Source organism: Gymnoscopelus braueri (genome assembly GCF_963280865.1).
Source record: "Gymnoscopelus braueri genome assembly, chromosome: 14".
Taxonomy (NCBI): domain Eukaryota; kingdom Metazoa; phylum Chordata; class Actinopteri; order Myctophiformes; family Myctophidae; genus Gymnoscopelus; species Gymnoscopelus braueri.
Window position 1 is genome coordinate 14,126,164 of NC_137619.1, and position 72,089 is coordinate 14,198,252.

Consider the following 72,089-nt stretch of genomic DNA (forward strand, 5'->3'; position numbering starts at 1 on the left):
CCGAAAGCCCAGGGCGGAAATAAATTAGGGGCGTATGTGGACCGCGACAAGCCTGCCCAGATTAGGTTCAATAATATATCTCAAGCGAAAGCTATCGCAGATGCCATCAGAACCAGCCTTGGGCCCAAGGGCATGGATAAGATGATCCAGGATGGGAAAGGTGATGTGACCATTACCAATGATGGTGCCACTATCCTGAAAAAGATGCAGGTGCTCCACCCTGCAGCAAGAATGCTGGTAGAGCTGTCCAAAGCCCAGGATATTGAGGCTGGTGATGGCACAACCTCTGTGGTGGTTATTGCTGGAGCCCTGCTTGATAATGCCTGCTCCAAACTGCTCCAGAAGGGTATTCACCCGACCATCATCTCAGAGTCCTTCCATCACTACCGCCGACAGAATCGGCCACAGACGGGATTAAAACACTTCTTTATTTAAAAATATGGACTATTACATTGCACAAACACGCCGGACACCTAGTTAACATTTGGGACAAGCGGGTAATCACCGTATGTTGCATTTGTACAGGTCTCTAAGACTCATAGATACGAAAGTAAAAGTCAGACTCGATAAAATACTTCTACGATAGTTTCGATCCAAGGCTAGAACGGGGTGTTTGCATGGGCTCCTGTACTCAGTTAATGTTTTGATTTGGGGGTTTTGTTTCATTTGTGTTTTGATTCATGACAACATGCACTTTTATACTGATTTTGGGTAACAACTCAAGTCATTTTCTACATAATATATATATATATATTTGTCAATGTTGTGGAACACAAACATTCCAAAGCTAGATTTCAGTTCCTGTGACCAGCACAGAGGTCTATCGTCACTTTGGTAACCAGTAACTTAAAGGGACAGTGCACATTAACCACTTAAACCCCATATGGGTAACCGGAGTCCCTCAGGGCTCAATACTAGTGTATTTTCTGGTTTTGTGGGGTCATTATTGATTTAAGGGTCAATGGAAGTGTATTGAATAAGAGTGAATATGTGATAAAGTGAATTCATGTGATTTTAATTTAGATTTTGTGAACTGAAGTTGTGATTAATGTAACATTTTGAACTCTACTGAACCAAAGACTAAAACAGAAATGATAAGAAGTGAATTGTATTGTGAAGACATGATTTTTGATTATGTTTGGGTTAATCTCTTAACAGATTCCGAGCTGCGCTACTGCATCTGCCGGGAGGGCCATTCAGAACGTGCAAACATTGGCCTACATGTGGCAGGCCTGAGACCAGGAAGCAAGCCGCGCTTTACCCAATCAAATGTAGTGGGTGGGATTTACATCTGTGAGTTCGCTCTCTAATGTGTTCTCACTGGAAACCAACCCAAACTCATTCAACAATGGCGTCCTTGGAGCCACCACGGAAAGTTAGTAACATTTTAACTTGTTCTTCCATTATAGAAACAAGTGGGCTTATAACTAAAACGATCAATTTTCCGTGGGAGAAATGTTGTTGGTGTTCCGTGGGAGAAATGTTGTCAGTAGGAATGAAATGGAAACATAGGCGCCCCCAGTGGAAGAGGAGGGCTGAGGGCAGACCAAACGGGCCAACTTCACAGTCTATTGGGCGGTCCCCCCAGAGTTAAATTCAAACTAAAAAAACAGTAGAGGTTGCTGTTTTTTCCTTTTTTTTGACGATGGGTTCCCTGTTTGGGTTTACTAAAACCCAATGCATTCTGGATAAATATTGTGAAAATAGCTGATCTACAAGCTCACAACGCCTTGCTCGAGGCTTTGTGAGCTTGTAGATCGGCTATTTTTTACATTGCTTGCCTCTTTCTTACGTAATTGACAATTTGGCCAATTTGATATTAAAAAGGTCTTAAAAGGCTTAACTTGTTAACTTAACAAATGTGCTGATACGCTGTATATACTTATATTGTGTGTTGGTTTGTTTACTGAGTGAGAAAACAAGGTAGCACATTAAGCTAATCATCTGGGACCCCCCCCCCCCAAAAAACCTACAGATTGAGAGCTGCATTCTGGAAAGAGAACCGTCTTTTTCATTGTTTTGTGTGTTTTTCCTCTTTTACTCAGGAGCAGCTTTGTTAATGAGGTAGCCAGTAGCCCTGGGACCCGTAACATATGCGACTTTGGGCTTGTTTTGTAAAGTTGCTTGTAAATATTGGTTAGTTGCGTGTGGCGTTTTTTGGGGCTCGTTTCTAAAGTGTAGTTGTTTATTTGGGCTTGTTTCTGAAGTGTAGTTGCTTAATTGGGCTTGTTTTCCTTAATGTTGTTTAAACCAGTGGTTCTCAAACATTTTCATGTCAAGGAAACCCCCCAAATTAATGTATTTGTCCACGGACCGTCGGACCCCCATCTGAAAAATATTTTGTGCCAGGGACAACCCCCCATAACAGATTTGTGTTGTTAAAATGTTATATTCCACATTTGTCACTTTTTCCAAGATTTATATTTTGAAAATAGCAGATCTACAAGCTTGTAGATCTGCTATTTTCAAATAGATGATTCTAGTATACAGTACGTTTAAAGTACTCCTAAACCTGGTTGCTTATTTCTTTCTTTTTCACAAAGTCTGGCAACACTGGTCGGAACAGTGTTCAGAGTATAGCCTCGGTTTGGGTAGGGCACCCATGCTTTGTTGTTTTGTTTCAGTACAGTACTAAAGTAAATGCACTTTGTTACTGTACACTGCTGACCGTGTCTTATCGGTCATCAGATGCTGAGGACGTATGAGAGGAAACGCCCGACTGTGAAGATAGAGACCAGAGACATGTTCACAGAATCAGATCCAATATTGACCTGGGACCATTCGTACAGTGTGAAGATGGAGGAGGCTGACCATTCGTACTGTGTGAAGATGGAGCCTGACCAGGACATGTTCACAGGTATAGTGACCAACAGTGTTCTGGTTTTCTGTAATGGTAGTTGCGGGTTGAGTTTCTTTTTTTTGGGGGGTGGGGGCTTGTTTCTAAAGTGTAGTTGTTTATTTGGGCTTGCTTCCTAATGTAGTTTAAACCAGTGGTTCTCAAAAATGTTCATGTCAAGGACCCCCAAATGTGTATAATGTGTATTTGACCGAAAACCCCCATTTGACAAGGAGCCAGTAATCAAGGCTTTTTTAATTTAAGTTTTCTCTTGTCATATGAAAGCAGAGAATCGTGTATATATACAAATTGACATATTGGTTGTGCAGTTTGACCCACCAGTTTTGGAGATATGGCTTACAGAGTGATGTCTTGCACAGATGCAGAGACTTGAGAAAACGGCTCTTTAAGTCCCAAGTCTTTGTTCCCTGAGCTTTTCACAGGTATCCCAGAATTCTTAGCTGCAAGGTGGGGGTCTGAGGGGGGGGGCAGGTAAACACCTCAGGCACACAATGAGCTCAAATGGGGTTGGGGGTTAACTCCTATGTATTTCATAAATCTACATTTTACTTGAGTAAGGGTGAAAATGTATTGGCATCAACATTACTGTACTTGCTGTACCAAAGTGAAACCCACAGAGAGCGCCTTGAATGGGGTCGCGGTGGTCACTCACATCGGTTTCAGTTGATTGGTGCGGTCACTAGGTGTGCTACTGCTAAGTGCTAAAAATAATTGTCCACCATCATAATGAAAGCACCATGTGAAACGTGTTGTGACCTTGTAGATTCTATGCTATTTTTGAAATTAGGATTTAAGTGATTAAGGGTTTGTTTGCTTTTTAATTATTGTTCACAAAAGGTCACATCAGCACAGGAGGAGGAGGAGGAGGAGGAGGAGGAAATAATGTTACAATGCCCCCCACTGGCCTGGACAAAGGCACCATCACTGAGGCAGGCTGTGAGTAACACACACACACACACACACACACACACACACACACACACACACACACACACACACACACACACACACACACACACACACACACACACACACACACCCCTTGTAGATTCTATGCTATTTTTGAAATTAGGATTTAAGTGATTAAGGGTTTGTTTGCGTTTTAATTATTGTTCACAAAAGGTCACATCAGCACAGGAGGAGGAGGAAATAATGTTACAATGCCCCCCACTGGCCTGGACAAAGGCACCATCACTGAGGCAGGCTGTGAGTCTCACTCTCACACACACACACACACACACACACACACACACACACACACACACACACACACACACACACACACATTGAGTTGGTCTCTGCTGACACTACGTCCTCTCTCCTTCTAGATCCCTCACTCCTTCCTGTGTTTAAAGACGAGGTTTGGTCAGGAGGCTGGAGACCCAGTCTGGTCCAGGTGAAACTAGAACCTCCAGAAATGAAAGAGGAACAGCTGGACAGTAGCCCTCCACAGACAATAGCCCTCCGCAGCCCTCCACAGACAATAGCCCTCCGCAGCCCTCCACAGATTAAAGAGGAACAGCAGGACCGTAGCCCCAGTCCGGTCCAGTTGAATCTAGAACCTCTGCAGGGGATGAGCAGCATTCAGCAGTATACACTGGAAGAAACTATGAAGTTTAGTATTATAGAAAACTTGCTATCCGAGACTGAATCCGACCTCTCTGACACTGAATCCGACCTCTCTGGCGGTGAATCCAACCTCTCTGGCGGTGACACTGATGATGAAGGAAACTTGCTACCCATGACTGAATCCGAGCTCTCTGGCGGTGACACTGATGGTGAAAGAACCTTACTGAGCGATCCTCGCCGTGAAGACGCTGATACACAGACTAGACCTGAAAACAGTAACACTTTACCGGGCGATCTTCGCCATGATGCCGGTAATACGCCACAGACTGGACCTGAAAACAGTACAATCTTACCGAGCGATCCTCACCATGATGCCGGTAATACACAGACTAGACCTGAAAACAGTGAACACAGGCCTGGCACCCATCCTCGTCGCAGTACGAGAAAACGACGGGAAAATTGTTGTCATGCCGTGGAAAACAGTCACGATTCAGATCATTCGGATCACCGCCACAAAGACCTGGACACGGATGAAGAATGGCATCCGATGAGGGAGGACTCAGGGGGCAACTGTATCCAAAATGCCAGTGGTAAGAAGACGTACATTTGTATCGTGTTTGAGATGAAATGAATGTATTTATACTGTATGTACGCATGTGATGTATTTGATGAATGTATTTATACTGTATCTATGCATGTGATGTATTTGATGAATGTATCTATGCATGTGATTTATTTGATGGTGATGTAGCCTATGTATTTTACTATTACAGTAGATGCATGGAAACTATGTATACCTGCATTTGATGTATTACATGTGCTTATTGTAAGTCGCTCTGGATAAGAGTGTCTGCTAAATGCCTAAATTGATTTGATTGTACATCATATTTACCAAACTACCAACATCTTACTGTGATTTCAGACTCGGAGGAGGAGGCACAGCCAACGTCTAGAGCCACATTACCATCTGTTGGCAGTAAAAATAGAGGTAAGAACAAATTTTTCTGCACATCACACTTACCACACAAATGAAAAAAATAGTTATTTTATGGTAATTATGTATTTCTATAATTTACAGGTCGGGGACGTGGCAGAGGACGTGGCAGAGGTGCACAACGTGGGTGTGGTGGCAGGCCCGCCGGAAGCTTTCCAGCTGCAGATCCTCCTGAGTGGCATGAAATTAATTGGCAGCCGGAAGACATTCCTTTCACTGCAGATCCTGGACCTCTCAGTGGTGCTGCTGCTCTTGATTCAGACCAACCGGTTGACTTTCTTGATTTATTCCTGACTGATGAGCTGCTCCAGATCATTGTTGATCAGACTAACATGTATGCAGGAACTGTCAGTGATAGTCGGATACATTCTAGAGTTCTTGCATGGAAACCTCTAACAGTTGGAGAACTAAAAACCTTCCTAGGGCTCTTCTTTCTAACTGCTATCGTTCACAAGCCTGAGGTAGAGATGTACTGGTCTACGGATGAGATAATGGCTACCCCGTACTTCAACAAGACCATGGCACGAAACAGGTTTCAAATTATATCGAAATTTCTTCACTTCAATGATAACAGTGTATCAAACGATGGTACTGACAAGATGTACAAAGTTCGCCCAGTCTTAGATTACTTGGTCTCCAAATTCCGTGAAATGTATCAACCAAACACAAACATTTGCATTGACGAAGGTATGCTTCTATGGCGTGGGCGCCTAAATTTCAAAGTTTACAATCCCCAAAAGCCTGTCAAATATGGCATAAAATCCTACATACTTTGCGATTCTGAGACCGGGTACTGTTACAACATGAAGCCCTACTGTGGAGAACCTGCTGCCCTAGCTGACACAGTTGTCTCTCTCCTTGGTGGCCTTGCAGGTTATGGCTATAGATTGTTCATGGATAACTTCTATAATTCTGTAAAATTGTGTGCGCGTCTACTTGATTTGAAGACCCATGTCTGTGGTACACTTCGAAAAAACCGAGGCGAACCACCAGCCATTCGATATGTTTCAATTTCTGACCTGGGCATTGGGGGAAGAATCATGCGTCACAATGACAGAGTGATGGTCTTGGCATGGCGGGACAAAACTATAGTCAGAATGGTTACAACATTCCACCAGAATGAGATGGGCCAGAGAGATAACATCTCAAAAGAGAAGCCTGCTTGCATTGTAGAACACAATAAGTCAATGAATGGAGTTGATAAACTGGACCAGAACATCATGTACCCGTTTGTCAGGAAATCAAACAAGTGGACAAACAAATTTGTTGCCTATCTGTTTGAGATTAGTTTGTTCAATGCTTTTGTGATTTACAAAGCTAAGAACCCACAGGGCAACTGCAAATGTCTTGAGTCATTCATTCAAAGTGTCTCGGGGTCATGGACCAGCCCGAGACATGCTGGGGGTGAGGGTGAACACAATCCGAGGGCACCAAAGACTGACCCTGAGAGCAGGCTGTCTACCAACATGGCAGCCCATGTACTTGTTCCGCTTCTGCCCACCTTTAAAAAGCAGCGACCATCTAAGCGCTGCAGAGTTTGTTCCAAAAATGCGCAGCGGAGGGAGACGAGGTACCAGTGTAAATCCTGTTGTGTCCCCTTACACAAGGGGGAATGTTTCATACTGTACCACACAAAGATAGACTATGCTGTAAAAAATAAAGAGAAAAAATAGTGTCATGTGAACTGAGCCAAGATTGACTTAAAGTCTGTAAAAACTTAGTATTTTAAGTTTGGCTCCCAGGGAGACACCAAATGTCTCTTTTGGGTCTCGAGCTGAAAAACGTTTGGGAACCCTGTTCTACACCCTCCACAGTCCAACAGCAGGAGTTAACAGCAACAGGGACATAGCTGTCGGGCAAAAACCTCTTTATCTCCATATTTTAACTAACTTTAACGCTCTGCTTGATCATACTGCAGCGTCACACAAAAGCATAAAAAGTAGCAGATCTACAAGCTCTACTACTTGCTATTTTTGAATTTGAATCCTGAAAACAACTAAGTTTGGACATACGACAGACGATATGGAGGATTGACTAAATTGGGGAGAAAATGCCTGTTAGAAAAATAAATGAATGTATGTAAATCTATTCGTCCAATAAACCATACCAAATGCAGACAGTATTTCTATTATCTCCATTTGCTTCCGTGGATTAATTGGCACAAAGAAATGTTATGAGCCACTTACCCACAAAGGTTGGGCCATACTTTATACAACAGTGGTTCTCAGACCTTCCCCCCCCCCCCCTTTTTTCTTTTTACCCCCATTCCCTGATTTCTTATTCCAAGTCCCCCCTTTACATGGCTAGAATATGTTGCTCAGGAAACCACAAAAGAAAACCATAGCAAGCATATGATGCTATATGAATCAATAAAGACCAACCTTTTGTATAGAAAATAACATTACAGAGAGTGTCCATCCTTTAGTTTACACCTTTTAAGGTCGAACTAAAAGGACAATCAAACGTGAACATTTTTAAATAGGCTAAAATGTATTTTTTTTAAATTAGTGTCTTGTATTTTAGATCAAAACTAGGTTTGTACCCTTTCAGTAATGTTTATATGTGCTCTTTTTGTAATGTTGCTTGTTCTCTGTATGGGGACTACAGATGGAAATGATCATTTTTACAAAATCTGGTGTATTTACACAGCATTGTATGTGTGGTGTTCAATAATATGCGTACCTTCCAAATAAACGTATAAATTACAAATACGGAAGGTTGTGAAAGAGTTGCAGTTAGTGCCTCCTGAGTTTAAAATGTATTTTAAACTGTGACCATAACATTTCAGTAAGTCCAGTTGAAATGTTTTGAGAAATCGAGATAATCAGGCCCACATCAGCAACAAATACACCAACAATGAAGTTAATCACCAATGGGTTAGGCACCCTTTTCACATTGGCCTATTATAGCGCCACCACGAGGCCACAATAACGTACCTGACCTGGCGGAGACCTGTGCTCCGAGGAGCACTTTTTCTAGTTTACTCTTTTTTTTCTCTTCTCCTACATAAAATGTTAAAAATGTAATCTTCCCCAAATCAACAGTAAGTCCACTTGATGTAAATATGTTCAAATAATGTGCAAATAAGTATTGCTTTTTATTCAGTATCAGTTGTGCTTGACATGTCTTTTCAATTTGGTTTTACACCATAGATCAGCAGGTTCTCACACCTTTTTTCAATGTTTTATCATTAATCATAACAGCAAAACAAATGGTTCAATTTCCCTCATGTAACCCCTGTAGTTCCTCTGTGTACCTCTAGGGGTACATGGAGAAACACTGCTGTCACTGTTGGGTGGAAACCCTGTATGTCCAAAACCGTTACTTTTCAGGAAATGGGGAAAAAAGAACCTGTGATCCAATGTAGTTGTTATTTTTGTCACAAGCTCTTGTTAATACTTTTCACTGTGGCTTAAAATGAAACACACAGACACACTTAACCACTTGGCTTTGCAAGCTCACAAAGTGACACATTGTGAGCTTGTATATCTTACACTGTAGTATGACAAAGTAGGGTATTAATATACAAAAAAACTAAAACTTTAAATATGGAGATAAATGATATACCATATATCCAATATGGCTGCTCTGCATAGAGATATCATGTCCCTTAACTGTCCACAACCCTCATTTTAGACATACTAGACCGAAATGGTGCTGTCTTATAATGATCATTAGTGAGGACCAGTTATATGAAGATAGGTTGAAAATGGGTGACAACTCAAAATAACAGAACCATATATTACAAAGAATAACACTAATGTTAATTATAATAAAGGCCTATACAGGTTTCTGAACTGTTCACAGCCGACCAAAGAGACACAGAGTGAGTAGACAGAAATTATACCATCTTATGAGCATTAGTGAAGACCAATTATATGAAGATAAATCTGGAAAATGGGTGACATTGGCGTGGCTTTTACAGTTATTTCACAGTTGGGGCGGCCATAGCTGAGTGGTTAGTGAGCCCACCTAGGGAGCCAGAGGCCCTGGTTGCCCCAGGTACGATTCCAGGCCACGCCAGCATATGTGTCGATGAAATGAAATTTGTCCCTGAACAAGACTTTTAACCCCTAATTGCTCACAGGCCCTCATTGGAAACAAGCCCGCAAGGACTTTCATGAACGTCCTGTTAAAAGGAATTATCCTTATCCTTATCCTTATTGGGCATGTTTGAGAATTTAATATTTGTGTTTGGTTTGTTCCGAAACTTCCGCCTACCACACATCCGCCATAGGCTAACCGGTAGGCTAGTCCATATTTGGGCAACGTCTTTGTTTACGTCATGGCCAGTTATATAGGCATATAACTACGTCCAACAGCACCTTTAAACGAATAGTCGGAGTAGGCCCTTCTGTAACCCAAATTGTAACCTATCTGTAGCTGACCAGGATATAGGCGATATAGTTATCCTCATCTAAATCAAAGTTCCTAACAAAAATAAGTAGTGATGCCTGAAGTAAGAATAGCACCGAAAGCCCAGGGCGGAAATAAATTAGGGGCGTATGTGGACCGCGACAAGCCTGCCCAGATTAGGTTCAATAATATATCTCAAGCGAAAGCTATCGCAGATGCCATCAGAACCAGCCTTGGGCCCAAGGGCATGGATAAGATGATCCAGGATGGGAAAGGTGATGTGACCATTACCAATGATGGTGCCACTATCCTGAAAAAGATGCAGGTGCTCCACCCTGCAGCAAGAATGCTGGTAGAGCTGTCCAAAGCCCAGGATATTGAGGCTGGTGATGGCACAACCTCTGTGGTGGTTATTGCTGGAGCCCTGCTTGATAATGCCTGCTCCAAACTGCTCCAGAAGGGTATTCACCCGACCATCATCTCAGAGTCCTTCCAGAAAGCCGTGGACAAGGCGGTCGAGGTGCTGACGGACATGAGCTCACCGGTGGAGCTGAGTGACCGTCAGAATCTGATCAACAGCGCCACCACCTCTCTCTGCTCCAAGGTGGTATCCCAGTATTCCAAGCTGCTGGCGCCCATGAGCGTAGACGCCATGATGAGGGTTATAGACCCGGCCACTGCTACCAACGTGGACCTGCATGACATCCGCATTATCAAGAAGCTTGGTGGGACCATTGATGACTGTGAGCTTGTTGATGGTTTGGTGCTGACACAGAAGGTGGTCACTGGCGTTCACCGTGTGGAGAAGGCAAAGGTCGGCCTGATCCAGTTCTGCTTGTCCGCTCCCAAAACAGACATGGACAACCAGATTGTGGTGTCAGACTATGCCCAGATGGACCGCGTGCTGAGAGAGGAGCGAACCTACACCCTCAACCTGTGCAAACACATTAAGAAGGCAGGCTGCAACGTCCTGCTCATCCAGAAGTCTATCCTCAGAGATGCACTGAGTGACCTGGCTGTGCATTTCCTCACCAAAATGAAGATCATGGTCATCAAGGACATTGAGAGGGAGCACATTGAGTTCATCTGCAAGACTATTGGCACCAAGCCCGTCGCCCACATCGACCATTTCACACCAGAGATGCTGGGCGCAGCCGAGTCGGCAGAAGAGGTGAGTCTGGATGGTTCTGGCAAGCTGGTCAAGATCACAGGTTGCGCCAGTCCCGGTAAGACTGTAAGCATCGTGGTGCGTGGCTCCAACAAGCTGGTGCTTGACGAGGCTGAGCGCTCCATCCACGACGCCTTGTGTGTCATCCGCTGCCTGGTCAAGAAGAAGGCTCTGATCGCCGGTGGCGGGGCCCCAGAGATCGAGCTGGCCTTCCGGCTGGCAGAGTACTCCCGCACCCTGGCGGGAATGGAGGCCTACTGCGTGCGCGCCTACGCCGACGCCCTGGAGGTGATCCCCTCCACGCTGGCGGAGAATGCCGGGCTGAACCCCATATCGACTGTCACGGAGCTCCGCAACAGGCACGCCCAGGGGGAGAAGAGCGCCGGCATCAATGTCCGCAAGGGCGGCATCTCCAACATGCTGGAGGAGCAGGTGGTGCAGCCTCTTCTGGTGTCCATCAGCGCTCTGACTCTGTCCACGGAGACGGTGCGCAGCATCCTCAAAATCGACGATGTGGTGGGGACCGTATTTTAAGAGCTTCTGTATTTAGCAAGGTCCTGTTTTCAGGACCTTGCTAAGTTTTCAGAAAAACTGTATTTTTGGCAAAAAAGAATCTCAACAATGTTTGAAATATTTTGAATAATTTATGCTTTTTTTTTTTTAAACATAAATCTTCTCTTCTGGGGGGGTGTCCCTGGAACATTTTCAGATGGGGCGGTCCACGGTGTCCTCAACAACATATAAAAACACAATGTTTTAAAATAATAAAAAAAAACGTTTTTTTTTTAAAATACATAGAGCACAATGAAGGACAAGAACCAACCTACAACACATCCCCTTCAAAGAAAGTAGCCAAAGCAGTGAAGGTTGAGGCTACAGAGGTTTCAGGAGGTGCACCTGGAGACAATAGTTCTCATAGTGGTGTCTGGGGACCCCCAGGGGTCCTTGAGGGGGCTCCAGGGGTTCCCAGCTAACCTTAAAGAAATTGTCTCGTAAAAGTTTGAACCAAAAATGTTGTTCCATTTGTACACAGTATGATAAACGGGTAATCTATCCTATACTAATCTATCAATTACTATGAGAAACAGCTAAGTTATGGAATTGTCTTTTAAGAGATATTTAAAATTTTTGTGTTCCTATTTTACAGTTGCTGGAGACCAGGAGGACAGACGCGGAAAAAGGCTTTAATTTAAATGTTTTGATGTTGGTGTCCACTCCTTGGGGTTTTTGTCACTATATTTGCCCATACGTGAAATTTGGGCACAAGGAGGACGACGTCATAGATGTAAAGGCGGTGTGGAGTGTTGTACTGTACCAATGGTTCTCAAATCTTTTTATTTCAAGAACCCCCATACCTTAGAGAGTGTACAAATGGAACCAAATGGACCCTTATGGTTCCATTTGTACACTCAGAGTTACAGACCTGTAAGGGTCCATTTGGAACCCCCTCAAGGAACCCTGAGGGTCCCCCTGAACCCCACTTTAAGAACCACTGTGTTAGACCATCAATGCAAAGTGCAGGGCTCTCCGCTTTGTGCCAGATCCATTTTTAATGGGTTAAGTTGTCTCTTTTTTTTTATATGGATTAATTATTTTTGTTGGCAGCTGTTAGGTTGTCTTGTTTTTTGTTTTGTCTTGTCTTTTTTTTATATATGGGGTGCTAATTTCTGGCTACTTTTTTAGAGCCGCAGCATTTTATTTTATTTATAAACTTTTTTCAGATATTTTTATTATATTTTATAGGGTACGCTGTTGCTGTTTAATTGTTTTCGATAACACTTTACTTAAGCATTGAGACACTTTGACAGAAAGAATGCAAAATATATTACAACTCATTACAAAATTTAAATACAATTCAAAAAGAGATTTTTTTTTTTTTATTAAAACATTACAGTGCAGAAGAAGGTATAATATATTTTTTAAACTCAGTAAAGGCAGCAGCAAACAGAAAGATCATCAGTTTATTTTAAACACACTGAGACAGTTTTGTGGGAGTTTGTTCCATAAAAACACTGCTTCTCCACCTTTATTTGTGAACTTGTGACTCTGGGAACAGAAAGCAGAGCTGTCCCAGATGACCTGAGAGGTCTGGATGGTTCATGATGTAGCAAAAGATCATAAATGTATTTTAAACCATGCAATGCTGTATAAACCAACAGTGTTTTGATTGAAATAAATTATTTGGCAGACAGGGAGCCAGTGTAAAGATCTAAGAAATGGAGTGATATGATCCCTTCTCTTGGTATTAGTAAGGACTTAGTAAGTTATTCTAAATCTTACTCAGACATAAGTCCTTTAAATATTGATATATTCTTAAGCTGATTATTTCTTCAATGCACTACTCAAAAGATAACATGGGTATTCTGACATCAACATGTCTTTTCTGTTGACTACAGAGTTGTATAGTCTATAGTAATAAAATGACACTTTTATTTTAATTGTATTTTATGTATTTATTTCTAATTGAATTGTTGACGTGCGTGCATGTTATACCATCCACCAGGGGGTGGTGCATCACCCCTACTTCCCACAGCCTTGGGATGAACCACCTTCTGGAAAGGAATGAGATTAGAAACTCAATCAGTTTGGATATCACGTGTTTCCTTCATGGAATGGATCTTCATAAAAGGTCATTCATTGTGCAACATTCAATTGTTTAGTCATTAACATTTTAATTAATGAAACATGGCAACTCTTTAGTCAGACTAATAGGCTCTGTGCATGACTGTAGTTCAGTCAGGACAACTCATGAATGGATAAAAATTGAATATAAAATGAGCAAAATATTTATTTTGGTTTGGATCTGCATTTAGGTACTGTAGGTAATGAGAAAGCATATTACATCTCCCTACCAATAGGGACTCCAAATCCCGCGTACATAAAAGTAGATCCAAAACGACAGGTGGTAGCTGGGGTGGTGGAGGGTGAGCAGCCAGTGTTAAAGCAGCAGCAGAACAGACAGCAGTAGGCAGCAGCGAAAGGCAAGCAAGGAATGAGCAATGCAACTTCCTCATTTAAATAGGATGCTCTGTTATGAAGTGAGTATGTGACTGGTTGAGAATAGAAGCATGGAGCTGAGACCGACCAATGGTCGGCCAGCAGCAACTGCACTGAGTTCCCTGATAGAGCTTGCTCTGTGCATGTCTGTATCAAGAGCAACGCTTATTTCACTTTTCCAGAAGGTGGCATTCCTGTTTCCTGTTGTGGGTCAGCTTCATTTGATTGGCTCAGCAGCAGATTTGAACCGGAAACACACAACACCTTCATACGTGTTTCCACCTTCTGGAATTACAGTCATGCACAGAGCCTGTATGAAATCACATGTGACAGGGCAACAGACCTGATAGGGTGAGGCTTCAGTGTAGGAAGGCGGGGCATATGCAGAGGGTGTGGCCCGTGACATCACTGTACTACCTTCAGGTAAATGGTTGCCCATGACAACAGCTTGCTGAAAGACACAGAACAAACCAAAGAGTCCCTGAGATGTTAAAGACAGGGCAGCAGATGAGGGATACTTACTTCAGATATTTACATACCACAATATATCTAGGCAACAATATCTATTGGTTTCTGACTATAACTATGGAATTTAACAATGTGGATCTTCTTCCACTCCTGATACCACAGCCTTGAATATGGGAAACATGGGGGCGGGGCAGATTTAGCTGTTCAACAGTGTGATGGTCCATCACGGTAACACAGGCAGATTCTACAGGTCCATGTCATGTAGATTGTGTTTGTGTTCAGGTCTCACCAGGATCGGGGTCTGTTGGCAGCAGCTGCAGCAGTTGGCTTTGCAGCCAAAAACGGACACACAGATGGAAATGATGAACACCAGCAGATTGAAGACACACTGCACACCTGACACACCCATCGACAAGCTCTGGAAACAAATGCATCATATAAACAAACAAACATCATGTAAACAAACACATAACCACAATGGTCCATTGTTTTGTTACTTAGGAGCAGGATTACAATATACGATAGTCTACATTTAAGAGTTTTGTGTATGAGGCCCAAAGCCTTTACAAAACAACATCTCTGCATTTGTAAAAAGAATGGAAACAATCACATCATGGAAACAAAACACATCATGTGCACAAATACATTATGTACACATTATGTAAACCAGTGGTCCATAATCAGGGTCTCATTAGGACCTGGTGAACCAGGTGAATGGAATGAACTAGCTGGTCAAACAGAGACCTAGTAGCAGTGTGGGTCAATTCAGTGTGTAAATAATAAAGTCCTACCGAGTATATAAAAGGGTCATCCCAATACGTGAACACCCCTGCAGCGTCCAGGCTATAAAGGATGGTGGCAGTACATGAAATCATAGCAGCCACAATGTTCATGCCCATAGAACCTTTAATCTGAAACATAGAACAGCAATAGAATAAACAGCTAGTAATACATTGAATGACTTGTAGAGAGCAGTAAGGGTGTGGTCGACGGCGTGGCTTACTGACCATGCAGCGGCTCATCGACCTATCAGCAGCCACCGTTAATGACCCTGCAATGATGTACTGGGGGAGAAGAGAAACAACCAATCAGATAATGAAGAATTGTGTTACAAAATGAAACATTTATGACTCTTCTTACAAAACATACAGAAGCATTAAAATGAATCATGGCAGTATGGTTATATGTGTGAATACTTACAGGCAATCAAATCCTGTTTAAAACTATTCACAGTAATAATAATAATAAGTAAGTACGTATTAAGTCAGTTACTTAGATCAGTGGTTCTCAACATTTTCAGGCTGCGACCCCCCTAAATATTGTGAAAATTGTAGATACACAAGCTCATAACGCCTCGCGTTGTAGATCGGCTATTTTCTTTCTTATATTATTTGACAATTTGGCCAATGTTTTTATAGTATATAGCATGTTGATTACTTTTGATGCAGTAATGGTCTTTTAGTTAAATGGTCCTTACATTGTCACTTAACTGTCATCTGGGGACCCCCCCAAAACCATGCGGGACCCACAGGTTGAGAACCACTGACAATCCTTTTTTTCCAAGGAAAAACAGAGACAGAGACACTCTACGTACTGAGACTGGCGATAACAGCATTATCGGCAGTCCCGACTCCCGATAATGCTCTCGCATAAGCGCTTGTATATTTTGAAAATAGCAGATCTACAAGCTCACAACGTGTCGCATCGTGACGCGTTGTGAGCTTGTAGATCTGCTATTTTCAAATAGCCAATGCAGCCAGATCTGCAGTCTTATCTGAATGATTGTTAAAGCAGTTTGTTTAAATTGGTTTACAAAATGTTATATTTTCACAGGGATTATTTATTAGTGTGTTAGATATACATTTTGGAGTGCATACATGTGTCCAGATGCCTGTCAGACGGTCAGACAGACAATGTCGCTCAGCAGGTCCAGGATGGAACAACTGCTCTCGACCAGACGTGAGATCTGAGCGGGCAGTACGCTGAAGTCAACGTCAGGATATATTGATAAATGCCGAAAGTTGTGGTGATCTCACCGTACGCCCATTATTTGGTCTACACCGCATTGATAAATGAGGGCCACTATGTGTATTTCATTCAAAGCTCAAATTATTTGAATGAATATAAACACAGTACAGTGTACAGTAGGGTTTGGTGGAGTATGCAGATGTTTGCTTACATATAAAGGTGCCCAGACGAACACTCCAGAGTACACTGTTAAAACGAACACTGAGTGCACTGTTGAGACTGCGTCAAGAAAGACACACGACACCACACCAAACAGGAGGAGCATCAGACCCACCATTATCTGCACTGTCTGCAAGGAAACACAATGTCAACAGGGTAACTGGTCAAATTAAGCAATATTAACATGAGAGAACATTGTTGGCAATCATGAACAAGGCGTGGTAAAACTTATTTTATTACTCCGGCAAGTAGGCTGACCTTAAGTAACAACTTAGAAATGCATGATACATGTACGTGATTCCCAAAAGTATCACCTGATATAATGACACGCTAGGTTTCAACTGGTTACCTGTGTCTGTGGGTTTTATAAATATTTAACCAATTAAAAGTATTAACAAGAGCTTAAATAATAACAACATTGGCTCCACTGGAATGGTTCTTTTTTTTTTCTCCATTTCCTGAAAAGCAATGGTTTTTGACATGCAAGCCGTCCACCCAACAGCGACAAAGGTATTCTCTATCTTCTATCAGTATATTCTGTACTGTTGTTATTCAGTGTAAGGGCACGGCCCCACCGCACTTTTATTTTACCTCTGGGCGGAATCTGCCAATGCTTTGTCAATGCAAATGCGTGGATTCATGGAAAAAATGCGCAAGACCATGAATCCACCATTTGCATTGACAAAGCATTGGCAGATTCCGCCCCAGAGGTAGAATAAAAGTGCAGTGGGACCGCGCCCTAATGCATTGACCTCACCAAGGCAGATTATTTGTATGTGCTACCTGCCAATATTTTTTTTTATTATTCTGATACATACTGACTTATCAAGGTCTTTCACCCACAGTCACAAAACTAAAGGGAGTGTTAACAACGACCTGGTACCACCCACCCATAAAACAAACATGGGCAAATTCTCCCTCTACAGCACCCATATTTGGAATAGTCTAACTAACCCCATCCCTCAAAAAATTCAGTTTGCTGGGTTCATTTAAATCAGCCCTGAAAATTCACCTTTCAGGAGGCCAAAAAAGGAGGTAGTACCATTTTCCCGTTAGACAGACGACCCCCCCCCACCTTTGTTTGTACATATTTGAAATGTTGGTGCCACTATATATGACTATGAGTTGGAAACAAGTCCTCAAGGACTTTTTTGAACAGACCTTTTAGATAAAGTATTTTATATGTAACTGTGCTGTTTTACATTTTTGCCTAATAAAATATTCAATCAATCAATCAATCAATCAATCAATCAATCAATCAATCAATCACTCATGCAAAGAGGTCTGAAAAACTAATTGGTGTAACAAATTAACAAAAATGCTATCAACAATCTGTTTAAAAGCTCTAAACATGAGATTTCATATCAAATAAATCATTTCATAGTGATACTCTGATAAATACTGTAAAGTATATTTACCCCCAGAACTTGTGGGCTTCTCCGTTTGAACTCCAATAGTCTGGTGTCTGGACTGAACCCCGGAACCGAGCCAGTGGGAATGTTCAGTACGTTAGTAGACATACTGCTGGATGCTGGTGTCTAATTGTATATTTATTGTATTCTGTCTGTTTTGAATTCTATTCTATTCTATTCTGCGCTTGGAAGACAGAAGTGTCTTGATGCTATGAGAACATCAGACTGTGTCGACTTCCCTGAAATCTTCTGCTCTTCTACTTTATTACAGTAACTCTGTTAATGATTCATGTACTGTAGGGAGTAACGGGAGTTTTAGGGACCTATATTTCTTCACTGTACTGCTATCAGTTCTGTTTTAATCAACCAATCTGCTTCACAACACTGGAATATTCTATTATAAAATGTTGACTTTCTTTTTTGTTTTACATCTGCACTGTATCAATCTGGTGTGCTGTGAGGTTACAATGAAAATATTACTTACATAAAACAAACTACTTCAATGCCGTATCAACTTTATTAAATGAGCCTATTAATACAGCAGTACAATAAAGCATAAACAACATGTTCAATCACTTTTTTTTTTTTACAAATTTTCCCCCTTTTCAATTCTTTTTTTAAATTGGCTGAATACGGCTGTGGCTCAGGAGGTAGAGCAGGTCGTCCAATGATCCTTGGGTTGGCGGTTCGGATCCCGGCTCCTCCTGTCCACATGTCCAAGTGTCCTTGGGAAAGACACTGAACCCTTCATTGCCTCCAATGATTCGGTCGGTGCTAGCTTGCCACCATTGGCGTGTGAATGTGGGAAGTGAGGACGCTGGCGTCGACTGTTCGCCGCTTCACCTCCCAATGTATGAATGAATGAACCATTGTAAAGCGCTTTGAGCACTGGAAAAGCGCTATAAAAATGCAATTCATTATTAGTCAGTGCTCGCAGGTAGGTTCTCCAGTAGTGCTGCACGATATATCGCATTACAAAAGGGCATTTGAATACAATTAAAAAAGAGGTTAAAAAGGTCTGGTCTATAATGCAATTTAATTACATTTATAATGCATTTCATAAATGTTGATAATTATGCATAGCAACTTATTACACGGTTTATGAAGTATTATAAGTGCTGGTCATAATGCATTATAAGCTCAGCGGAACAGCACACTATAACTACCATGACGTAGTCAGTTATAAAGTGTCTTTTATGAAGACACTTTATAACTGACTAGGTGACAAGCCCAGAGGTTCTCAAACTTTTTCTTGCAAAAATAGAACATTTTTGAAAATGTTTGAAACTCTTTGTTTTGTAGGAAAGGTTAAGAAATGGGATATTTACTTCTGTCCCATAAAAACGGGTCTGCGGCCTATTTTGATTCGCTATATATGTTTGTGAAGCACTGGTCTTATTGTGTTCTAACCCATAGTTTTCATGAACTGATGAAGTTAACTGAAATGAATTTGTTCAAACCTAGCTTGCTTCACAAAAGCATTATTCAATACCAATTACATTAATGTTTTTAACGATACAAAGAGCACTGTAGGAAATATAATAGCAGACAGGATGTGGGGAGCTGTGTCTTTAACACACCCTGTTTCCTGCGTTGAAAAAAGGGTGAACGAGGTGTTAAACTATGCTTTACTCATAGAATCATTTCATTAACTCAAGAACTTTTACTTTAGTTGAATATCTCAAATTTTCAATTCTTTATAGGCCTACTTAGAATATATTTAAGGCAAATATTGTGTAATTATTTTACAACTTTATTTACTTGTTACTTTGCAGATTATTATTCCAAAATATACATTAACCAATTAAAACGTATTTATACTTTGGCTATTCAAAAATAGCCGATCAACAAGCTCATAAAGAGTCGCGATGCACCGCGTTGTGAGCTTTAGATCAGCAATCTTTTAAGTTGAAAAAATAAACTTGTGAAATAGGACATTCTGAGCACTTTTAGTTTTGGTACTTTTTTACTCAAGTACATTTTTTAATAATGGACTTCACTAGTAACAGAGTATATCTTCATTGTAGTATTGCTCCTAAAAGTAAAAGATCTGATTACTTTCAACACTGGTTGCTGCAGCAGTTGTTGAGGGAGGTAGAACTTTCAGTTCACTCTCCTCTGAATCTCCACCCAGAATTTAACACATGCTGAAAGACACAACTCACATCCGTTCTGTCTATTGTGTTTTTCTTCACTGTGTGTGTTGGCGTGCACATTCACATTCACATGCACATGCATGCATGCACGTTCAAAGGTGTGTCCAAAGAAACAACGTGCTAGGAGGGTGTAACTGTTAAATTAAGACCAACAGACAGCAACTCAGAGTCTTCTGCAGCAGTGAAGCCCAATGTAGGACTACACACATAGGACAAAGTGAGTAAGATAACATTTAAACATATTTAGAAATATAGTGCATTATTTTGTATTAACATAACCACTAATACTTCATTAACTGGAATCCCCCTACTATGGTGTCGATAGGCCCTGTGTCACATTGCGACGTAGATCTGCTATTTTCACCGAACGTTGGTCCCAGAATAGGGACGCTACATTCATGTGGTCAACACATTATCAACATATCGTTGTTGTCGGGTAGAAACCTCTTATCTCCATATTGTAACTTTTCCCCGTAAATTTACGCCCTGCTTGATCATACTACAGCGTCACACAAAAGCATCAAAAGTAGCAGATCCGCAAGCTCGAAACGGGACACGAAGTGACACGTTTTGAGCTTGTAGATCTGCTACTTTTGCTACTTTAGAATCTGATTCCTGAAAAGTAACAGTTTTGGACATACGAGGCTTCCACCCGACAGAGACGATATGCTTGTGCTAATTAACTTGAGTTATTTCTTTGTGTCATTCCTTAAGATGTCCACACATATTGCTGGCAAGCCGGTCACATCAGAGAGGGTGAGGTACGATGGAGACGTCCAGGAGGAGTGGCAGGAGGAGAAAACAGAGAAGGAGGTGAACGTGGTGTCAAGCAGTCTCAAAGACCAAAGCTCCGACTTACAAGACGCCACACCTGATCTAGGTACTAAAACAGTCACTTAACAGTGTTTCTCTCTCTCTTCTCACATCGTTATTATAGCAGCTTGACACCCAGGCCTTTTTAGAGGCAAGGCCACTTGGCCTTAAAGGGATAGTTCACCCAAAAAATTACTTATTTTCTATCGATTACTTTTTAACGTTTGTTTATTGGATTTTAACAGAAGCATTCATTGCATACATATCTCCAGACTCCAACATATAGCCTTGCATTGACTAAAAAAACAAACAAATGAAAAACACAAAAGGACAAGGGTCTTAGAAGACAAAACAATAAATAAAACACAAATAAAAAACAACAACAACAACAATACACAAAAACAGAAACTTAGAAATACACATCAGTCAGCTATAACGAAAAAAACATCACATGGATGCACCTGGGACCGGTGGCGTCGTTACGCGGGGGCTTCGGTGGCTATAGGCACCAATGTTTTATCCAAAGCCACCAATAAAATATTTTTTTTTAAATTATATATCTATAACCCTAACCTAACCCTACCCCTAACCCTAAAACCGAAATAAAGTAACAAAAAACGGGGGGAAAAGTACCCAAATCCGCCAAAAACGCGCACGTGCATGTGTCCGTTGCCTGGGGGGCTAAGCCCCCAACCTAGTAGAGACCTAGCGACGCCTCTGCCTGGGACGTATCATCAGTGTTGTAGCCTGGGGTCATAGGATGTTTCGGGTCTCGCAACATACACCCTCGCCCAGGTGACCCAGCCAGGGTTGATCAAGCCCCGACTTACGTCCCAGGTAGCTACCCACGGTCAGTCCTAAATAGGGAAAGACAGGACTACTCAATACGCTTGTCCGAAACTACTCTGCCAGGAATGGGGGAGAGGAGAGGCTCTGGCACGTGGAGGGACTAGGCTCTGTGGATGGCCTCCTGGCCGGGCTCCTCCTCCGTCTCACCAGGTCCAGGACCTGAGCGTTGCACCAGGCTCCCCCGCTCCAAACATTTCATTCTGGTGTGATGGTGTCTTGGCCCGTGGTGGTACTGTAGGCTCCCTTTGCGGCTTGCTTGAATGGCCCTCCTAAAGGCCTCACCGTGGATTTGTTGGGCTTCTTCCTCACGGAAGACACAGACTGGGGCGCCAACCCAAACTGCTCCCGGATGCCGTCTACATTCCGGCTGTCACCCGTCTCTCCGGTGGTCACCAATCTATTACTGGTTGTCACGTAGTCTATAAATTCCTATGAGCCACTATAAATAGAATAACTATAACAAAAAAACATCACATGGATGCACCTGGGACGTATCATCAGTGTTGTAGCCTGGGGTCATAGGATGTTTCGGGTCTTGCAACATACACCCTCGCCCAGGTGACCCAGCCAGGGTTGATCAACCCCCGACTTACGTCCCAGGTAGCTACCCACGGTCAGTCCTAAATAGGGAAAGACAGGGCCACTCAATACGCTTGTCCGAAACTACTCTGCCAGGAATGGGGGAGAGGAGAGGCTCTGGCACGTGGAGGGACTAGGCTCTGTGGATGGCCTCCTGGCTGGGCTCCTCCTCCGTCTCACCAGGTCCAGGACCTGAGCGTTGCACCAGACTCCCCCGCTCCAAACATTTCATTCTGGTGTGATGGTGTCTTGGCCCGTGGTGGTACTGCAGGCTCCCTTTGCGGCTTGCTTGAATGGCCCTCCTAAAGGCCTCACGTGGATTTGTTGGGCTCTTCCTCACGGTAGACACAGACTGGGGCGCCAACCCTTAGCCATATAGATAATATACATTGCAACCGCCACGACACCCCTTAAGTGCACATTTTTGTCTCCGCCGTAGGTGGAAAATATGTTTTCGCTTCGTCCCGCCGTGTGTGAGCAAACATTGTTAGCCAAGCTAACATTGGTCAAGCTCCACGTGACACGTGTCAATATGTTGACACCAATGCCTTTGATTGGCTAGAGGGACGCATGACGAAATAAAATTCTATAAATAGGTGTGTCACTTCAAAAAGTTTCTACTTTTTGAAGTGAGGTAAGACAGGATCAATCAGTCTTGATTGGAACAGTACCTTCCAGTCCAAATCACCCGTCCGTGCGTGTGTGTGTCTCTCTGAGAACACCTAACATTGGTCAAGCAAAGGCGCAGAAGGCCAAAGCTAAGAAAGCATACTCATCTACAACAGGGACATCAGGCAGTCTCCTCCACAGTTGCCCCTGTCAGCCTCACAGCTGAAGAGCTGGAGGAGGAACAGCAGAAGGTTCAAGAAGAAGAAGAATCGTATCCAGAAGGCTTTCCGTCGTACGTCGCTCGTTCCTCTGGGCAGAGACAGAATCTACAAACAATACTGTTTTTTCCCTTCCACCTGTGCTCTGTTTGTGGAGGATGATTACTTTGGGCTGACGGAGGACATGCTGGAACCCCACCCTGCATCTCTACAGGATGAACAGATGGAGGATGAAGGACAGCAGGACACACAGATGGACACCATACATAGCCCCACCTGTATCCCTGCCAGTTGCCTGCCAGTCATACGCCCCAACCAATGGGCCTTCTACAGCTCGGTGGAGGAGGTGGAGCAGCTGATGGAGGCATTGAACCCGCGAGGTCACAGAGAGAGCAGCCTCAAGGAGACGCTACACCAGGAGAAAGACAGAATCACACAGATACTGAACAACACTGCTGCTGTCAAATATAATTATAAAACCAAGGCCCCAGAATCCCTTGCTACAGCTGAGAGTTTCGTGGAGAGCCGACTCAGAGACATGCTGTTGGACATTGAGGAAAGAATCTACGAAGGAAATCTGGAAACGCTGAAGATAACGGAGAGAGAGACATGGAGATCAGCATTGGAGAGAGGACAATATGAACTGCTGGCTGCTGATGGCAGAAAGAACGGAGAGATGAATGGTGGAGAGGAGATGGAGGTGGATGACTCTCAGCCAGTGAACAGTACCGTCCACTGCCTTGCTCATGCCCTGTTTCAGATAGAACAGGAAATCGAACGCAGGTTCCTCCAAGTTCCTCTGGGCGGCGAGGAGTCCAAGAAAGACAAGAAGAACGGTAAAAACAGGAAGAAAAAATGACGACCCGTCCAGTGACAGTGACAATGGCAGTGCCAGTGGTAAGATGGTTTTGGAACGTTGGAGAGAATCTCTGCAGTCCTGCTCCAGTCTTTCCCAAGTGTTTGTCCATCTGTCCACTTTGGAAAAGAGCATCATTTGGGCAAAGTCTCTCCTCAACGCTCGCTGTAAACTGTGCAGACGGAAAGGAGACGCAGAGACTATGTTACTGTGTGACGGATGTGACGAGGACATCATTTGCAGTGTTTGAGACCCAGACTGAAGTCTGTCCCGGAAGGAGACTGGTTCTGTCCAAGCTGTCGTCCCAAGCAGCGCTCTGTCCGTCCCGTGTCTGTTTTCGCTTCGTCCCGCCGTGTGTGAGCATGGCCCCTAGCCAAGCTAACACTGGTCAAGCTCCACGTGACACGTGTCAATATGTTGACACCAATGCCTTTGATTGGCGACGCATGACGAAATACAATTCTATAAATAGGTGTGTCACTTCAAAAAGCCGTTTACGTTTCTTGAAGTGAGGTAAGACAGGATCAATCAGTCTTGATTGGAACGGTACCTTCCAGTCCAAATCACCCGTCCGTGCGTGTGTGTGTCTCTCTGAGAACACCTAACATTGGTCAAGCAAAGGCGCAGAAGGCCAAAGCTAAGAAAGCATACTCATCTACAACAGGGACATCAGGCAGTCTCCTCCACAGTTTCCCCTGTCAGCCTCACAGCTGAAGAGCTGGAGGAGGAACAGCAGAAGGTTCAAGAGCTGCAGAATCGTATCCAGAAGGCTTCCCGTCGTACGTCGCTCGTTCCTCTGGGCAGAGACAGAATCTACAAACAATACTGGCTTTTCCCTTCCACCTGTGCTCTGTTTGTGGAGGATGATTACTTTGGGCTGACGGAGGACATGCTGGAACCCCACCCTGCATCTCTACAGGATGAACAGATGGACCTAACATTACAATAAATATGAAAATTAGTATTATTGTCTGTTCACCTGCCGGAGGTTGTATCTCATTACTTATTGTATCTCATTACTTATTGTTATGATAATATAATTGCTATAATATAGTAACACGTTCTATTTTACGTAAATTAGAACATTCCTAAAGAACTATGGTTAGAGATAAGGTAGGTGATTTCATTTGATTAAAATAGCACGGGTCCGCTGGCGGAGACTTGTGCTCCGAGGAGCACATTTTCGAGTTTAAATCAATTTTCACTGAATATTCGCCCCTAGAATAGGGACGCTAGGGTTTAACTATTATACTATTATATTCCCGCTGTGGCGCTGTGTGTTCATTGACATGATCCGTTGAAGCTGATCATATTAAAGGTTTAATGACATTCACTTTTACACCACATTCAAAGTCTTTGTCCTGGTCCTTCAAAAGTGTACAAAAAGTTTTAAGTGAAAATTCAATTCCAGTGATCCATGGCAGGTGTTTTTCTCTCACATTTCTAAAGCCTTTTCAAATGCAATGAAAAAAGAAATCTTTGCCTGCGGGTGTCGCTGGTGAGGGATTTTGCCTGTCAATCATCGCCTCTGCTCCGCCCCCCCCCAAAGGAAAGGATAGGGGAGGGGAGGGGCGAGGAGGAGAGTGGGCGGGATTAATCGACTGTGACCTCACTTTCGAAGGGCCAAGCTCAGATTACTTTTCAGCCTAGTTATTCAGAAAACCCCAGACCACAGAAAATCCACTGAATGTTCTAAGTTCAGGTTTTTTGGGTGTAATTGAGGTCATAAAACCCCAAATAAAACATTGAAAATAAAAAAAGTGAAAATGAATGTCATGATACCTTTAAAGTTTAACTCTATTGTATTGATAATCCTCCAGGCATCCAGAGAGGCATCATCATTGAGAGGGCCGTCATCAGAGCAGCTGCAGTGTGTCTGCTGCTGCTGTGTATCCTACGAGCAGTGACAACCATAGACACGGCCCTGCACTGTGAGTACTGGATTGGGTTATTGTTCTTATTAAACTTTTAGTGTATTTCATTTAATGACGTCTTCCATTAATGAAAGGATTCCAAATAAGCCTATTGGTTTCTTCCTTTTCTTGCACAATAACTTGTTTTCTTTTAATATGTATTCTTTCTATTTTATATTAAAATGTGATAATAAACTAAACTAAACTAAGATCCGACTGTCTCACACAGGAACCATGACAGTGGTACTCGCTAGTACACATTGAGACATAAAGTATTCACATAAAAATACAGCTGATCAGGAACATTGTTATGCTTGACCTCACCATTAACAGTAGGAAAACCTGTTTGTCGTCACCTTTTGATCTTTTGCAGATAATTCAGCATATAACCACTTGTATAACAACTACTACAACTTGGCCCTGGAGATTAAACAGTTACAAAGTGAAGTAAACAATCTTAAGAGAGAGAGAGCAGGTGAGAATAATGGTTACACATTTTGAAGGAATATTAATTAGTGTATTATTATTATTATTGATATTTGAATTATTGTAGTGGTAAAAACAGTGAGAAAACCCTCACATTACATTTTATTGTGCCAAATCACAACAAGTACTCTCAAGACAAATAGAGCAGAGACCCAAAATTGTCCCACCGCGAGCAAGGATTTTTGCGACACTGGCTATCTTACTATCCTATCTGACTATCCTACTATACACAACACACAACACAACATAACGCCAGCAGAGACAGACGAGGCTCAAAAGTACAAAGTTAAAAGGGACTTTGGGGACATTGCAGGCAGCAGACCCAAGGCTGGGCTACACGTAGCCTATGTAAACTTGGTGTACGAGTATGTACTGTAGTCAATAAAGCGCAGAAACTTTAATTACAAAACGGTCGCATCAGTTGTGTCAGCAAGAACCCACAGTACAAGCACCCAGCGTCCTACAGTGACATAATGACCAATCGGCGGATGGGGACTTTTATAAGGTGGCTGTTTTCATACATATTTCTCCTCAGTGGGTGTATCTTAAAATTGCTGATTTTTGACTTTTCCCAAATTTAAGCTGTGGATTATATATTTTTTTATAATGGGATCTGTTGTGCCAGTTGCGGTCCCAAGTTTCAAGTTGGCACATAGTTTGGTTGCGCACATGCACATCCATAGATATGGACTCTTATCTGTTTATTGCTGGTTCATCACATGTCATTTTCCTTCACTTTTAAAAATAGCTTTTTTCTTAAATACAAAGGAAATGTCCTACTCATCACCCACTGACTAAAATGTTTGTAACCCTATAAAGATATAGGAGTATTTATTCAAGGATTTTGCCTCAAAATCAAATAGATTTTGGGTAATGGACCTAAAACCATGTCATTCTCCTAACAATAATCGGGTAATTTCTGACTTTTTGAGGGTTTGCCTTTGACTGCTACAGTATTATTACAAGTACAACCCTACTAACCCTTACTAACCCCACTCTACATGTTAGTATTAGTGATAATGCAGTATCAGTGCGTTGAAAATCCACCAGTAAAACTCCTGTTTGATGTTTAGTCAAGTTGTGTTCCAGTGGATGGCAGAAGTTTGGAAGCAGCCGTTATCACAGATCTACTGAAGAGAAAACCTGGGAGGAAAGTAGAGAACAATGTCTGAAGGCAGGGGCACATCTGGTGGTCATCAACAGTAAAGAAGAACAGGTTAGAGCAGTGGTTCCCAATCTTTTTAGCTCGAGACCCAAAAGAAAAGAAAAAATGAAATAATTTATACAAATGTTGGAATTGTTTTTAATTGATAGTTGAAAGTAGTGATTTCTTTTCTTTCAACTTTTTTTTAAATCTTTTGAAATAACAATGGGTTAGTATGAGTGCTCACTCAAGGTGTCCATCATCCACATTTGCATGTGTTGTGAGAGAAAATTTATTATGATTCAATCATGCACATATGATCAGGAATTCATCAGAGGGCTGCACCGTGGGAGTGAAGTATCATGGATTGGTCTGAACAAGACTGAGGGCAAATGGACCTGGGAGGATGGAACACCACTGACAACAGGGTGAGATTTTTTCTACAGGTTTTTCTAATGTAATTCTATCAAGTAACATATGCCGAATTTTTGGGTCCAATGCAATGATTTTGAAGAGTCATAGCCCACCAATGACCAATGTTTTCACTGATTTCTTTTCAACCTAAAAGTACAAAATCTATTTTCTAAAATGAAAAATTCTAAAATCGCAATTGGCTATTTTTTCCACCTCCTAATGACCAATAGGGATGCCTGGTTGAAAACATCGGCTGCATAATTGCTGATACCGATGTCGTCCAAAAAGTTGAATAATGGCCGGTTTATGTATCGGTCTTGCTCTAGTGATCAAAGTACAGTATGTTGTTTACTCTGCAGGTACTGGGGCAGTGGATGGCCTGATAACAATGAAAACTGGTACTGTGCAGGATACTGGAATGGAGGGATTGGAGGATGGTATAATATGTTATGTTCATATAAAAGGGCCAGGATATGTGAGATATGTTGCTCTTAGCTTCATACTGCAGATAGTGTTCTGCTTTGTGAAGTGTTAACCAGTAATAATTAATTGTGAAAATGTGAAAACCGCAGGCGCACACACACACACACACACACACACACACACACACACACACACACACACACACACACACACACACACACACACACACACACAGAGATTTGTGGATTCATACTAGGTATATAATATTACTAATTGTTATTTGTAGTCTTTTTCATTCTGCTTCTATTATGGCTCTTTAAAAAACATAATAAAAAAGAAATCATAACCTTTTGTGTAGTTGTCTATATTGCATTATTGTAATAATGTGTAGTTTGTCGCTAAATCTCAAGTCACCTGGACTTGTCTCCCCAACGCACCATTGTGCCTCAATACCAGCTACAATACCAGTGTCGCCACAATTGTTCCTTTTTTGCTAACTGTGCTATTATATTGTGTTTTTATTGTATTATTACAACTATGATATTAGGCAGATTTGGTCTAAGTCAGAGCATTTATTCCTCAGCTGTCTAAAGTACTACCACTAAGTGGCAGTGTCAGCTTGTCTGACAATGGCCCAGACTTTGATTCTCTGATGGATGATAGTTCTTGGGTGTACTTGGGTTCACCATTTGATAAAAGCACGTCAGAATCCCAAATTGTGCCAGAGAAATAAGAAATACTGGAATGCTGCTGTTGTGTCTTTGACGTCTTCCTAATAAGCTATACCCATAGCAAGCCGTTGTAAAATATAACTGTTCTCAAGACAGGCACTTGCTTTCTCACCTAGATCCTTTCTTCTCACTTAGTCATGTACATGTAGTCATAGTATGTCACATGAATGTCAAAGACCTTATATACTGTAGTGTGTGATGTCACCAGCCATGCCAAAATATGGTGTCAACCCTGGCTAAACATGTTGATGCGCCGATTAGTTTAGTTCTTTGAGAAGCGACGGGGCACCGCACTCCCTCGGGTCCTCAGCGACACACGGCAAGTTTGAAATCGATTGCTTGGACAGTTCTTGAGATTCATGAAGAACAAAATGCGAATGCACGTGTGGCGCGTGCATTCGTGAGCCAACGCAACAGATATTTTGCAATAATGTTTATTGGGGGCGCTTTGGTTTGGTGAAGCCCCACGGCCCTGAAAGACATCCAGGCCTGCCGACCAACTTCACACTGGTCACCTCACTCCCTTGACACACTTGTCACCACACTCCCTTGGGTCCTCGGTGACACACACCGGTAACCTCACTCCCTTGGGTCCTCGGTGACACCTGGTCACTTCACTCCCTTGATGGTTTGAAGTTGATCGGTCAGACAGTTCTCTGGAAGGACAGATACACAGACACGTATCTCACTACATATACCCGTATACCCTATATTAGAATTGGCTTACGGCAGGTCGGGCCGGCGGGCCAGCACACACACACACACCCACACACACGCACACACACGCACACGCACACGCACACGCACACGCACACACACATATAATTTATTATTAAATCAGTTTTTTGGGCGGTGTAGCCGCCCCTATAAGTGGGGTTGAGACACCTCGTTAGTATTAGTTTCCTGCACTGTGATTGGCCAACCTAGCCCACCTAGCTGTACTGTGATTGGCTGACTCTATTGGCTGACTCTATTCAGCACTGTGATTGGCTAGCGAGACACATGATGACATTAATAACCTATAAATAGGATTATGCACTTCCAAAAATCCATTTTTTTTGAAGTGAGCTTCCATCACTATGATGACCACTGTGATGACCACACCGCCCACTTCACACAGGGTGTGATTTTTGGGCGGTGAAACCGCCCCTATAAGTGAGGTTTGGATATTTTTACAACAAATCCTGCGCTGTGATTGGCCAAAAATGTACCCCGCCTAACCCTGCACCGTGAATGGCCAATCACAGTCTATTCAGGACTGTGATTGGCCAGTGTCACATGACACATGTGCATAGCCCTATATAAGAAACCATAACTTAAAAAAAAACATACATTTGTTTTTTTAAAGTTATGGTTTCTTCCATCATAAAGAGTGTTTCAATAAATGTATTTATCTTTTGTATATGATTGGTTGACTCCATTCAGTATTGTGATTAGCTAGAAAGACACCGCCCACTTCACACTGGGTGTGATTTTTTTATATGTGCATGCAATATATACTATCACATGCAATATATACTATCACATGCACCATTAAAACATTTAAGAGTAAAGTCAAGGTCAAAGCTCTGATATACCCATTGGTATATCACACGGGGAGCCACACTGACATTCACTTTTACACCACATTCAAAGTCTTTGTCCTGGTCCTTCAAAAGTGTACAAAAAGTTTTAAGTGAAAATTCAATTCCAGTGATCCATGGCAGGTGTTTTTCTCTCACATTTCTAAAGCCTTTTCAAATGCAATGAAAAAAGAAATCTTTGCCTGCGGGTGTCGCTGGTGAGGGATTTTGCCTGTCAATCATCGCCTCTGCTCCGCCCCCCCCCAAAGGAAAGGATAGGGGAGGGGAGGGGCGAGGAGGAGAGTGGGCGGGATTAATCGACTGTGACCTCACTTTCGAAGGGCCAAGCTCAGATTACTTTTCAGCCTAGTTATTCAGAAAACCCCAGACCACAGAAAATCCACTGAATGTTCTAAGTTCAGGTTTTTTGGGTGTAATTGAGGTCATAAAACCCCAAATAAAACATTGAAAATAAAAAAAGTGAAAATGAATGTCATGATACCTTTAAAGTTTAACTCTATTGTATTGATAATCCTCCAGGCATCCAGAGAGGCATCATCATTGAGAGGGCCGTCATCAGAGCAGCTGCAGTGTGTCTGCTGCTGCTGTGTATCCTACGAGCAGTGACAACCATAGACACGGCCCTGCACTGTGAGTACTGGATTGGGTTATTGTTCTTATTAAACTTTTAGTGTATTTCATTTAATGACGTCTTCCATTAATGAAAGGATTCCAAATAAGCCTATTGGTTTCTTCCTTTTCTTGCACAATAACTTGTTTTCTTTTAATATGTATTCTTTCTATTTTATATTAAAATGTGATAATAAACTAAACTAAACTAAGATCCGACTGTCTCACACAGGAACCATGACAGTGGTACTCGCTAGTACACATTGAGACATAAAGTATTCACATAAAAATACAGCTGATCAGGAACATTGTTATGCTTGACCTCACCATTAACAGTAGGAAAACCTGTTTGTCGTCACCTTTTGATCTTTTGCAGATAATTCAGCATATAACCACTTGTATAACAACTACTACAACTTGGCCCTGGAGATTAAACAGTTACAAAGTGAAGTAAACAATCTTAAGAGAGAGAGAGCAGGTGAGAATAATGGTTACACATTTTGAAGGAATATTAATTAGTGTATTATTATTATTATTGATATTTGAATTATTGTAGTGGTAAAAACAGTGAGAAAACCCTCACATTACATTTTATTGTGCCAAATCACAACAAGTACTCTCAAGACAAATAGAGCAGAGACCCAAAATTGTCCCACCGCGAGCAAGGATTTTTGCGACACTGGCTATCTTACTATCCTATCTGACTATCCTACTATACACAACACACAACACAACATAACGCCAGCAGAGACAGACGAGGCTCAAAAGTACAAAGTTAAAAGGGACTTTGGGGACATTGCAGGCAGCAGACCCAAGGCTGGGCTACACGTAGCCTATGTAAACTTGGTGTACGAGTATGTACTGTAGTCAATAAAGCGCAGAAACTTTAATTACAAAACGGTCGCATCAGTTGTGTCAGCAAGAACCCACAGTACAAGCACCCAGCGTCCTACAGTGACATAATGACCAATCGGCGGATGGGGACTTTTATAAGGTGGCTGTTTTCATACATATTTCTCCTCAGTGGGTGTATCTTAAAATTGCTGATTTTTGACTTTTCCCAAATTTAAGCTGTGGATTATATATTTTTTTATAATGGGATCTGTTGTGCCAGTTGCGGTCCCAAGTTTCAAGTTGGCACATAGTTTGGTTGCGCACATGCACATCCATAGATATGGACTCTTATCTGTTTATTGCTGGTTCATCACATGTCATTTTCCTTCACTTTTAAAAATAGCTTTTTTCTTAAATACAAAGGAAATGTCCTACTCATCACCCACTGACTAAAATGTTTGTAACCCTATAAAGATATAGGAGTATTTATTCAAGGATTTTGCCTCAAAATCAAATAGATTTTGGGTAATGGACCTAAAACCATGTCATTCTCCTAACAATAATCGGGTAATTTCTGACTTTTTGAGGGTTTGCCTTTGACTGCTACAGTATTATTACAAGTACAACCCTACTAACCCTTACTAACCCCACTCTACATGTTAGTATTAGTGATAATGCAGTATCAGTGCGTTGAAAATCCACCAGTAAAACTCCTGTTTGATGTTTAGTCAAGTTGTGTTCCAGTGGATGGCAGAAGTTTGGAAGCAGCCGTTATCACAGATCTACTGAAGAGAAAACCTGGGAGGAAAGTAGAGAACAATGTCTGAAGGCAGGGGCACATCTGGTGGTCATCAACAGTAAAGAAGAACAGGTTAGAGCAGTGGTTCCCAATCTTTTTAGCTCGAGACCCAAAAGAAAAGAAAAAATGAAATAATTTATACAAATGTTGGAATTGTTTTTAATTGATAGTTGAAAGTAGTGATTTCTTTTCTTTCAACTTTTTTTTAAATCTTTTGAAATAACAATGGGTTAGTATGAGTGCTCACTCAAGGTGTCCATCATCCACATTTGCATGTGTTGTGAGAGAAAATTTATTATGATTCAATCATGCACATATGATCAGGAATTCATCAGAGGGCTGCACCGTGGGAGTGAAGTATCATGGATTGGTCTGAACAAGACTGAGGGCAAATGGACCTGGGAGGATGGAACACCACTGACAACAGGGTGAGATTTTTTCTACAGGTTTTTCTAATGTAATTCTATCAAGTAACATATGCCGAATTTTTGGGTCCAATGCAATGATTTTGAAGAGTCATAGCCCACCAATGACCAATGTTTTCACTGATTTCTTTTCAACCTAAAAGTACAAAATCTATTTTCTAAAATGAAAAATTCTAAAATCGCAATTGGCTATTTTTTCCACCTCCTAATGACCAATAGGGATGCCTGGTTGAAAACATCGGCTGCATAATTGCTGATACCGATGTCGTCCAAAAAGTTGAATAATGGCCGGTTTATGTATCGGTCTTGCTCTAGTGATCAAAGTACAGTATGTTGTTTACTCTGCAGGTACTGGGGCAGTGGATGGCCTGATAACAATGAAAACTGGTACTGTGCAGGATACTGGAATGGAGGGATTGGAGGATGGTATAATATGTTATGTTCATATAAAAGGGCCAGGATATGTGAGATATGTTGCTCTTAGCTTCATACTGCAGATAGTGTTCTGCTTTGTGAAGTGTTAACCAGTAATAATTAATTGTGAAAATGTGAAAACCGCAGGCGCACACACACACACACACACACACACACACACACACACACACACACACACACACACACACACACACACACACACACACACACACAGAGATTTGTGGATTCATACTAGGTATATAATATTACTAATTGTTATTTGTAGTCTTTTTCATTCTGCTTCTATTATGGCTCTTTAAAAAACATAATAAAAAAGAAATCATAACCTTTTGTGTAGTTGTCTATATTGCATTATTGTAATAATGTGTAGTTTGTCGCTAAATCTCAAGTCACCTGGACTTGTCTCCCCAACGCACCATTGTGCCTCAATACCAGCTACAATACCAGTGTCGCCACAATTGTTCCTTTTTTGCTAACTGTGCTATTATATTGTGTTTTTATTGTATTATTACAACTATGATATTAGGCAGATTTGGTCTAAGTCAGAGCATTTATTCCTCAGCTGTCTAAAGTACTACCACTAAGTGGCAGTGTCAGCTTGTCTGACAATGGCCCAGACTTTGATTCTCTGATGGATGATAGTTCTTGGGTGTACTTGGGTTCACCATTTGATAAAAGCACGTCAGAATCCCAAATTGTGCCAGAGAAATAAGAAATACTGGAATGCTGCTGTTGTGTCTTTGACGTCTTCCTAATAAGCTATACCCATAGCAAGCCGTTGTAAAATATAACTGTTCTCAAGACAGGCACTTGCTTTCTCACCTAGATCCTTTCTTCTCACTTAGTCATGTACATGTAGTCATAGTATGTCACATGAATGTCAAAGACCTTATATACTGTAGTGTGTGATGTCACCAGCCATGCCAAAATATGGTGTCAACCCTGGCTAAACATGTTGATGCGCCGATTAGTTTAGTTCTTTGAGAAGCGACGGGGCACCGCACTCCCTCGGGTCCTCAGCGACACACGGCAAGTTTGAAATCGATTGCTTGGACAGTTCTTGAGATTCATGAAGAACAAAATGCGAATGCACGTGTGGCGCGTGCATTCGTGAGCCAACGCAACAGATATTTTGCAATAATGTTTATTGGGGGCGCTTTGGTTTGGTGAAGCCCCACGGCCCTGAAAGACATCCAGGCCTGCCGACCAACTTCACACTGGTCACCTCACTCCCTTGACACACTTGTCACCACACTCCCTTGGGTCCTCGGTGACACACACCGGTAACCTCACTCCCTTGGGTCCTCGGTGACACCTGGTCACTTCACTCCCTTGATGGTTTGAAGTTGATCGGTCAGACAGTTCTCTGGAAGGACAGATACACAGACACGTATCTCACTACATATACCCGTATACCCTATATTAGAATTGGCTTACGGCAGGTCGGGCCGGCGGGCCAGCACACACACACACACCCACACACACGCACACACACGCACACGCACACGCACACGCACACGCACACACACATATAATTTATTATTAAATCAGTTTTTTGGGCGGTGTAGCCGCCCCTATAAGTGGGGTTGAGACACCTCGTTAGTATTAGTTTCCTGCACTGTGATTGGCCAACCTAGCCCACCTAGCTGTACTGTGATTGGCTGACTCTATTGGCTGACTCTATTCAGCACTGTGATTGGCTAGCGAGACACATGATGACATTAATAACCTATAAATAGGATTATGCACTTCCAAAAATCCATTTTTTTGGAAGTGAGCTTCCATCACTATGATGACCACTGTGATGACCACACCGCCCACTTCACACAGGGTGTGATTTTTGGGCGGTGAAACCGCCCCTATAAGTGAGGTTTGGATATTTTTACAACAAATCCTGCGCTGTGATTGGCCAAAAATGTACCCCGCCTAACCCTGCACCGTGAATGGCCAATCACAGTCTATTCAGGACTGTGATTGGCCAGTGTCACATGACACATGTGCATAGCCCTATATAAGAAACCATAACTTAAAAAAAAACATACATTTGTTTTTTTAAAGTTATGGTTTCTTCCATCATAAAGAGTGTTTCAATAAATGTATTTATCTTTTGTATATGATTGGTTGACTCCATTCAGTATTGTGATTAGCTAGAAAGACACCGCCCACTTCACACTGGGTGTGATTTTTTTATATGTGCATGCAATATATACTATCACATGCAATATATACTATCACATGCACCATTAAAACATTTAAGAGTAAAGTCAAGGTCAAAGCTCTGATATACCCATTGGTATATCACACGGGGAGCCACACTGGCTCCCCGTAGCGGCTCGCATCCAGTTCAAAACCTTGGTGCTAGCCTATAGGGCAGTGAAAGGAACAGCTCCTTCCTACCTCCGGGCTATGGTCGATGCCTACACCCCTGCCCGACCACTTCGGTCTGCCACCTCGGGGCGACTGATTGCCTCGTCACTCAAGGGTCCTTCTGGCCGATCCACACGGTCACGACTCTTTTCTGTTCTGGCCCCACAGTGGTGGAATGAACTTCCCACTGATGTTAGGACAGCAGAGTCACTGCCCATATTTCGCCGCAGGCTGAAAACTCACCTCTTCAGGAAACACTACCCTTCCTCTCTGCCTGACCTACTTGTTGTTAACTAGTTGTACGAACGCTTGTGTTGGAGTTGAATTTCACCTCATGACCCACACAAAGTACAGATACTTGTAGCACGGAGACAATAAGGAAGAACCAGACTCAGACAGGCAACCAAGGGTGTAAGGAAACATGTTTTGTATTCAGATCAGAGAGACAATAGAAGGTTACAGTATATCACAGGTCCGCAGCATCGGTCGCATCTCTCCGTAGTGTAACAGAGCAAGCACGAGCTTTTAACATTGTCCAGTAACATAAACATATGACATCATAGGATGTGACATCGATGAGGTTCCGTGCGAAGGTGGACTTCTCGGATTGGATGAGAGCGATGGTTACGTCGTCGTCTGATGATGGTAGATGATGGTAGATTATGATGGAGGATGATGGTGTGACAGTTTATCTCTGGACAACAGCGTCCCCATGTCTGGGTCAACACGTTTGACATCTGACTGCTCTGACCTGTCACTGGTCAGATGATGATTTGGGTGACACTAAAGGGAGACAGCTGTAGAAGAGAATATCTAGATACAGTGTTCTTAAAACAAAAGATTGCCGTAGAGAACGCCTGTATGCGTTTGACCTTGGCTTGCAGACACAGAGACTGCTAGTAGAGAGTACAGAGTACTTTTAACATGACTGAGGTACAGGCCCAGATGGCATTATTAATAGGACATTTTAACCAGGTTAAGAACCCTAGACACATTATGATAATTAAGATAAGATAAGAGATTAAATGACTCTATCAGCTTGTTTTCTATTGCTGTATTGTTTATTGGATTATTGGATTGTTTATTGGATCTTGTTTAGTCGATACACTTATTTGTTTTAGCTCATGCTCATTTGATTTAGCTATTTTGTCTCATCTGTTTAAGGAAATAGGTAGCTGATATATTGCACTTTTACCTTAGCGCTAGGTATACTCTTGGTTGCTTGTTTTTGCAGAAAATGCACTAAAGACTTCTGGTGATTAGTAGTTTTCGTTCCCTACCTATGTTGAATACACTTATTGTAAGTCGCTTTGGATAAAAGCGTCTGCTAAATGACTGTAATGTAATGTAATGTAATACCCAATAAGTATCAATCATCAGAGAATCAAAGTCTGCATGGGCCATTGTCAGACATGCTGACACTGCCACCTAGTTCAAGTTCAAGTTCAAGTTTATTATGTCCCAAATTGGGCAACTTATGTTACAGTGGTAGTGGTAGTGGTAGTATTTTAGACAGCTGGGGAATAAATGTAGACCAGATCTGCCTAAAAGCATAGCACAGTTCAAACACAATATGGCAGTGAGCAGAAAAGGAATAATCGTGGCGACACTGGTATTGTAGCTGGTATTGAGGCACAATGGTGCATTGGGAGACAATTCCAGGTGACTTGGGATTTCACGACAAACACATTATTACAGTAATGCAATATAGACAACTACACAACAAGTTATTAATATTGTATTTGTATTTTATTTATTTAAATGAGCCATAATAAAAGCAAAATGGAAAAGGTCGTACAAACAACAATTAGTAAGTTTACATATCTATGAATCCACAAATCTGTGTGTGTGTGCGTGCGTGCGTGCGTGTGTGTGTGTGTGTGTGTGTGTGTGTGTGTGTGTGTGTGTGTGTGTGTGAGTGTGTGTGTGTGTGCATGCTTGTATGAATCAGCTTCTTGGATTGGCCAAGCTACATGTGATGTGTAATTTGTGTCTCTGTATTAGTGCTGATATCATAGACTGACGTGGGGTAATGCAATGCACTAGCGTTGAAAAATGGAATAAAAGGTCAAATCAAATTAATTTGGCATCTACACAGTAGTTAGAAGTAGATTGTAAACTGGGTTTGCCTGTCAGAAGGTGCAGGAAAGTTGCACAGGGCAGTGTTTAATCCTGGGTCTCTGCCTTTGGTGATGAGCTTGAGGGACCCAATAGTGATGAATGCTGAACTCTAGTCGTCTTTCGCGTTTCAATGTTAACGGGTGCGAGTTGCCACGTTTTGGGACACATCGTTTGTCTTGGGGGTTACGTCACTTATAATATACTCAAGTGGTAATCGGACAATCCCGGTGTATTAGAGCTGCTCACGCAGCACATACTCCCTTTTTACTGCCTCTTACGTGTTTTGGGCCGATGACGTCGTGGGGCCCTTCCGCGTTGTTCCGCGTCACAGAGTTATGTCTCGCATGCACATAGCGCCTACCTCCGTGCGCAAGCCTTTTTCGTCGAGCCCATTGGTCGAAACCTTTTTCGCTCGTTCATGTAATGGGCCCCAGCTGCAGTTAAGTTGCACTCCCAGAGTCGGCCGCCAGGACACTAGCGCTTCACTTTTCCTTCCTGGTTCCGGAGGTATATTGGTATGGAGACCACTTGAAACGAGATTCTCTATGTGTCAAGGCTGCATAGCAGTCTGAACATCTAGTATTAGATAATGTAGAAATGCAAGACCTTCATCAGGTAGTTAGCCTTTTTTTTAAGTTATACAATGTTAGAAAATGTACAGATAGTGTACAATTATCTGCTTTCCAAGCTAAATTCCCTTTCCCAAACTAACTGATATGGTCATCCAAAATAGAGAAATTATTAACAGTTTTTTAAAGTAATGGAGTAATAATAATTTCAGGTAACTTTAATTTCAGATACACAGTTGACTTGAAGCTCTTGAAGTTATCATCACAGAACAGAAGTCTCCCTTTCTTCCCTATAATTGGGCTCGGAGCCTGGCGAGCCGTTGAGACAACTCATCCTGTTCTGCCGAAGCCACACTGCTGCTGATCGATCCCGTCTGTCCCTGGGGCAGCGCCATGTTCAGATCCAATCCCGCCTCGTCGGCCATCTCTTGCATCAGCGACTCCACTTGATGCTGTGGCGTTGAAAGTGTTGTTGTGTTACTCATGGTGTCCTCCATGTGGGCCGTCTGAACGTCCAACGTCTCAAACTGACCTTCAAATCTGTCCATGAGAGCCGAGATCTTTTCCAGATTCATGGTCTTCAGTGTGGCGCCTATCCCCGTCACCACTCCGGCCATAGAGCTTGTGACCTTGTTCATCGTGATTGCCGTTTGGACCCTTACTGTGACCGCGTCGACTCGATGGCTCATTCGCAGATAGTTGAGTGACTGATTTTTCTGTCTAATAGCATTCTCCGTGTGGATCCTGGCCACTTCTAGATTTCCTTTTTGGATTGCTTTCTTGATTTTGCCCTTCTCTGCTTTTTCCTCTTTGTCGCATCTTTTTGAATTCCGCTGAAGATCTTTGGCAGCAAACTTCAGGTTGAAGAGTTGATTGTCCATATTCACCATTTGACAAAAGCACAAAATATAGCAGACAAAATCCTTAAATAGAAATAAGATATACTGGAATGTTGTTGTTGTGTCTTTGACGTCTTCCTAATAAGCTACAGTATACCGTAGCAAGCCGTTGTTCTCTGTTCTCAAGACAGGCACTTGCTTTCTCACATCTATCCTTTCTCCTCACTTAGTCATGTATATGTAGTCGTAGTATGTCACACGAATGTCAAAGACCTTATATACTGTAGTGTGATGTCACCAGCCATGCCCAAATGTGGTGTTGACCCTGGCTAAGCACGTTGCTGCGGCGATTAGATTGCTGCGGCGATTAGAATTTGGAGAGCTTCTCCAAATTCTTTGGAGAACCACTGATCCAACGGGGAACCACACTCCCTCGGGTTCTCAGCGACACACGCGGCAAGTTTGAAATCGATTACTTGGACGGTTATCGAGATTCATGAAGAACAAAATGCGAATATACGCACCACACGTGCATTAGCCAGTATCTGTTGGTCCTTCCAGAGAACCGTCTGACCGATCAACTTCAAACTCGGCAAGTGTTTCACAGAGGACCCAAGGGAGTGTGTTGACCAGTGAGTGAGGGAGTGAGATGACCTGTGTGAAGTTGGTCGGCAGGCACGGATGCAGGTCTCTCAGGGCCGTGGGGCTTCACCAAATCAAAAGGCCTAATCGCACAATATCGGGTGCGTTGGCGCCCCCGGCTAATGCACGTGTGGTGCGTATATTCGCATGTTGTTCTTCATGAATCTCGAGAACCGTCCAAAAAATCGATTTCAAACTTGCCGCATGTGTCGCTGAGAACCCGAGGGAGTGTGGTGCCCCGTCGGATCAGTGGTTCTCCAAAGAATTTTTATAAATCTGAAAATTCCCATATATGGAGATCCCTGATGTCCTCTATCTGTCTGTGTCCCTTTTATGACCATATATGGAGATCTCTTTATAAAATGTCCACTTCTCAAATAACTAAACTAATCGCCGCAGCAACGTGCTTAGCCAGGGTCAACACCACATTTGGGCATGGCTGGTGACATCGCGCTACTCCATGGTGACATCACACTACAGTATATAAGGTCTTTGACATTCTGTGACATACTACGACTACATATACATGACTAAGTGATGAGAAAGGATCGACGTGAGAAAGCTAGTGCCTGTCTTGAGAACAGAGAACAAAAGCTTGCTACGGGTATACTGTAGATTATTAGGAAGACGTCAAAGACACAACAACAACATTCCAGTATATCTTATTTCTCTTTAAGGATTTTGTCTTCTATATTTTGTGCTTTTGTCAAATGGTGAATATGGAGAATCAACTCTTCAACCTGAAGTTTGCTGCCAAAGAACTTCAGCGGAATTCAAAAAGATGCGACAAAGAGGAAAAATCAGAGAAGGGCAAAATCATGAAAGCAATCCAAAAAGGAAATATTGAAGTGGCCAGGATCCACGCGGAGAATGCTATTAGACAGAAAAATCAGTCACTCAACTATCTGCGAATGAGCCATCGAGTTGACGCGGTCACAATAAGGGTCCAAACGGCAATCACGATGAACAACGTCACGAGATCTATGGCCGGAGTGGTGACGGGCATGGGCGCCACACTGAAGAACATGAATCTGGAAAAGATCTCGGCTCTCATGGACAGATTTGAAAGTCAGTTTGAGACGCTGGACGTTCAGACGGCCCACATGGAGGACACCATGAGTAACACGACAACACTTTCAACGCCACAGCATCAAGTGGAGTTGCTGATGCAAGAGATGGCCGACGAGGCGGGATTGGATCTGAACATGGAGCTGCCCCAGGGACAGACGGGATCGATCAGCAGCAGTGTGGCTTCGGCAGAACAGGATGAGTTGTCGCAACGTCTCGCCAGGCTCCGAGCCCAAACGTAGGGAAGAAAGGGAGACTTCAGTTCTGTGATGATAACCAAGAGCTTCAAGTCAACTGTGTATTACCTGAAATGTATTAATTACTCAATTTCTTTAAAAAGCTGCTAATCATTTCTATATTTTGGATGTCCATATCAATTAGTTTGGGAAAGGGGAATTAGCTTGGAAACCGCATTGTATAACTTTAAAAAAAGGCTAACTACCTGATGAATGTCTTGCATTTCTCCATTATCTAATTCTAGATGTTCAGGCTTTTTTTCGGTAACCACTTGGGTATATAACTCTATGATATGGACATGTCACGTCCGTGACGTAACCCCCAAGACAAACAATGTGTCCCAAAACGTGGCAACTCGTACCCGTTAACATTGAAACGCGACCATGTTGGTCGGATTGGTGATTCTGGACAATTGCTGAACCGACCAACTTCACAGCACACCAACCCCACACTCTCTCTAAGACCTCTGGCCTCATCAGATGGTTCTACTCAATCTGTTAAGGTTCTAAGAAAATTACTTAGTACACTTTTGTTTTTTTTGTGTTTTTAGTTTGTAACCCAACACAGACACTTACTTCACTTGATGTAGTATACGTTTACCTTGCTTACTGTCGCTCTGAATAAAAAGAGTCTGCTAAATGCCTAAATTGTAAATTGTACTTATTATTACCTTGGAGGCCTGTTCAATATCCCCTTCTTCCAAGAAAGTGTGGACGACATTGTGAGCTCTAAATACTCTTTCCTTTACGTCATTGAGTTGTATGATGCATGTCCACATTGACTTGACCAGTGACCCACGTGCATGAGTGCACAAACACCATTGATTACAGTTATACTTCAGTCTGCACATTTCTCCAATGATCCTTAACATTTGCCAAAAATAAAGCATTGCGTTAGTTCATGCAGGGCACAGGAATCATACACGCCCAGCTGTAATCAGCTGTAAGTCTGCTGATTGTTTTCAATCACAAACAAGGCGGTCCGGTTAAATACGGCTCCCCCTCCTACATTGGATCTCTCCTTTTCAATTGCTGCCACATGCTGCTACTGCTGTAAGCAAAGCTTGCCTCCACCACCCCAGCCTCGGCCAGCCTTGCGTCTCAAAAGTTTAAACTGAATGTTAAACTGGAATTGATGTGTGCATTGCTCTAAACTGTCTAAAGTTAAACTGAATTCAATGTTCTATGGCTTTAATGTTAAACTGAATTTCAAGTTTGCGTGCAGACACAAGTTAATCTGATAAGAATGTTCGCTCTTGTATACCTACAGGGGTTTTGCATAGTGTTCCCTGATTTTGCTTAGCATGCTGCTTAGCAAAATGTAGGGAACAAGAGTGGAGCCATTAACGGCAAGTTGAACTGTATTGCATTTGTTGCAATAAATAGTTAAATCTACTTATGACGTAAGTCAAGTGTTCCTGACTGAAAGTGTATTTCTCAAATGGCACCACAGAATGGATTACCTGCAAAATCCCACAAATCCCTCAGAATGCTTAACCATGCTGTCAATATAACAGTATTTTCTGATGTAAAATGTAATATTCTGTAAAAAAAAAATGTCACAGTAAACGAGTTTTTTAATCAAAATAATATTTTTGTTTCAATTTTGAATTAAACTTTCTGGTCGTTAAAGTCATACTGTGTAACCTTTTCTAATGAAACAAAAGTTATTTTTGAGTGCACAAACATCCATACGGCAATTCTAATGGATGCAGGATCAAGGTAACCTTTATTGTCTCCACAATCCACCAAAAGCAAAAAGGTGGGTGAAATGATTCTCCATGCAAACCCCCACAACACCTGCAGCCTCACAAGAAAAGTAAAAAAAAGAGAGAGCAAAGAGATTTAAAAAAGAAAAGAAACAAGTCCAACATTAAAAACTCTAGCTCTAATAATAAATAAATACAATACAAAAAAGGAATTTATCGTCTCACTGACCACAGTGCTTTCTCTTCATGTCTTGTTCAATCGGGTTGTTACATCTGATCCGTAAATAATATATGTATGTATGTATTAACAATATATTTTATAGGGTATCATACTGTATGCCAATGTATTGAAAACAACACATGATCATGAATCATGGATCATGATCGATATAAAACACTACTGTGTGGGTGTGAAGGTCTTGCATGGCTGGCAGCTCAGTCCTGGTGATGTGCTGTGCTCTTTTACCCATCATCTCCAGAGCCTTGGTTTGCGGTCATGAGTAGAGAGCATCTTCCATACCAAGCAGGGAGCCATTGTCTTGCCACCTTAACAACGGCAGTGGTGTTAAGTAACTAAGTACATTTACTCAAGTACTGTACTTAAGTACAATTTTGAGTTATTTTGACTTACTGTAGTATTTCCAATTGTCAGTAATTTTACTTGTGTCACTTGGTTGTTGCAATGACCTGCACTACAATACTTCACCATTTGAAAACTTATGAAATAGGACATTCTGCATAATGAGTACTTTCTACTTTCGGTACTTTAAGTACATTTTGATACCAATACTTTTGTATAAGTCCATTTTTAATTTCTGACTTATTTTTTGAGTATTTCTACGTACATTGCAGTATACTTTTACTTCTGTAAAACATTAGTACTTTTTCCACCACTGAACAACGTGCCCACATTATGTGACCTGCTGAGGTCATGAATGATGATGTGAACCAGCAGAATCTGAAGCTGCTAACTTTCCACTGCAGTCCTGTTGGAGTGAGAACATGACGCTGCCTGCAGCTCCCTGTCAGTGTTGCCATGTCTGCTTATTATAAGCGACTTTGGGCTATTTTTTTCTGTAAAATTGCTTGTAAATATTGGTAGTTGGGGGGGGGGGGCTTCTTTCTAAAGTGTAGATGCTTATTTGGGCTTGCTTTCTTTAATTATTATTTAAACCAGTGGTTCTCAAATAATTTCATGTCATGAACCCCCACATTTATTAAGTATTTCTCCCTAACCCCCATCTGAAAAATGTCTTGTGCCAGGGAGCCCTGTACCAAATTCTGAAATCCCACATTTTATTTCAATTCGCGTCGCATTGTGAGCTTGAAGATTGTCTATTTTCAAATATAATGTAATACAATGTATAGGTTATAGGTTTACCGTGCTTATGTGGCCTAGTCGCTTCTTTTGGGCTTGTTTCCCTAGAATAGATCCTGGTTGCTTATTTCTCTCACAAAATCTGGCAACACTGCTCCCTGTAGATGGCAAACTAACAACGAAGGGCGGCCCCCGCACACACACAGACGGGGGGAGAACACATTTAGTCTTCGCCTCCTGGCCTATCGTTCTGGCGAAGAAAATAAAAAACAAGATTTTTTTTTTTATTATTATAATTTATACCAGCTTGCGGCAAGTTTGTAATAAAAACTGCAGTTTTAAATAACATATGCAACTCCTTTACACTGTTTCAGAGACGATTTCCTTCGTATATTATGAATTTTTATGTTTCAACTTTAAAATCTGAAGTTCATTTCTTTGGCAATGTTTTTCATTGTTTAAAGCCACGCTCCTTTTCCCCGGTAGGGTATGAAGATGAAATGAATGGCACGCCCCCATTTTGGAAGGAAACGCCTACATTCCTCAGGGTGTTCATAGACCAGCTTTTTAGCAAGCTGGTAAAAAGTTGGTTGTAGGTCAAAGGGGACATGAATTATGGCTGTCAAAAGTTTGTGTTTTCAAACGATCATGTGTCAAATGAGCAGAGGTATGTCGCTGGGGATGATACCTCTCGCTGTCAACTTTTCAGGGAGAGACGCTGAAGCTGCAGTGACAGTGTTTGGATGCAGGTCTTTTGTGTTGAACAAAATACCTGCATGTTGTTCAAACTTGAATCAAGGAGCTGATTAAAAGCCATTCAGAGATCTGTGTTATCTCACCTCCTACAGCAGTTATTAGTTTAAAGGAGTACTTCACCCCAAAAATGACTTATTTTCTATCAATTACACACCCCACGAAGCCTTGAATTCATTGACATTTTTTGTTTTTGTTGCATTCCTAAGCCAATAATTCAATGTGGCGGCTGCAGTAGGAGACCCAATTGGATCTTCTACCACATTCGGCTCTACAATAGCATCCCTATTTGGAAAAATAACTATGCTCACAATGTCACACAGATTTAGACAGATTTGGTGTAGAGGGAAAAAAGGATATAGTCAACTAAGTACATACCACAAAACCCCAAGTGTTTTGTGGTCCTAAAACTGCATTTTGTAGTAGCTATTGAGTGGATTCTTCAACATGAACTTCTTGTAATGTATCGTCTCTGTCAGGTGGAAAACTCATATGTCCAAAACTGCACTGGTCGTCCCTCTCCGTTTAGCAGCAATGCTTATCTTCGCTGTCGGGTCAAGTAAAAGTTGTGAGAATCTACAAGCTCAAATCGTGATGTGTTGTGAGCTTGTATTTTGGCTATTTTTGTTATTTCTGAACATGTTTGTTTGATTTCCTCAAAAGTAACGTTTTTTGGACATACAAGGTTTCCACCCGACGGCGACGTTGTCACAAATGACCCGTACCCCGACTCGGAGCATAAATACAATTAACTCTACACACTGCAATATTAATCGGATTCATGGCCCTTGACACCCAACTCATCACACTTGTGTTTTTGGTTTGGCTTTTGTTTCTTGCTGCTCTGTCTCCCTCCCTCCTTCCCTCTCTCCCTCTCTCTCATTTAAACCAGTGTTTATCACACAGTGTGCCGACTCTGCTGAGGTAGGCATGGTGTGCTGAGAGACGAGTCCAGGTGTGCCTTGGGATTTTGTGACAAGCACACTTTATTATTGCAATAATATCGTCTCTGTCGGGTGGAAGCCTCACGTCCAAAGCTGGTTATTCAAATTCAAAAATAGCAAAAGCAGCAGATCTACAAGCTCAAAACATGACACTTCGTGCCTTTTTTTTTAGCTTGTGGATTTGCTACTTTTGATGCTTTTGTGTGACTCTGTAATAAGATCAAGTAGGGCATTCATTTACGAAAAAACACAAAAAAGTTAGAACATGGAGATAAGAGGTTTCTGCCCGACAGCGACAATATACATGCATTTCTAAACCTGTCACCCCTGTTGTGGGTATGTCACTACAGTATTATGCAATTTATTTATTTATATATTCTAATTGTGCGGATCGGATATTGTCACTATGAAAGTATGTGTCTTGATATTTTGAACTGCCCATTGGCGTACCTTGGGCACAGTGTGCTCTACCGTGTTACGCTATATACGTAGTGTGACCTGCAGAACATTTCCGTAGGCAAGCGTAGCCCTCTACTAGCCATTTCATCCTTTGAAAACACGCTAGCATATCTCCATCAACACGTGTATTTCGTGCAGGGAATGATTATCGAATCCCTCCGAAAAAACCTAGAACACACCACTGCTTGGGCACACATGTTTGAACACTGCTCTAAAAACTATTACAGACACATACCCATTGAACTGTACTTTCAAAATCAACCACCGAGTGGCAGTGTGTCCATGGATGATACCACAATGGTTGCTACTAGGACATAGCCTTGTCACGCCCATGCATACGCACGCACGCACGGCACGCACGCACGCACGCACGCACGCACGCACGCACGCACGCACGCACGCACGCACGCACGCACGCACGCACGCACGCACGCACGCACGCACGCACGCACCCACGCACGCACGCACACACACACACACACACACACACACACACACACACACACACACACACACACACACACACACACACACACACACACACCTCCCCATGAGTCAGACACAGTAGACTACCACCAGCACCTCTGTGTTTTGTAGCAAAGGGGGGCATCAGGTGTCAGTGCCATGGCTGTGGGGCGGGGGGGGGGGGGGGGCGACTTGCTGTGCCTCAGGCTGTTAACAGAATACCAGGGTCTGCTCTGGAGCCACAGATCAAAGAATATCACCATTTAACTTCAGCCACAATTTCCTGCTCATTTCACCTCGCCGCGTTTTTCATTTAATCAGCCTGGAATTGTGTCAAGGTTCCCCCTTCATCTCCACCATGCAGCCTCTCTCTCTTTTCCAGTCTCTTTCTCACTCGCCTTTTCTCTGCCTGTCACTCCATAGTATACATCTCTCTTTCTCTCTCTCTCTCTCTCTCTCTCTCTCTCTCTCTCTCTCTCTCTCTCTCTCTCTCTCTCTCTCTCTCTCTCGGTTCCAGGATCAGGTATAATTTCTGTTGAGATAAAACCATCCGATGCGGTTTCTTCTTTTCAGTGCTGAAATCAAATCCACCTCGCCGTGGTAACATGGAGCAGTCAAACCCAGTGTCAGTGCTGTCTTTGATCATGGAGCGCATTCCCCCTTTCCAAGCCTCGGCCTAATTTGACTGTTCTTATCCCTTCTCCTTCATGCTGTCACTTATATAGGAAAGGCTTGATGCATTCCCCAGTAGATTTGATGGTATAGCCCACCATGATCAAATGCTCTATGTGACAAATAATGTGGGTTTGTGTTCAGAGGTGTGTGTGTGTGTGTGTGTGTGTGTGTGTGTGTGTGTGTGTGTGTGTGTGTGTGTGTGTGTGTGTGTGTGTGTGTGTGTGTGTGTGTGTGTGTGTTTGTGTGTGTGTGTGTGTGTGTGTGTGTGTGTGTGTGTGTGTGTGTATGTGTGTGAGTGAGTGTGTGTGTGTAACGTGTCTTAAGCGCTGTCCATACCAAGAAAAATATTTCAATAATAACTATAAATATATAATAATGAAACAAAACAAACAAAGAAAAACTAAAATCACTTAAAGGGGGTAGTGTAGCAGTGCTGTTGGGTGCACCGTGCATGAAATGTATAGTTCATGATGTGCTAATGTGTCCCTGGGAACATAATGAAGGAGTCATATGTGCTTCTATCTGCTCACTCCATTATGATTATCTTTATTGTAGTTATTATAGTCATTATTGGAGTCTATCGCCCCTTAAGTCACCTTCTCTACGTCAATCACCAGAATGTGACATGTGAACAGACGGCGTTAGCAGCCATCATCAAACTGATGTCACATTGATGAGTCTGGAAGGACGAGCTGTAAAATAACGTCTGGCCTGCTTGTCATTGGAAGTCGACGTGTGCGTGATGTGTGCCTTCGGCGATTTGTTTTTATGTGCCGGTAATATTTTATCGGTCTGTGAAGAGAGATGGTTTAGATATGCACACATAAACAGCAGCAATTGCTGGTCCCTCGCACTCACACCTGCATGCATGTGGAGAATGGAGATGCACGCACGCACGCACGCACGCACGCACGCACGCACGCACGCACACTTCTCTCTTCCTCGTCTGGCTTTCTGTTGATGACTTACCTTTGCTGTTGGTGATGATGATGTATATGGTAGAACATTTTTCATATTTACACAGATTACACAGAAGTACACAGATTGAGGTGAGGTTTCATATGCTAATGTGACAGATTATTAAAAATACAGCTGCCATAAGAATTTAAGAACAGTCAGAATGAAGAGCAGGAAAACTGAAGCGCAGTCCTGCCACCTGTCTCCGTTACACCTTTCTAGCTTTCATCTAATAGTTATAACAAGCGGATCTCCAACAGATGTTTTCTTTCATCGGTTTCTGGAAATTAAAGACCTGCTCCCCCAAAAATCTTGTTTTTTTCATCATGTCTTTTTGAAGCTTACTTATGAAACTCCTGGTAGTTTCTCCAAAGCATTTATGAAATGTTTCACAATTAAAACACTCAATGGATCCAGGTTCGACACAGGTTCTCTGGCGGGTCGTGACATCACAAGCTGAACTCCAATCAGGGCCTCTCTCACTAAATACATGCATTAGTCATTGCATAAGTATAAAATGAGTACTCTTCTGTCAATATGACACATGTTTCCTGCCATTAAAGGAGGAGTTCACCCCAAAAATTACTTATTTTCTATCAAATACACACCCCATGAAGCCTTGATTTCATGGATTTATTTTAGTTTTTGTGGCATTCCTAAAACAATAATTTGATGACCGTGTGTATTTCCGGTAGGAGACACAAATAATCTGCTTTGTGTCTCCTACCGGATACATTAGCCGGTAGGAGACGGGAATCAAATTATTAGCTTAGGAATGCGACAAAAACAAAAAATAATCCATGGATTCAAGGCTTCATAGGGTGTGCAATTGATAGAAAATAAGTCATTTTTTGGGTGAACTCCTCCTTTAAGGAAGTGACAGGATTATGTTTTCTTTGCTGCGAAGCGTTTCGGGTTTCTGTTCAGATGTTCTCTCTGGATAACACTTGTTGGATCAAATCTATACATATTCATAGATTCTGGAATACTAAATGAGGACAAAGATGATGGAGCAAAGAAAGATGTACTTCTAAAGCTTCCTTTAGGGATGTTTTTGGGGGGAGAAAAATACTCGACATGCACATTATTGAACAGATGATTTTTCAGAGGATTTAAACCACAACAGGGAGCAGAACCTCAAGACAGGCACTGGTGTAAGTACATTTACTGAAGTACTGTACTGTACCACCACTAAAGACAGGCGTTCACTCCTCTGATTACAAAGAGAATCCGTAGTATTGCATAGAAACCCCCAAAGCCATTCTTTGACAGGTCCTCCTGACAATGTTTCGGGATGGGAGCAGCGCATTCTCACCCCAAGGTGTCATACTGTATTTCCGCCGCTTGGCCAAAGTAACTTTCACGTCCGATGCTGGTGCGTCTTGGGTGCCCTTTCATGTCCACCATGTTGACAAAGAGGGAACAGTCATTTACTATTCTCTGCCTATCGCTATGCAACTCGGATTGCACTGAGTCAGCAGACGTGACTTTGCAGTGCTCTGCGTGGCCACCCGCTCGGCTGTTGCTTCCCTATGGGGCACCTCACTGGGCTCAAGGGTGCTTCTGACAGCGTTCCTGCCTTGTAAATCATCGCTGTCGGGCAGAAACCTTGTATCTCCATATTTCAACTTTTTAATGTCATTTGGGAAATAACTGCCCTATTTCATCGTGGACAGGTTGTACTTGACCATTTCCTGAAAAGTTACGGTTTTGGACAAATTAAGATTTCCATCAGACAGCAACAAAAATGTTTTCAATGTTTTTATCCATCCACACTATGCCTGAGGCGTCGGTTTCATGAAAGCTGAATTATCTTGCCAGATTAGATTAGCCAGTTCACCCTGGCTAAATTTATTCATGACTAGATTTCACGAAAGAGAATTGAAGCAATCCTACCTTAGTTAGCATGTCAATTTAGCTGTGAAGTTAGCCTGGTCAGGAGCAGGCTAACAGCCAAGCTTACTTAAAGGGTCTACACCATGAAAATCACTTTTTTCTTGTTTTTTTGTTTTTTTTTTTGGGGTCCCCAGTGTCTCTTGTACCCCAAAAAATGTATTTTTTTTTATTCAGTCATTCCTTCTCATTTCATGGATTTCCAGAATGGGCGTGTCTGAACAGGCGATCTCAGAATGGAAATGTTCATGATGTCACAAACATTTTTGATGGCAAACCCAATGTTAAATGAAAAGTGCCCGAATCGCTCCGAAACTTTTTCTACCCCCCCTAAGTGGGGGTCTACGAACAAATACTTCGGGCTCGGATTTTGGCTCCGCCCCCCGGAAGTGGGTGAAACAGGCACCTCAAACACTTGGTGGAATTGTTCAAAAATGTTCAAAGTGTTTTTTTTTCGATTTTGTATTTTTCTTAGATGCTTCTTTTTATGCAGATTTCTTCCATTTTTTTTTTTTTTTTTTTTTTTTTTTTAAATTTTTAAATAATTTTTAATAATAAAACAGACAGAATTGCTCAGTAGCCCCCCCCTGCCCAAGAGGACGTTTTGGTATTGCAGCTGAAAGTGCTGTATAAGCCAGAGACAATTGACTTGGGATGAGTATATCTGAGTGATGATTTAAGGCAGGTACAGACTGGAAGACCTTAAAGTGGTCGGGGGGTCATCTGATCGTTAAGCATTACACACTGCAGGAGTTTATTTCTTGAAATCGGCTGTCATAATATCGTTGTGGTCTTCACAACAGGATTGATCCCCGACAAGGGCTGACACACTGTAGGATAGTTCACTAGGATGCTATCTCCAGAGTCAGACCCAATACATACATTTGAGTTTATTCCAATTCATTTTAATCGACGTATCCCGTGATATGCCTCTCTCCCTCTCCCTCTCCCCCCTCTCTCGCTCTTTCTCTCTCTCTCTCTCTCTCTCTCTCACACGTCAAGTGCGCAGAAGCGGTCAATGACAGCGTTGCCATGTCCGCTTATTATAAGCGACTTTGGGCTTGTTTTTCTGTAGAGTTGCTTGTAAATATTGGTTGTTGCGGGGTGCATTTTTTGGGCTTATTTGTGTAGTTGCTTATTTGGCCTTGTTTCCTAATGTTGTTTAAACAACACATAATATGTATTTGTCCGCAGACCCCCCTTCTGTAAATATGTTGTGCCATCATAGACCCCCATACAAGATTTGTGTGGATTTGGAAAATATTCCACAATTTTCTCAAGATTTTTCTTTGAAAATAGCTGCGACGCGTTGTGAGCTTGTAGATCGGCTATTTTCAAATATCCAATGTATTTGTAAATAGGTTTAAAGTGCTCAAGTGGCATTTTCTTGGGCTTGTTTTCATAGACCTGGTTGCTTATTTCTCTCGCAACATCTGGCAACGCTGTTCAGAAACAGCGTGCACATGCTGCACATGCTGCACACACACACACACACACACACACAAGACTCGCTCTCGCTCTCACTCTCTGTCTGTCTCTCTCTCTCTCTCTCTCTCTCTCTCTCTCTGTACAATTCCTCTAAAATAAACAGCCCACCAGGCTCGCTCACTCTCTCATTTTGTTTTATAATGTTAACTTAATACAGGACTGGACGGTAATATTGCGGTAGGGACTGTTTGTTGTGGTCAGATCCAGCGACGCTCCCCTGGCCACGGTGGCTGTAATGTGCTCTCATTGGCTGTAGCGTGGATCTCCTCGCAGACCCTTTCATAATGTATGATACTGTCCGATCTCCTGTCTGCGACAGAGCTGAATATCTAACATGGTAGTTATCTGAAAATGGTCGGAAAGCCGTCGCAGAGCGGATAATCGCGGCCACATCGTCTCGCGGTGCCTTTCACACACAGCGAGCATTATCTCGCAGATCAAAGGCCGATCTGCGTCAGATCGGGAGGTTTTGTCGGCGAGCGCCAAAAAATGTCGGCGACAGCAATCTCGGACCAAATCTCCTGCAGTGTGTACGAGCCCTTAGGCTCAAACCTTTTGAAAAAGGTTTGAGGGACATACACCATATGATATTAAATATCAAATATTTTTTTTAAATTCATGGTGTAGATCCTTTAATAGTCAGGGGATATTAGCAGAATATTTTCCAATCTTGGAATAAATTCCTTACCAAAAAAAAATCTTTTCCAATGTGTTTGTAAAGGTGTCTAGTAACACATCTCACAAAGACTGAAATGCAGTCCCCCTAGGAGAATTTTTGACAGCTCCTTAAAGTTGGGGTACCCACCATAACCTTGGTTAAAAAAGAAATCAAAAAAAAAATCAAAATTTAATTCTGTTTTAAGTAGCATGTGAGGGGTCAAACTAGGGTGTTTTTATGATTCTGAATCCATTGCAAGCATTTGTTTTGCACCAAAACCACTCCTTGGGCTAAAAACGGCCATAGCCATCCTTTTCCAGGTATACTTTTTGTGTAAAAAGCCCATTGAGATTGGGCCGTTATGGTGGGTACCCCAACTTTAAGGAGCTGTCAAAAATTCTCCTAGGGAAACTGCATTTCAGTCTTTGTGAGATGTATTACTAGACACCTTTACAAACACATTGGTGAAGATTTTTTTTGGTAAGGAATTTATTCCAAGATTTTATCCCCTGAATATCCCCTGACTATAATCCAGTGCCTTGTTCTTCAAGTTTTTCCACAGTTAATTCAACATATGTTTGTATATGGACTCATTTTAATGACCCTGCATTCAAATAAAAAGAAATCAATACAATAAGATATAATCAAATTAATTATATTACTGAAATAGTGTGTGACCATGAATCATAATTGTTTCATAATGACTCATGTGATATGTCATTGTCACCCTGTTAACACTGTAGTTCATATTGTTTCATATATAGATGTTTGATAATATATTACAGATAATATATTACAGAAAATGGCTGACATACATATAGACCTTTGTTCAGTTCAAATATATATATATATATATATATATATATATATATATATATATATATATATATATATATATAAATATAGTTAATTAGTATAATTACTTACGGGTTTAAAAGAGCCTTTTCACTGAATGTAAGTCAATGAGGAGCATATTTGTCTCTGCCAGGCCGAAAGGCATGGCGAGAGAGTATGTTTTGCCCCCTGTCCGTCCGTCCGTGTGTCCGTCCGTGTGTCCATCATTCTGTCTGTGGACAGCTAATCTCCGGCACCGTTGGCTTGCTCGCAGTGAAACTGTGCACACACACTTCCTGGATGCCACAGCAGAACCTCTGCCCCAAGTTTTTTACATGGGCCTTTTATAGCGCGACCAGGAGGCCGATTTGTGCAAAACATATTTGTTGACAGTCCTCCTACAGTTTTTGTCCAAAAATCCCGTAAATCGGTACACAGTATCTCTATAGTCATTAAACGAAACAACTCTATCAGATTTTTCATATTTCATCCTGATTGGCTAAAAATGGCTTCCAAAGTTTGCAGGAGTGCTCCGTTTTGAACAAAATGCGTCAAATCATGAACACAGCATGCAATTTCCTTGAAATTTTGCATGCATATTCCCACTATGCCGAGGAAGAAATGCCACTTGAAAATGTCAGGCATGCAAACAGCCCGAGGTGAAAAAGGTGACAACATGTTGTTTTCTTTCGGGTCAGGTGTCACACAATTGCCCTATTTGGGTTCAAAAAGGTGACTGTAGCTGAAAAGTGACACTTTTGCATGTCTGAAATGTTCAAATCAGCCTCATGGTGGAGCTATAACAGGCCCATTCGTGTTTTTACCTATAACTGCACCGATCTGTGTAAAACTTTGTAAGCGCACTCCCTAGAGGTCAAGGAAAAACCCTTGCCCTGTATTTTTCACATCTGCCTTTTAGAGCGCCACCAGGAGGCCGACTTATGTAAAACACATTTTTGTATATTACTCCTTCCGATTTGATCCAAATTTCACGCAAATCGGTACACATGATCTCTATGTGTTTGATTTTTCACATTCCATCCTGATTGGCTAAGATTGACATCTAAAGTTTGCAGTAGTGGCTTGTTTTGAACAAAATGCCGCAAATCATGAATGCAGCATCCGATTGCGGTCAAACTTTGCACGCACATTCACACTATGTTGAGGAGCAAATGCCACCCTTTTAACATTGGCCTGTTATAGCGCCAACAGCAGGTCTAATTTAGCAAAACACATTTTTTGAACAAAATGCCTCAAATCATGAATGCATTGTCCGATTGCCGTGCAAGGCCTAAGAAGAAATTGCAACCTTTTCACATTGGCCTATTATAGCGCCACCAGGAGGCCACAATAACCTACCTGACCTGGCGGAGACCTGTGCTCCGAGGAGCACTTTTTCTAGTTTAAATTATCAATTTCTAGTCAATGGAGAAATTATTTTTGATTTCTTGTCCACCTTTGGAGTTACATCATGATGGCAAGGTAACTACACAACCCAAACCTCTACCAAAGTAATCTGAGTTCCCAGATGTTTTCGCCAGCTCTCGCATACAAACGGGAGGGGCGAGGAACTTCTGGGCCAAAGCCCTGGTATTTGTGGGCGGGATGTAACTTACGCTCAGAATCTGAGCGGACACGCCTCTTACCGGTCTGAGAGCTGTGCAACTCGTCTAAAAAGTCCGACGAGAGGCAAACAGCAGTACACAACAATGGCAGCCGCAATTTCTCAAGGGGAAATTGCTTCCCGTCGCTCCTATTTACATGCAACACCCAATGCATGTGGATCCCGCCCCCTTTTCTTCATTGGCTGTTGATTTGAATCAGAAAGCAGTGGCCGCGCCCCTGCTGTCCAGGCTTTGAGCCGAAGCCTCCCAGACTACTACCAAAGTGGTCTTGCAAATGTGGGGTTATTGCACGTCCTGTCGCGCACTTTTTTTACTCAACTACAATTATTTGACAACTTTACTAGGTACATTACATTGCAGATTTAGATCATTATTATTATAAAAGATACATTAAGTGATACTTAATGATGTATTATTAATTATACAGTAGCTTAAGCTAGCCAGCAGCATAAAGTAATTAAAATCAGCCCCACCTTTTACCATGTTAATACAACAACACATGTATTAAGCAATAATATGATTTTGAAATGGGATATTCTGCATAATGATTAATTTTACATTTTGTACTGTAAGTGTATATGAGTATTTCTACATTGTATTATTGCTACGTTTACGTAAGTAAAATTAATTTATTAAGTTTACTTTCAGTACTCCGCCTGAAATAGTTTGTGCCGGAAAATGTATAATTTGACATTCATATTTTATGATCTGGGTGTGCTGTTCAAAGATTTAACATCCAAGGGTATGTTTCTTTTTTTCCCCTTCTTTTTTTAATGGAAAGATGAAGAGAGAGTAGGAGAGAAAGAGAGGCAAAGAAATAGTCACCCACACAGTGAAATATCAAATTAATATTCAATAATGTTTGCCCTTTAGTAACACAGACATTTTCTCATTAAGTCCAGAGACAAGCTTCTTGAAATATTTCAAGGGGAATGGTGGCCTGATTACATTTAAATATTTTTCCCTGAAATCAGTAGTTACCCAAGGAGTTGACTTAATCATTTGTGCTAAAACATTCTACTGCCCTCAAATCACCCCTGGATTATGAATCTATTTGTTATAAAATGCTCTGTGTTTCGCCCTGCCACTAAACTCCTTGAAAAATGCATGTAAAGAAACAATCTTTGTACAGACTTTGCATTTGGACTACTACAGTATGAGTTAGCAATACGACTTGGCAGTAATTGGTGAATACACACGCACGCACGCACGCACGCACGCGCACACACACACACACACACACACACACACACACACACACACACACACACACACACACAGAAAAGACTCACTCAAGGATCAGGATGACTCCGACATCATGCAATATTCACAGCGTATTAAATAAAGATAAATCAGTGTTTTCCACTATTCAGGGAGCTGCCATCTCACATTATCCTCCCGGTAGGACCAGTGAATAGCTGCTCCATTTACTGTATATGACCCCAGGTTTCCCCCGCTGGAGGAGGGATAGAGAGCGAATGCATACTGTAGGGTAGCAGTCGTCGGGCAGAAACCTGGTATCTCCACATTTAAACTTTTTTATGTATGGCAAAGTGTTGGCAAAAAGTAGCAAAATTAGTAGATCTACGTTGTGAGCTTGTAGATCTGCAATTTTTTCAAAGTAAAAGTGAATGTGGTCATAGTTATAGTTTATTTGATCATAGTCAGTTTATTTTATGAATATCTATCCGGTGAAAAGCACTAGCAACAACTCAGTCACTAAATAGGCTAATTACATTGGATTCACTGGATTGCATCCACTTCTGTCCCTAAAACCCTAAATAAACGTGCAGGAAGCGGCATTTAGTTTTTATGCACCACATATCTGGAACAAACTCCCAGAAAAGTGCAGGTCTGCAGCCATTCTTATTTCTTTTAAATCCCAACTATAGACCTTTATGTTTGCCGATGCCTTTGATTGAGTTACTTTTCTTTTTCTTTCTCTTCTGTATCTGTTATTTTCTACGTATTTAGTTTTATGCATCCTAATGTCATTGTATAATTGTGTTTCCTTTGCTTGATGTTCTGTGTAAAGCACATTGAATTACCTTAATAAAAAAATAAAACTGCCTTGCCTTGCCTGGAACAGGCAGGTAGTTTTCTTTACCCCATTTCCTGAAAAGTAACAGTTTTGGACATATGACAGTGGTGTAAAGTAACTAAGTACATTTACTCAAGTACTGTACTTAAGTACCATTCTGAGGTATTTTTATTTTACTGGAGTATTTCCAATTTTCAGTACTTATACTCCACTACAATTATTTGAAAACTTTAGTTACTAGTTACTTTGTAGATTTGGATTATTATTCACATATGTTAACCACTTCAGCCCTATATACATTTTGGCCATTTGACAATAGCCGATCTACAAGCTCAGCTATTCTCAAAAGATATTTTATACATTTTATATCTGAAAACTTGTGAAATGGGACATTCTGCATAATGAGTACTTTCTACTTTTGGTACAGTACAGTAGGCTACAGTTTAATTCCGGACTTTTACTTGTAAGGGAGTATTTCTACATTGAAGTATTGCTACTTTTACTTAATTAAAATATGTGAGTACCTTTTCCACCACTGACATACTACTGTAGGTGACGATATGCAGGCAGCCTAAGAGAGTGTTTCGCTGTGTGGTTTCCTCTCTTGAGGAAAGGGTTTTCGACAGTGCTGGCCTTTGCGTGATAAATGAGGTCTCCGGGTATAGGCGCTCAGCATTACGTTGCACACACATTATGAACTAACCACGGGCCATGTGGCAGGAAAGTGCTACATCACCACGCATCATCAGCTCCATATCATCACAAGCATAGTGAACCGTGAGCCTTTGCTGCCAGGTCTGCTTATAATAAGCTTGATTTTCTGCGAAAATCGCTTGCAAATATTGGTAGTTGCAGGTTGCATTTTAGTTTTTTTTTGTTTTCTAAAGTTTAGTTGCTTATTTGGGCTTGCTTCATGTTAACGCTATATACATCGGCTATGTGAAAATAGCCCATCTACAAGCTAATGTTGTGACGTTGTATATCTGCTACAAAAAAAAAAAGGTCACTCACTGCAGGCACAAACTATTTTCAGATGGGGGTCCGTGGCCAAATACATATACATTTTAGGGTCCTTGACATGAAAACCACTACTCTAAAACAACCTTAGACAATAAAGTTTGACCCACCTGCCCTAGTCGCTTATTGTGGGCTTGTTTCCATAGACCTGTCTGCTTGTTTCTCTTGCCAAATTTGGCAACAGTGGCTGCGAACCTCCCTCCTGTGTTTGGAAGCAGCCAGTCAAGGTGACTTGAGTCCCCCGCTGTTCCACCTGTCACCACGCCCAGCACCCTGTCACCACGCCCAGCACCCTGTCACCACGCCCAGCACCCTGTCACCACGCCCAGCACCCTGCCCGCCAGGCCTTGCTACGCACACTAGACCATCTAAGGAATATGCTGTCTTTGTGTTTTTAAGTTATACTTTGTTGTTTGATTGCAGTTAGATCTGCAGACTCACTCCAAATCATCCGCCTTAGTCTGAAGACTCACCTCTTCAGACTCTGTAGCACTTGCCCTAGCCTTGACGACCTTGCAGGCATATACAAAGGCTAAAATGTAATTTAGATCATTTGTAGACCTGGAATTCTATAGTGTGTATAGTTTCAAAGTACAGATTATAGACTTTTTGACATAATGTTTAGACTGATGACTCATTTGTCTCAGCAGCTGTTCACTCCAGACTCTTGGAGCAGCCCTGGACAATGTCTGGTCAATGTCCTCATGTCCCATCCGTCCGTCTTTGTGGTGGTGACGTCCGTCCTTGTTTCGGTGTCTCGTCTGCGGATCTGTCTGAATAAGTGTCAGGTCAAGGGAGGGATGTCCCTGTGTCACCTGAACTCTGAGAGGTTTATGAAATATATTTTCACTGTCTCGCTGTCCTTGTTATAATCTCCCTCCCTCCCTCCCTGCTTCCCAGACCTCATTCCAAAGCACATCTGCTTGCCCATTGTCTCTCTCCCTTCCCTCTCTTGCCCATTGTCTCTCTCCCTTCCCTCTCTTGCCCATTGTCCAGCACTCTGACTAATACCGTCTCTGTGCCTGTTGTTTACTCCCCGGGTCTTTCACTACACTCTGCCGCGGGGAGAAACCTTGCTTCTCCAGAATTCAACGTTTTATGTCTTTCTGTAAATTCACGTCCAACCGATCGACATTACAAGCTTCTAGATCTGCTATTTTATGTGAACTATCTAAAGTGAAAAGTGGTTATGGTCTGTCTGTGGGTATTATAAATATTTAACCAATTAACAAGAGCTTGTGACTAAATAATTACTAGATTCGATCCAGTGGAACTCAGGTTCTTGTTTTTGCCATTTGGTGACAAGTAATGGTGTTGGACATACACGGTTTCCTCCAGACAGCAACGACTTCTTCATTTCAACCTCTCCATCTTTCACACTCTTTCACACTCACACTCCTCTTTTGTATCATCTACCTCTCTCTCTCTCTCTCTCTCTCTCTCTCTCTCTCTCTCTCTCTCTCTCACTCTCTCTCTCTCTCTCTCTCTCTCTCTCTCTCTTGCTTTCTCATCTCTCCGTCTGCATGCACAGCTTTTGTCATGCCCATCAGTCCTCGGCACACAATCGATACCCTCCGGCACTGTCACCGCAAAAGCGATGAAGGGAGCAACGGGAAGGGAGTGAAAGGAAAACGTACGGAGATAGACAGAGAAAGAGAGAGAGAGAGAGAGAGAGATGGGGAAAGACGACTACTGCCTGTGGTGTCTCTCAACACGGCTGCTGTTTGTGGAGTGTTCTGTTTCAGTCTTTCTGCTCGCTGGTCCATTCACTGGTCCTACTGGTCAGTTTAGGGGGTCGGCCGTCTGCTCATCAGAAGGTCACCGGTTTGCTCCCCGCCGGCCCGCCCAGTATATGTGTTGAAGTGTCACTGAGCAAGACAGTGGCCCCCTCATTTTATCCCCCTACACCGAATCTCTTCGCTGTAAAAATAGCCAATAGCTCAAAATGTGTGAGCACATTGTGAGTGCAATATTCAATGTACTGTATAGGGGGGGGGGGGGGACTAAAGCCGACCCCGGTCAACTAAGTATTAGTTTAAGTATGGAGGGTTTAAGTGGTTTAAGGTCCAGAAGAAAATGATCGTCTTGTGGGAAATAGTGGATTGTCTCTGTTGGGTGGAAACCTCATAATGTCCAAAACTGTTACTTTTCAGGATTCAAATTCAAAATGAGCAAAAAATAGCAGATGTACAAGCACAAAACATGACGCGAAGCTACGCGTTTAGATTTTTGATGCTTTTGTGTGACGCTGCAGTAGGATCAAGAAGGGCGATAATTTACGAAAAAACACAAAAAAGTTACAATATGGACATAAAAGGTTTCTGCCCGACAGCAACGATATTCATATCAACAAGTGCTGTGAGGGGGGGCAGAGACCAGACGCGCTGTTCCCATTGTGTACATCAGCACAACAGACGGACATTAACGCCGCAGGGCGACAGAATGGCTGATGTGGCCTCTGCTCCTCATCGCCCCTTGACATCTGGCCAACAGAGTCACATGCGCTGCTGTTTGTGTGCACGACACGTACGGAGGCAGACAAACACACGTGCCTGCATTCTGAGACGCATGCTCATGCACGCGCGTGCGCACACGCACGCACACACACACACACACACATATCCTCTCTGTCGGGTGGAAACCTCATGTCTTATCAGGATTCAAATTCAAACATAGCAAAAGTAGCAGATCTACAAGCTCGAAACGTGTTGCTTCACGCTGCGTTTACTTGTGGATCTGCTACTTTTGTTGCTTTTGTGTGAAGCTGTAGTATGATCAAGTAGGGCGTTAATGTACGAGAAAGCACAAAAAGTTAAAATATTGAGATAAGAGGTTTCTGCCCGACAACAACGATAAACGTACTATCCCTGTTCTGGGCCAGCAAGCTGCAGACAGGAGGAACAGAACACCAAAGTTACAAAACAGGGAGTTGACACCACACACTTTTAGTGAAGCACTTGAAAACTTTATTTTATATTTATTTTAGTCATCTTAGGTTTTTATTTCAGATAGTCACAGTAAGAGAGAGACAGGAAAGGTGGGAGAGAGATAGAGAGAGAGAGAGAGAGAGAGAGAGAGAGAGAGAGAGAGAGAGAGAGAGAGAGAGAGAGAGAATGACATGCTGTGGCAGTGGTTCTCAACCTTTTCAGGCCACGACCCCCCAAAATAATCATATTTGAACTGGGGATCACCCACCCTGACAAGCAATTTTGATGCAGTAATGGTCTTTTTTTTAAATGTTTTTGGAGATATTTAAAAGGTCTTAAAAGTCCTTACATTGTTTGGACCCCCCCAAAATCATGTAGGGACCTACTGCCCTAGGGGGTCCTCGGAGTTACCAAATTTTTTGTTTGATAGGAAGTTTTTTTTGTTTTGTTTGCTTGTTTGTTTCTTTATTTATTTCACAACACTGCTAGTGCTTGTCAAACGAATGTGCAGCATCACTTCATGAGGGCCCCCCATAGTCACTTCAAAGAAAAACCTGTGGAATACGTCTATGCTAGTCTCAAATCTCTCAACGTTCAGCTAAATATGGTGAGCTACTTTTCAAAGCCTCTTATCAAGTTGCATGGATACATGCAACTTGATGCGAGCTTGTAGATCGGCTATTTTCACTATTTGTCTTACAAAGAAGTGCAGTATATAGGGCTTAACCAGTTAAACCCCAGCATCTGTATTCTGGGAAAACTTTCACAGAAAAAACGCCTGTCGATCTGCTATTTTCAGCAAAGATATTTAATGTAGAGTGAAAACAGAAACGTCACTAGAATAGAGAGAGAGCCCTGAGGGCTTCCGCTTAAGAAAAAAACTTTACCCACAATAACAGAAAACTAAAAAGACTTGTATAGAGCCCTGAGGGACTCCGGTCAACCATATAGGGTTTAGATGGAAGCGCAGTGTCCAATCTAGTGTCCAAGTCTGCGTCAAAAAGCTTTATTGACATTGTCAACCAGTATCCCTAGGGGCTGGGTCTCCTAGCCGGCACCAGGGTCTAAATTCCTCAATGGGAGAGTATAGGGAGACACCTCCAACCACTGTAAATATATTAGTTTCACTTCACCATACAAAATTATTAAAATAACATTTGATTCATAAACAATAAGTAGTTTTCATAACTTTGACTCATTATAGCCCACATAACACAGTGACATTTAGAAACTTTTGTTTTTTGGCTCCCGAACGAGCCACATAATGACACCAATTGAAAGCCGGGCGGGCGAGAGAGTAGCATTTTAATAAGTTTGATCTAACAGGCACATTAATCATAGCAGCATAAACCACACACACACCCTTTGTAATAAAGCGCTCCACTTAATTGAAATTAGTGAGAGTGTTTTTGTCTTTTCTCTCCTTGGAAGACAGGCTGTGAGCAGTCATTAACCACACAGCCCTGCTCCACGGTGCAGTAGATTTGGGTTCATGATGATTTAGTCTCTTCAATAAGCCCACAGAAAGGTGCTGCAATAAATAACATTCCTCCCCTCCGGTGATTAATGGTATTTATATCCTAGAGCGATGGCAGCAGCAGATGCTGTGATGGAAGACGTTGTCATAATTTAGATAAGGGACACACGCACGCACGCACGCACGCACACACGCACGTACGCACATACTCACACAGACACACACACACACACGCGCGCATGCAAGCATGCATGCATATGCGCAAACACGCAAACGTTTGCACCCATTTAGCACAAAATCTAATTCAAATTGGAGGAAGACACATAACAGACACAGCTTCCCATTGTATACCTGCAGTCACACATACAAATAATGATTATACTATGAAAATATGAGCTATGTTACATAATCAACTGCATCTCATTGATTCTGTCTGTCTGTCGCATCAAGTTGCATTTCAAAAGTTGAGATATACTTGCAGTAATGCCAGCATGCACCCTCGCTATCTTCAATGTACAGACTTCAGACTTCTGTGAGCATTGAATAACGTTCTGAGAGAATCTTGTTGAGCAACAGAAATACTTCTTCTGCACTATAAAGTTACAGGTAATATATACTCACCTGTATCGGGGTGTGTGTGATGACAGTTCTACTGCTGTTTACAAGACAGCACAGGAGTGACAATAGGAATGAAACATTCCCACTTCTTATTAGTGTCCGGGTAGCTCAGTTGGTAGAGCCCTCGGTTGTGGACCGCAAGGTCATGGGTTCGATCCCGGCCACCGCCAACTCAGCATTTGATTTGCACTGGCATGGTTGTGACGAGTCGTGCGGTAAGTGCTGTGAGCTGATGGTAGGTGTGGCGCTCCACCTCAGCATTATAGTAGGGCACTTTAGAGGCTCCGTGAGCACCCCAAAAACACATCTCTGTAACCTGTTTTTTTAGGACCCTAAAGGTGTCTAGTTATGATTTCTTCTTGTTGCCGTTGTCAACTAATGTCCCATGGGGTTTATTTTTAACCCTTTCTGACACCTACCCCCAAACCAAACCATAACATGGAGATAACAGAGAATACCATAACTCTTGAAGTAAACAACATACAGCGACAAATGAACAAATTTTTCTATATCATTTTGACCCAAGGAATTCATTAAAGTGGTTATTTTAAAGATTCAAGCACATCTTGACTCTATTTCAGGACATTAACAGCCAAAAACTAGCAGAAAATGTTCAAATCACAATTATCACATCTATATTTCTCTTTGTACTAAACTTTTAAGGTGTATTCTTTTTTACCACATGTTTTTTAGGACCTTTATGGTGTCTAGTTAAGATGTATTCTTGTTGCCCTGGTCAAATAATGGCCCATGGGGTTCATTTTAACCCTTTCTGACACCTATACCCAATCAAACCATTAAATGGAGATAACAGAAAATGCCATAACTCTTGAAGTAAACAACCTACAAAGACAAATGTGTCTATATCATTTGGACCCAAGGAATTCATTAAAGTGGTTAATATTGAGATTCAAGCACATTTTGACTCTATTTCAGGACAGAAACAGCAAAAAAAATTGCAGAATATTTTGAAATCACATCTATATTTCTCTTTGTACTACATTTTAAGGTATATTATTTTTTACCATAATGTCTTTTAGGACCCTAAAGGTGTCTAGTTAGGTTTTAATCTTGTTGCCTTTGTCAAATAATGTCCCATGGGGTTTATTTTAACCATTTCTTACACCTATTCCCAACCCAAACCATGCAATGGAGACAATAGAAAATACCATAACTCTTGAAGTAAACAACAAATATCAAACAGAGACAAATTAACACATTTCTATAGATGATTTTGACCCAAGGAATTCATTAAAGTGGTTATTATTAAGATTCAAGCAGGTCTTGACTCTATTTCAGGACAGAAACTGAAAACAATAACAGAAAATGACAAAATGTCACATCTATATTAATCCTTGTATTAAATACTTAAGGCGTGTTCTACTTTACCCCATGTTTTTAGGACCCTTATGGTGTCTAGTTAAGATTTCTTCTTGTCCCATGGTTCATCATTTGGTGACCATTTTAAATTGATGTCCACAGGAGTGGCGTTTTCTTATCTGAACCAGACAACGTACAAAGACAAATAAACCCACTTTTTCATAGAATGTTTACACCAGGAATCTAATGGAAAGGTCACTGACATGGTACAACCATTCTTTATTGGTGAAAAACACACAAATATAAAATTCTGGCTTACATTTAGGCATAATATAACTTTCTTAAATAATCAAAACATAATTTCACTGATCAGTATCATCCATCTCAACCTCTTCCCTCTTATCATCATCATCATCATTAAATATTTAGTTAGGATGATCATACACCAACCTGAAAGCCTTTTGAAATGTGGGGTTCTTCTGGAGCTTTTTGAGTGGTGCCACCTTGCCCTTGAAGGAACTAGTACAGCCCTGATGGTACCCACGCAGGGTGCTACAGTATGGCTGCCCAAGAGAGGTTGCTAGCTCTGTGACATTTACCAGCTGACGGTGCCTGCCTGTGCCAGTGTCAAGGTAGATGAGCAGGTTGATGTCGTCATCAACATCAACAATCATTCTTGGCAAATCTGCTAACACAAGAACTCACCAAAGTTATCTAGGTATTGATCAATCAACTCACTTCTCAATCTAATGCCACAAGTTTATGAGCTGTTCCTTCCACGATGAGAGCAGCTGTTTCACATTTTGCCAGCCGGGATGCTGCCTCCTTACTCCCCCAGACCTTGAGCATCAACTGGCAGAGCTGTCGCTTATTTTCCTCATTGCCCAGAAAGAACTTAAAGTCCTGGGGTTTCCTGGTGGCTGGACCTTGCACTATGAATTTCTACGAAAGTCCACGCCTCAGCCTCTACTGCGCCCTTGATGGAATTCCATCAAGGCGCAGTAGAGGCTGAGGCGTGGACCAGCTCGCTTGCCCCATGCCAGGACACACTCATCCCCCACATCCAGTGGGTGAACTATAGAGTGACCTGTTACAAGCGAGCAGCTGAGCTAATCTTTTGTAGGCCTAAATCCTACGATGATGGTCATGGTGGCAGAAGACGGAAGGAGGGATTTTGGAGCCTGTCTGGTCTTGTGGGCCAATTCTGCCCCTATTTCTCATTGACCTGTTGGCTGCTGGTGTCATCAGTGGTGATGATGATGATGATGATGAGAGGGAAGAGGATGAGGTGGAGTTTGATGATGAGATGGATGATACTGATCAGTGAAATTGTGTTTTGATTATTTAAGAAAGTTATATTATGCCTAAATATAAGCCAGAATTTGATATGTATGTGTTTTTCACCAATAAAGAATGGTTGTACCATGTCAGTGACCTTTCCATTAGATTCCTGGTGTAAACATTCTATGAAAAAGTGGGTTTATTTGTCTTTGTACGTTGTCTGGTTCAGATATGAAAACGCCACTCCTGAGGACATCGATTTAAAATGGTCACCAAATGAACCCCATGGGACATTAGTTGACCTGGGCAACAAGAAGAAATCTTAACTAGACACCATAAGGGTCCTAAAAACATGGGGTAAAGTAGAATACACCTTAAGTATTTAATACAAGGATTAATATAGATGTGACATTTTGACAATTTTCTGTTATTCTTTTTCAGTTTCTGTCCTGAAATAGAGTCAAGACCTGCTTGAATCTTAATAATAACCACTTAAATGAATTCCTTGGGTCAAAATTATACATAGAAATGCGTTCATTTGTCTCTGTATGTTGTTTACTTGAAGATTTATGGTATTTTCTATTGTCTCCATTGTATGGTTCGGGTTGGGAATAGGTGTAACAAAGGGTTAAAATAAACCCCATGGGACATTATTTGACCAGGGCAACAAGATTCAAACTTAACTAGACACATTTAGGGTCCTAAAAGACATATGGTAAAAAAAGAATACACCTTAAAAATGAAGTACAAAGAGAAATATAGATATGATTTCAAAATATTCTGCTATTTTCTTTGCTGTTTCTGTCCTGAAATAGAGTAAAAATGTGCTTGAATCTTCATATTAACCACTTTAATGAATTCCTTGGGTCCAAATGATATAGAAAGATGTGTTTATTTGTCTCTGTAGGTTGTTTACTTCAAGAGTTATGGTATTTTCTGTTATCTCCTTTTATGGTTTGATTGGGAATAGGTGTCAGAAAGGGTTCAAATGAACCCCATGGGCCATTATTTGACCAGGGCAACAAGAATAAATCTTAACTAGACACCATAAAGGTCCTAAAAAACATATGGTAAAAAATAATACACCTTAAAAGTTTAGTACAAAGAGAAATATAGATGTGATAATTGTGATTTGAACATTTTCTGCTAGTTTTTGGCTGTTTATGTCCTGAAATAGAGTCAAGATGTGCTTGAATCTTTAAAATAACCACTTTAATGAATTCCTTGGGTCAAAATGATATAGAAAAATGTGTTCATTTGTCGCTGTATGTTGTTTACTTCAAGAGTTATGGTATTCTCTGTTATCTCCATGTTATGGTTTGGGTTGGGGGTAGGTGTCAGAAATGGTTAAAAATAAACCCCATGGGACATTAGTTGACAACGGCAACAAGAAGAAATCATAACTAGACACCTTTAGGGTCCTAAAAAAACAGGTTACAGAGATGTGTTTTTGGGGTGCTCACGGAGCCTCTAAAGTGCCCTACTATTACATCTCCCAGGGGTATAGAGTATTGTAACAGGGATAGACACCCGCGTTCTCGGCTGATACCAACAATAAGCCTCTCCGACCAACTTACTTACTCCTCATTACGTGGAAAGGCTTCCTTGTTGCAGGTGCATAGTTTATTATTGTTTCCTTACAAGTATATGCTTTGCATTGATATGACTTAGAGGGGGTCACACTGCCCGCTAATTCTTTTTGAAGCATTTGCAGCAGTCCGTCCTGCTGTGAAGAGATAAGACTGCATTCTGCTTTTGAGGGGATTTACATAAGTAGGCATGATCCTCTCCCCAGTGGCACAAAGTCGAGGTTCTCCCCGTTGTGTGTGGGTAGGAGTTTGTTCGCTGTAGTTGCCCTTAACCCTTTTCAAGAGCAGTTGTTCCACTCGTCAGATTGACCTTTGCTAACATACCAAGGACAAGAGCATGCTGGTCCACTGAGAAAAGTATAGGCCTCAATGGGTCAAGAGGGCTGTCATCTGCAGTAAAGGAAAGTCATTTTAACCACTTGAAACTTGAACCCTAGTAGTGTTCCTATGGGCTTGTCATGATAGGCAAGCATTCGGTGAAAATATTGGCAAACATTCGGCAAAGAGGCGAGCATTCGGCAAAAGTAGCAGCTCTGCAGGCTAGCTCACAACGCGGCATGTTGCGATAGGGTTTAATTGGTTAACATTTGGGGGGAATGGGTTGGTACACCAAGCACATGTACATGTTGTTGTTCTCCTTTTTTTTCTCACTTCATACATTATTCTGTGCCCTTTCTGAATGTCTACTGGCTGGAACACTGAACTCTGATAGTGGCCAGGGGGGGGTCATACCTATGTTCCCCGGGTTCTATGTTCCCCACTAAGGTTAGGGTTAGGGTTAGGTTTAGGTTAGGTCCTATATTCCCCGCTCTCCCTAGGAAAGCGGGGAACATAGGACCCGGGGAACATAGGTACGGTCCCGCCAGGGGCACGCGCTACGCTACGCTAGTAGCCTACAGACCCACCCCACCCTGTGAACTGCAGGCAACTGCTGGGTACAGGCTCTGGGAGACATGGGCACAAAATGGATTTCAGAGCAAGCTAATAAGTGAGGGGTATATATAAGCGAGGGGGTTCCCATACTGTCCCATGCCATTGGCCCCAAAATAGCCATAGCCTTTGCCTATGCCAAATGGCTTAAGACAAATAGGCGCTCCAGAGGCCCCTGGGGGCCAAAATGAGTGTGCTAAGCCAGTGGTTCCCAGCTTTTTAGCTCAAGACCCAAAAGAGACATTTGATGTCTCCCCCCGGGATATCAATGTAGGAAACCAAAACAAAAGGGATATTTAATTGTTCTGTGACCCACAGCAACCCACAGCGACCTCCAGGACATGCCCATGTATAAGAGCAGGCTGGATGAACGCACCAGTTTAGTTTAGTCACCTGAGTAAACCGAGACAAAACTTTGAGAAGAATGGTTTTGCTTTTACGATTCCTTTTTGTCCTGAGGAAAGCCTTAGAAAATCGATTTCTTATTTTCTTTCTGCCTTTTTTAATATCACCATTGACAGAAAAGCGTAGTCTTCTTTTCCCTGTGCATGCATGAAATACTGTGTGTGTGTGTGTGTGTGTGTGTGTGTGTGTGTGTGTGTGTGTGTGTGTGTGTGTGTGTGTGTGTGTGTGTGTGTGCGAGTATTTACTCTGATTAATCTGCAAAGCGAGCAAAATAATGGAGGGAAAATTGCACAGTTGAGAGAGATTATTACAATTCACTTTCTCTGGCTGCACGCTGAGAAAAATAACCCAATTATTTTTCAAGGTTACTACTGGCATTTACTCTTTTTAATCACAGCCCTGGAGTGAAAAGAGCCAAACCCCTATAGTCATGAGCAGCAAACGAATCCTCAGTTCATGCAGCATAAAGATGGGTTATCCAGGGGAGGGAGGTGCCGGCTGAATAATTCACAGCAATTGTGCAAACTTTCCAACGCGAGGACGTTTTTTTTATTCAAAGTCGGCGAGACTATTCATGCACTGACTTCCTTGGCAGAAAGTAGTGTTTTAATCCACATGACGTTTCTGCCTGCAGTTCTTCTGTACACAGTAAAGACTCCTTTTTTAAAATCTGTCGTCGGCAAGGGGGCAAAGTCTCCCTGAAGGACGTTATAATTCAGACTTACACTAATAAAACAGCTGCGCCGTCTCCCATATGTACACACACACAGATGGCAAACAAGCTTTCAATGTGATTTGACGTGTAAACATGCAACTCTTTTCCCCCTCAAGCCTTTATTACAGGCAGGTAGGAGACAGCGTTGGTTAGTGTCACCGGCAGAGAGATGGGAAGAGAAGCAAAGCCTAGTTCATTAAAGTGAAAAACAAGTTCCCTGTTTTATTGAGGCCTGACCGTGAAAACAGAAAACAGAAAGATGAACTTTAATACGTACGTATTGAATAAACCTCGGGGAGGTGACGCTGTAAATATCCTCAGTGTTTTTGTAACCACTTAAATCAAGAATCAAGACCCTATGCAAGAAAATGTCCGCTCCATTCGATCTTCACAACAGAGAAGCAAAAAGGGAACAGCTATGTTTGATCGCAACAAGCGCCTGGAGTTGCAGCAGGACCTTGATGTACGCCTGGATCGGACACTGTTCTTCAAACAATACTTATAAGAAGTTAAGGCCAAGGTGACATCAAGGTCAAATCTTGCTCATCGAACATCTCACTGATGTTTCTCTGAGTGCTTTAAGCTTGCAATTAAAATCAATGTTTGGCTGACATCTAAATAACATTCTGAAGTAATTTGCTGAATATTATAAAGGAACATTTTAAGATGTAAAATAAGGTGATATTTGTAGGTTAAAACAGAAAAAAAAGTTTGTTAAAAAGTAATTTTTTCCACAGATAACTTTTCCTACGTGGATTTATAACCTTTTCCGACAGCAAATGCACAATTGTTATGGTTTTGTAAGACAGGTGCAATGTAACACAGATCTGTTTACACATTTCTTTATTCCCATTTAATTGTACCTACATTGTTTTTTGTAATAGTTTCGTTCCACTTTTGCTTTGGCAATATAAATGTATGTTTTCTCATGCCAATAAAGCCCTTTGAATTGAATTGATTTGAATAGAGAGAGAGAGAAAGACAGAGAACCCTTTGATCAAGCTGATTGTCAGAGAACTGTAAATGACTGTCTCAGCTGAAAAGGTTTTTGATAAGGCTGTATATCAAAGAACTGTGAATGATTGAATCAAAGAGAAAGACAGAGCAGCACATACAGTATAAATAGCATATCATGAACCTCAGTTCATACATTGAGGCTTGAGGACTTGACCGAATGGATGAGTTATAATTACTACAAAACATACTTTTGAGAAGCTGTTAGTTTCTTCTACTCAGCTGTTGTTGGATATCCTACTCAAGATAAGTCAAGTAAGTAAGGTGAATTGTCTTGGTTTTCCTTATTACATTTTAACTGAATTGTTTTCTTTATATTACAATATTGTAATATACTTACTTTTTACTTTTTACTCCACTACAATTATTATATATTTTGAAAAATGTATTTAAAAGTTAATTTGAAGACTAAGATGTATTATTAGTATTACAGATCGTCAAGCTCACAATGCCTCACAATGTAGACCTGCTACTTTTGAAAGATTTTGACCAATTGTTAAAACTTTTGAAAAAAGTATATTTTGATGCCAATACGTTTGTACTAAGCACAATTTTGACAACAGACTTTTATTTGTAACAGAGTATTTCTACATTTTGGTTTTGCTACTTTTACTGAGTAGGCTACTAAAATCTGAGTAGGCTACTTCCAGTGAAACCAACAGATAAGTATCTGTCTGCATTTGCAACATTGCTTTAGCTTGTTCCGCCTCTTATTTTCTTTTTATATACAAGATATTACAGTGAGCAGAATAATTATGCAATTTAAAATGTTGCTATTATTTAAGTAACAATCATTAAATAAAAATAACTGCAATATTATCTACAGCTGGATTTTACCTCAACCTATACCTTTTGTAAAAGTGACTCTTTAACCACTTTAAACGTGGTGTCCCTATTTTGGGCATGTCATTGTAGAGGGAAATGTTCAAAAATGTTCATAACATTTCATAAATGTCCAAAATGTCCAAAGATATTTAAATTTACAAGCTCACAAGCTTCGGGACGTTGTGGGCGTGAAGATTGGCTATTTTCGCTGTACACTCAAGTAAATAGCCTGCAGGGCTTAAGCCATTAAAGGGAGAATGTCTCATTTTGGAATGAAAACTCACATGTGTTTTTCTCGTGATGTCTGCAGGTTAAGTGGGGCGTAAAGGACAGCAACAACCACTAGACTTTGAAGCAGGTGACAGGAGTGTTTCGCTATCGGAGAGCCCTGCACCGCCCTCCTTCTGAAGGAAGCACCAATGGCGC

General features: G+C 41.8%; 5 protein-coding genes and 1 long non-coding RNA gene across 6 annotated transcripts; 4 read left to right on the forward strand and 2 right to left on the reverse strand.

Moving 5' to 3' along the window:
* Positions 1 to 416: 416 nt before the first annotated feature.
* Positions 417 to 7,404, forward strand: LOC308100733 (uncharacterized protein). Its single transcript, XM_080449806.1, has 8 exons — positions 417 to 497; positions 1,159 to 1,375; positions 2,689 to 2,857; positions 3,980 to 4,063; positions 4,186 to 5,016; positions 5,349 to 5,414; positions 5,505 to 7,089; positions 7,224 to 7,404. Exons 2-8 carry the CDS (start codon positions 1,310 to 1,312, stop codon positions 7,267 to 7,269), a joined length of 2,847 nt encoding a protein of 948 aa, XP_080305932.1. The 5' UTR covers positions 417 to 497; positions 1,159 to 1,309; the 3' UTR covers positions 7,270 to 7,404.
* A 2,466-nt stretch (positions 7,405 to 9,870) lies between these two features.
* On the forward strand, positions 9,871 to 11,567 carry LOC308100442 (T-complex protein 1 subunit delta-like; the record flags this gene model as incomplete). The annotated part of the gene is made up of 1 exon (XM_080449493.1): positions 9,871 to 11,567. The coding sequence occupies one exon, from the start codon at positions 9,871 to 9,873 to the stop codon at positions 11,476 to 11,478; it is 1,608 nt and encodes a 535-aa protein (XP_080305619.1). The 3' UTR covers positions 11,479 to 11,567.
* A 518-nt stretch (positions 11,568 to 12,085) lies between these two features.
* On the reverse strand, positions 12,086 to 18,116 carry LOC308100521 (membrane-spanning 4-domains subfamily A member 12-like; the record flags this gene model as incomplete). The annotated part of the gene is made up of 7 exons (XM_080449587.1): positions 12,086 to 12,094; positions 14,285 to 14,392; positions 14,699 to 14,827; positions 15,201 to 15,320; positions 15,417 to 15,473; positions 16,589 to 16,726; positions 18,015 to 18,116. The coding sequence occupies 7 exons, from the start codon at positions 18,114 to 18,116 to the stop codon at positions 12,086 to 12,088; spliced, it is 663 nt and encodes a 220-aa protein (XP_080305713.1).
* An 8,279-nt stretch (positions 18,117 to 26,395) lies between these two features.
* On the forward strand, positions 26,396 to 28,061 carry LOC308100235. Its single transcript, XR_013934424.1, has 3 exons — positions 26,396 to 26,476; positions 27,561 to 27,703; positions 27,956 to 28,061. It is a non-coding gene; the product is annotated as an uncharacterized lncRNA (long non-coding RNA).
* Positions 28,062 to 39,231: 11,170 nt separating this feature from the next.
* On the reverse strand, positions 39,232 to 39,831 carry LOC308100346 (charged multivesicular body protein 1b-like; the record flags this gene model as incomplete). Its single annotated transcript, XM_080449365.1, has 1 exon — positions 39,232 to 39,831. One exon carries the CDS (start codon positions 39,829 to 39,831, stop codon positions 39,232 to 39,234), a length of 600 nt encoding a protein of 199 aa, XP_080305491.1.
* A 1,301-nt stretch (positions 39,832 to 41,132) lies between these two features.
* Positions 41,133 to 41,732, forward strand: LOC308100522 (charged multivesicular body protein 1b-like; the record flags this gene model as incomplete). The annotated part of the gene is made up of 1 exon (XM_080449588.1): positions 41,133 to 41,732. The coding sequence occupies one exon, from the start codon at positions 41,133 to 41,135 to the stop codon at positions 41,730 to 41,732; it is 600 nt and encodes a 199-aa protein (XP_080305714.1).
* Positions 41,733 to 72,089: the final 30,357 nt, after the last annotated feature.

Bases quoted from the DNA above. Each gene is read 5' to 3' on its own strand.
- LOC308100733 (XM_080449806.1), top strand. From the start codon at position 1,310: ATGTGTTCTCACTGGAAACCAACCCAAACTCATTCAACAATGGCGTCC. The intron at 2,858-3,979 runs GTATAGTGACCA...TGTTCACAAAAG, and splicing joins TGACCAGGACATGTTCACAG to GTCACATCAGCACAGGAGGA. The intron at 5,415-5,504 runs GTAAGAACAAAT...TATAATTTACAG, and splicing joins TGTTGGCAGTAAAAATAGAG to GTCGGGGACGTGGCAGAGGA.